Source organism: Papaver somniferum, chromosome 10 (assembly GCF_003573695.1).
Source record: "Papaver somniferum cultivar HN1 chromosome 10, ASM357369v1, whole genome shotgun sequence".
Taxonomy (NCBI): domain Eukaryota; kingdom Viridiplantae; phylum Streptophyta; class Magnoliopsida; order Ranunculales; family Papaveraceae; genus Papaver; species Papaver somniferum.
In genome coordinates, this window is record NC_039367.1 from 50,097,522 (window position 1) to 50,169,610 (window position 72,089).

Below are 72,089 nucleotides of genomic sequence, written 5' to 3' on the forward strand. Positions count from 1 at the left end.
GAGGCGTGGGACCGTGAAACCAAGGTATGGTCGGCCAGGCGTGACCACGGTCCCGTGATGCCTTTCCCTTAATTTTATAATATTTTTTATGATTTTATGAAAATATCATGGATTTAAAGAGTTTTGATGAATTTAGGGAGTTTCCCTGAAGTGAAGGAGTTTTCATGAGTTCAAGGAAGCAAAAATATTAAACTAATAAAAACAAGGGCGTGTGGGGCGGTGGGAGGCATGGCCGTCCGGCTAGGGACCGGTCCCACAAGTTTTCATAATTTTATATATTTTTTTAATGTATTTTTCATGATTTGAGGGAAATTTTCCTAATTTGAGAGAAATACCATGAAATCAAGGAATTTGATAAATTCAAGGAAGATAAAATAAATAATAATAAAATAAAGGGGCGTGTGGGACCGGCTAGGCATGGTCGGCCGGCTAGGGCCCGGTCCCACAAGTTTTTCATAATTTTATATTATTTATTTCCTAATTTTTGCAAAATACCATGAAATCAAGAAGTTCTTTTATGAAATCAGAGAAATAATAATAATAATAATAATAAAATAATGAGGAACCATAAGGTGCAAGGCTGGCTGGGACCAATGCATGGTCGGTTGGCCAATGTTCACGCCTCACATTATTTTTCCTTAATTTTATATTATTTTCATGGGTTTATGAAAACACCGAGGAGTTTCCTCAGACGAAGGAGATTTGTTCAAATGAAAGGATTTTCATCAGATGAAGGAAAATAATAAAAATATGATAAAATATAAAAATGGCATGGGATTGGTCATGGCATTGTCGGCCAGTCAATGAGTCCAATCCCTTGGCGCCTTGGTCAATATTTTGATTATTTATTATTTTCTTCCTTTTTTGCAATAGGTTAATCGTTTCGTCGTATTTTGAAATACTCGTTCGTGTAGTGACTGTTAGTGCATTGTCGTTGAATACACTTTAACCATATAAGTTGGGGCTTACTTAGAGGTAGCTCAGACTCCCGGTTGTTGATTATTTATTACTAATTGTGGAATTCAATGGAGAATAATTCACAAAACTGAGTAATAAGATGTTTATTACTAATTCATACGATCAGCTGAGGATTCGACTACGAATTCAGAATAATAAAGTGAGCATTACCATTCCATGGGATCGTAGATTCGACCATAGAATCTGAGTAATTAAGATTTATCTATTACCATTTATGAGACCAGTTGTGGATTCGATCATGAAATCGGAGTAATGAGATAATATGGTTATTGTTATTCTATGAGATCAAGTCGTGGATTCGATCATAGAATCAGAACAATTGTGTATTGCCATTCCATGGGACCAGTCGTGGATTTGACCATGGAATAGGAGCAATTGTTATTTCCATTCCATGGGACCAGTCGTGGATTCGACCATGGAATAGGAGCAATAATAGATTATTCTGGGAATTCAGTAGTGAATGTCACAGCAAAATTAATCTTAATTAGGAATAATTAACTTTGTGGCTCTATACTAGCAGAGCAAGCTGTCTAGGAGCATTAATTATCCCGATATGAGCTTGTCGGTAAGTCATATCCTTTATATAGTCAGGGTAAACTCGTTGTTTGTTCCTGAAGACGTTATCGCTCTATACTAGCAGAGCAAGCTGTCTAGGAGCCGTCCATCTCGTGATACTATATAGAAATAATCACTAAAAGTGTTCAGTATTCATGAGATATGTCGTTGTCCGGCCGTGAGACTACATATCTACATGTACTCTGAGAGAAAGTACTCTCCGTTGAGAATTCATGAGAGACCTGTGCCTCGATACTCACGTCTGATTGCTGGATCATAGGCTCGTATAATCACGAGCTTACGATTTTAGCCCTTGTTGAAAATCCACCATCTACATGGTTTAAATTCTAAACTTGTTTGGAAGATGATTTTTGCAGTATTAATCTTTATGGTTTTATATATTGCAATATTATTATGGGATTTGTGTGTTTACGTCCGTGAACTTGACCGTCCCATATCTTGTCAAAAGTAAAGTCTTTCGTATGTCGATATGCATGTATAGATAAAAGAATGAATGGACTTTTGACAAATACAAAAGTTAAGCATATATTGTCAATTATTGATGGAAGATAGGTTAAAATCTTTTGTTTGCAAGGATTATGTCTATTGTATGTCATTATGCAAATAGTGATGGAAAATAGAATGAATCCTTGTGTATTCCGCAGTAATTGATCTTCCCTAATCCATATTTTATGTATTACTGTGAGGCTCCGTAAAGTGTCTTATGTTGAGCATTAAACAACCAAGTTGATTATTTTTGATTAGCTATGTTGTTGTTCCGTAAGGTACTTTATGTCGAGCATTTCAAACTAAGTTAATCATCTTGTTTGGTTATTTAGTTGCTGCTCCGTGAGTTTTCTTATGTCGAGCATGACCAATTAAATTGATTACTTTTGTGATTAATTTGGTTGTGTATTTCAATTAGATTAATTATGGGTTCTATTGTGGTTAATCTAATTGTATCTTTTAAGTCTCCATAAGTTCACTTATGTTTGAGCACTTGTCGATTAAATTAATCATGGGTTCTCTTGTGGTTAATTTAATTGAACTTTTTGGATTCAAATTCATACTTGTATGTGATTTGTTATGTCAAAAGAAATCCTTCTTTTCTTTCGAAATTAAGGTCGCTCTTGTTGTTCTTTCGGGAATGACATTTAATGGGGGATAGTTCTTTTGAACTTGTGCTTAATGGTCATATCTTGAGGGGTGTGCGTCTGTGGAATTTTAGAGGGGTTATCTTGTATATTTAAACTCCTTGATGAATGCATTTAGCTTCGGCTTTATGATTGCATCTAAATTAGTTGGTATGTATTTTCTCTTTTAGTCATGAAATGTCTCTTACGGAAATTTCATTATGATCCCGTTCTTGTACCTTTGCCAATTTTATTGACAAAAAGGGGGAGAATTAAAATGTAGTTCACACTACAAATACATAGGGTTTTCGGATCATTGTGTAAGGGGGAGTGGTTTCCATGTGAGATGGAGTATTGACTAAGGGGGAGTGATACATATCACCATAGTATTATTGTTGAAGTTGTGATACAATTGAAATTTGACACTGTGTAATAATACTATGACACTGTATATAACAGTTATATAGAATTATGTTTTCTCATTGTTATAGCTACGGATCTTCAACAATGGTGATGCTAAACTTACAACCTTTGGGATCATTGGAGTACTTGGAAATGACGAAGATTTCGAGGAATGTTGAAGATTAGACATGTGGAATAGGAGCTACTAAAGTTTCATTATCTTTTTGTATTCCATATGTATTGATAGTTTTGTCACTAAAATTGACAAAGTGGGAGACTGTTAGAGCATTGCTCGGTTGAACTCGCATGCGTTGCTTTCTCAAGCATGTTTGTCAATGTTAGTTATCAAAACTATAAGTCTTTATTTCTAGTATACTATAGATAAGTCTCGGACTAGGATATAAAGTGTAGTTGAGCTCAAGGACTTCATGGCGATTCATCATACAAGAAGAAGAACTACTCAAGGAACCGGTGAAACTTCTCGACAAAAAGGTATGTGAAGACTTGAACTTATCTATCACTCAAAAGTCTATCTATTCTATCTCCTACTTCTTGAGACAAAAGGTCGTATGCTATATATAGACTTTGATTATACACAGTTGGTATTTCGAGCCGAGTATACCTCGCCTATCGATATCTCGAAATATGTGTTGTTAAGCTTTTCGCTTCGACCAAGTTTATCTTTACCTAGTGACGAAAGTCCTGATATGTTTCAATCACTTTGAAGATTGCTTTGACGAAGAATATTTCAATGATTGGAATGAGAGTTTAGATTATATAACCAATGTGTACATAAGCATTGTTGTGGAAACACATTTATGTATAAGTTTTATTCCTTGAACCATAGCTTGCGAACTTTGTTGATCAAGAGAACCGGAAGAATGGCGTGAGCCAAGTCCGCGAACTCAGTCCGTGAACTGCCGAAGTTCTCGAACCCGACAATTTCTGATGGAGTTGACAAACTAGTGCGTGAATCTAAGTCCGCGAACTCAGTCCGTGAATCCAGTCCGCGAACCGGCAAAGTTCTCATCCCGAGAATTTCTGCTGGAGTTTGTAAACTCTGCCCGGTAACTTAAGTCCGCGAACCAAGTCTGCGAACTTAAGAAGGTTATATATCTGAAGATGATTTCTGAACTTAAACTTAAAAAGACTAAGGAATGCAGTTTGTAAACCGTGGCTATAAAAGTTCATGAACCAATTCGAGTGAATCAAATAATCTTTGCTTCAATTGTGTCTTGTGTAGTTACATAACAATTCTTTGCAATTGAACAACTCTCTAACTAGTTCATTTGAGTCATGTGAACTAGTTATGGTGAAGAAGAACATGGTTGATATGAAATGCTCATATGGTTAACCTTTTGGTTAACTATTATTGAACCAACAAGTGCATACGTTTGGGTACGGTTAACAAACCTATAAGCGTGCATTTGAATTGTGTATAACAAGCTAAGTTTTCGATCTAACGGTTGAGAAATATTATCTTGAATCTAAATCAGGTTTTCATCTAACGGTGGATATTGATTGCTTTGTTACCAAGGTAACTTAATGGCAAACCCTGATTTAAAAGACTATATAAGGGGACATCTAGCATTAATGCAAAACTAATCCCCACACCTTACGTGTGATACTAGTTTGCGTGATAGAGTCGGTTCTCCTTTAACCTTTGGTTTTCTTCTTCTAAAACCAGGTTAACGACTAAAAGACTTCATTAGGATTCTGAATCCGTACCGATACTACTTTATCGTAGTTGCGTGATCTGATCTTGCATCTTCTATCGTACGAGTACAATCATATTGATTGGCTTGAGATTGATATCTCCGAAAGGCAAGATATAAAAAGTAATCACAAACATCTTCTTCTTATCGTTTGTGATTCCGCAACATCTTGTTTCGCTACCATACGATTAAGATTGTTGTGAGGTGATTGATAACTCTAGGTTGTTCTTTGGGAATATAAGACCGGATTATCAATTGGTTCATGTTCACCTTGATTACTATCAAAAGACAGAACAAAACCTTTTAGGGTTTATCTGTGGGAGACAGATTAATCCTTCGATAGACTTGTCTGTGTGAGACAGATTTGTTTGTCATCAAGTCTTCGACTTTGGGTCGTAACAACTCTTAGTTGTGGGTGAGATCATCTAAGGGAATCAAGTGCGCAGTATCCTGCTGGGATCAGATTCGTAGGGAGTACAACTGTACCTTGGATCAGTGGGAGACTGATTGGGGTTCAACTACAGTCTAGTCTGAAGTTAGCTTGGAGTAGGCTAGTATCTGTAGCGGCTTAATACAATGTGTGTTCAATATGGACTAGGTCCCGGGGTTTTTCTACATTTACGGTTTCCTCGTTAACAAAATTTCCGGTGTCTGTGTTATTTCAATTTCCGCATTATATTGATTTATCTTTATAATTGAAATGATACAGGTTGTGCGTTGGATCATCAATTAGAGTAATCCAACCTTTGGTTGTTGATTGTCATTGATTGATCCTCGGACATTGGTCTTTGGTACCATCCGATTTATTCCTTGTATTTGATTAGGACTCGCTGATTTCTATTAGCTTGAGTAAATCAAAACAAGAGAGAGATATTAACTCCTTGAGATACTTTTACTTAGATTGAGTCTGACTGTCTAGCTGATTCTCTAGAAAGTATTTCGGAGTTAGTCCATACAGATTGCTAAAAGAAATATTGGGTGGTGTTGTTAGACCCCTGCTTTTCAATATCCTAATACTTTCAGGCTAACTTATACGAAGTTGACTCTAGTACATAATCAAGCGACTCTTAAAATGAGTTTTGATTCACTAAAATATGACAACCAAACTTGACATACCAACGCTTGGTGGGTTCAACCGAGCTATGCTCTAACACTCTTGAACAAGTGGAAGTAGGTAGGTTAATTAGAGATAATAAGTTATCCATTTTGGGCTTATTAGAATCTCATGTTAAGAATAATAATCCTAATAAACATAGTATTAGAAATAATATTCACAATGGGTGGAGATTTTTAGATAATTATATGAATCATGAAGCAGGCATAATTTGGGTTGGATGGAACCCTTTGGAGGTTTCTCTCACTGTTTTACATACTTCATCTCAGGCTGTTTTTCTTGATGTCTTTACTTTTAGTAGGATTAATTTTGTGTTAACTATTGTTTATGTTTTTAATGATCCTTCTTAGAGGGTTGCTTTGCGGAATGAATTAACTGCATTTGCTGATTTTAATGACATACCTTGGATGGTCGTGGGAGATTTTAACTCGATTCTCTGCTCTCATGACAAAGTTGGAGGGGCTGAGGTTACTTCTAGTCAAATGAATGATTTTCAAAATTGTGTTAACTATGCTTGTATGTTTGATCTCCATTACTCTGGCTGCTTCTTCACTTGGTGGAATCAACAACAAGGTTCTGGAAGAATTTCTTCTAAATTGGATAGAGCGCTTTTCAACTTGGAGTGGATCAATATTTTTGAGGATTCTAAAGCTGATTTCTTAACTCAAGGTATTTCTGATCATTCTCCAGCTGTTGCTATGGTTTTTGAGAAAAGAAACCCCCTCCCTTTAGGTTTTATAATTTTATTACTAAAGAACCTGATTTTATGGAGTTAGTTAAAAAAATTGGCAACATAAGGTTCAGGGTAGTCCTATGTTTGTTCTGGTTACTAAACTAAGAAGACTTAAGAAAGTTCTCATTCTATGGAAAAAAGAAAGGTTCCAGTATATGTATGCTAAAGTTTTAGAAGCTAAAAAGGAAATGCAGAATGTACAACAGCAAGTTCAGGATTTTCCTTGTTGATGATGGTTTTTAGCTTAGGGTTAAAATCATAAATCCTTACATCTGACATGACGTCACTAGGACCACTAGCGCATTTATTGAACCATTCAACACGTCTACGTAAGAATTACCAGGGTACCTTTTTTTTACATGTGTCATGTTCCACGGCAGAACCCTTACTATTGACCAACATCACCTTCGTATACCAAACCCTAAATTCTTACACCACCGTGCCAATGGAAAACCATGTCATCCACGTATCCGCGCCAAGGCATGCCAACCATGCCAGCCGCACCACTGTGCCAATGGAAACCATGCCAGCTACGTCTCCGCGCCAAGGCATGCCAACCATGCCAGCCACACCATGATGGTTATTTTCAATGGTATTGTAGTAATAGGTTCGTTGAGACTTGTGAAAGCAGATTTTTAGACTTAATTTTGAAACTAAATTATGACAAAACTCAAAATAAAAGGTGTTGAGGAAATTATGGAAAGACCGGGGCTCAACATTCCACCAAATTTCCGGACTCATGTGGTTCAGATATCAATTCTAAACAATAATGGCTCGTATGATGAAGTTTCATTGACTCTAATTTATTGCCTAAGGTAGAATTTCAAAAGTAATGAATGTAAAACTAAAGCATGAGACATCAAAACATCTAAGTTAAGCATGAACCATCAATTGTAATCACAACCATTCAATGAAACTCATAAATCAATTGAATAACAGTGCAAATAGTCGTAAAAAGAATTAATAGAATTACCACATTTGTGAAACTTGGCTTCCTCCGTCGCCCCAGAGGATGGGTTTAGCTCTTCATCATGGAAACACACTCAAAATAAGATTTCATTGCTCAAAAAGGTGTTTACAAGGAGAAAATGGATAAATAATTTAAAATCGTGTTTGTAACAATTATATTTTTTACAAACCAGAGAACTACTATTGCTCTAAGACTGTCTCCTGAACTACGACCCTCGGCCGTGGGTCGTTACCACTGTAGCATAAACGACTGTCCTTAGGCGTCCAATGAGTTGGTCGATGTTCTTCGTTTTCTTCACAACAGCAGAAATGGTGGTTTCCTGCCACTTGATTATCTCGACTTTCTGATGCTCTGCAACTCTCCCAAACTCTTTATCCCCTGGATATGACCATCGAACACTCTTTATATACTCTAGAGGGCCTAAAAATCACTGTAATAACTCCATATAATCTTCATTAACTCCGTTTATTCTCTTCTTCCTGTCACGGGAATAATTTCCTTCTGCAGCTCCTACATGCGTCTTCATGTACTATGTACACTCCTAACAACATCATACACGCTCCATAAGAGTTTTAGCACGCTGAAAATACACAAAGACCTTCTCAAAATATCGCAGAAGTTTCCCGAGAATGTGCTTGCCCTGTTTAGTCGAGATTACATGAAATCTTTACCTCTGATCGAATTCAAAGCACTTACCAATCCTGTTGTGATGTAACAGGCTGGTATGTATCCAAATTAAGAGCAAAATCCAATGGAATCTTGTCTGAATCAGTGCCATAAGAAATCGCAGGTGACTTGGTTAACTCTCCCTGTTTCGCTTCGAACGGAATATCCAGCCAAATTTGATCCAACTAAACACCCATAACACGCCTGTCTGGCCCAAAGGATTAAACCCATTTGATTATAACCCTTTAGTCTCACTGAAACAGGCTCAAATCGCCAACCTTAATTTCTGCCATTGATGAACACCGTTTCCCGCCAAACAGAAATTTGAAATGTAGAGGACGACCTCCCCCTAACCAAACCGGGGGTGCGAATAGCAGGTGCCCAACTGAAGTGCCCCTTATCCAAAGTGAGGGTGCCTTTAGTAATTTTTCTCCGGGTGTCCGAAAAGCACTTTTCGAGCAACTTTTTCCACATAGTGTACTTCTCCAAAAACACCTAAACAAACATAAGAACACCATAATAAGTATAGAAACGAGTACTAACATTACGAAACATTGAGGACAAATTAGACACATAAATGCGTCTATCAAATACCCCCAAACTTATTATTTGCTAGTCCTCGAGCAAAACCAAAATAAAACCGAGTTAATCTCGGGAGGGTTTACCAGAGGTGTACCCACAAAACCTTGACTTCTAAGTGGTCACAAGTATCCAAAGAGCTACAAGTACATAAAAATTCTCAACCTATCTCCAAGTAACCAGAATGCCAGAGAAATTAAAGGTGCCAGCTCTAAAGATGACTAAAGAAAAGGGGAGAACATCCGCAACACTGCTAGATAAAGAGATATCCGCTACACAGCTAGATAAACATTGTAAGATGCGTCCGTTGATTTACACCTGGATAATATTAGGAGAGAGATAAAGATGAGAGGGACATCTGCTACACAGCTAGACTAATTACGTGTGATGAGTTAAACCAGTGCTAGAAAGATCTTGTGCCAGATTGAAAGCGGACTAACAAAGCAACCAAATGTATCTTTCTTCGACTCTCTCATAGTGCTTAGTAGAAACGACGTCTTCTTCGGTCTTCAACAGTTGATGATAAACTATCGAACCTCATAGAACCTTGACAATTAACTTTTCTCTTCAATTTCTTGCTTGACTTGAAAATTTCTACTTCCTTATGGCCTTATTGAACCCTTATTGAACAAAGAACAAAAAGAACGTAATGATGACCTTTTTTTTTCATCTTTTCATTTTTTTTTATTTTTCATTTTTTAATTTTTTTTTTGACACAAAAAATTAAAAGACAAAAATTTACATGGCCATGAGAGAAGGACTTGGATCTTAACAACTTGTGATGTCTTCGTATCATGAATTCCAACAACTTATATCATTTGCTCTTATAACTTCTTGTAACTAAGTCTTCAACTTTGATTTTTTGAATTATTCTTTTCCATTGTTGCTTCTAAACCTTAAACGTCTTCAAATTTCTTCATATATTTTTATGTCGCTCCCCTTGTTGATGATGATAAGTTTCTACTGAGAGAGAGTCGTAATCCAGTAACTAAGACTACATTGTGAGGTTGCTTTGTCTTTCTGGCATTTCCTAACCTACTTGCCTTTCCATCATGGATGGTTAGGTCCATCACGGTTACCCTCTAAAAGGAACAAGTTCTCTCCTGAATTTCAAAGATCTCAATGTCTTTTTCTCTAATGTCTCAAAAGATTGTTATCTCTAGCATTCCAATTTCTATCTTTTCGGTGAGAAACAATATGTAAACTTAGCTAACCGGATACTATGTGACACTAGAAGTTTCTCCCTTAACCCCAAACTTAAATCTAACATTGTCCTCAATGTTCTAAAGATGAAATTAAAAGCACGAACAAGGAGAAACTGTTACCACTTGAGGGAAAAGAGATAAGGAAGGATATTACCGTTTCGCATGAGCGCGGGAGCCTCCCAGTAAATGCTAAATTTAAAGTCTCTAGCTAGACATCAAATACCTCAAAAAGGATTGCCACCTCCCAAAGTCGTATATCAATAGTCGAAACAATTGTGGGTCCACAAGACCAAATAGAGCTAATACAAATATCAGACAACATCACTGGTTCAGAAAAAATGAAAAGAAGGAGCACATCCTCTTCTAAGGTTTTTGTCAAGACAACTGGGTTTATCTGGGTAGCATAATTGAGCTTCTTATGTGTATCTTGATAAATTGATTCATCCGAAAAACGGGTCTCTAATACATGAGTTACCTCCTGGACAGTATCAGGTGGATCGGGTTGCGGAGTCTGAATAGACTCAAGTGATATCTCAGATGCACAAAGCTCGAGTTCCAAGTTAGGGACTCTAATTAGGGATACGTGACAATCATAATAACCATCACTACCCCCAAACTTAGGGTTTTCACTCTCACAGACAAACCTCTAACTATTGCTTGAATTTCCGGATCTTCAGAGTCCTTAAAATACTCAAGAGATTCTTCCAATTCTCCACCCCCAATCTTATGGTTATCATTACTCTCATAAAGACCTAACACTATTGCCTGAATTTCAGGGTCCGTAGAGTCTTTAAAATACTCAAGGGATTCTTCTAAAGATTGATCACACATCTGTTCTAAGAGAATGGTTTCCTCAAATTCATCTAAAGAATCTCCCAATAGAGTATCATGCCAATTATCCTGAACTAAAGTGCTAATCATATTCACTTCTTCTAATTCATCATTTTCAGAAGGTTGTCTAGTAAAATTAAAGACATTTAGTTCAGTGGTCATATTACCAAAGGATATGTTCATAAGTCCGGTTCTACAGTTGATGACAGCGTTAGCTGTGGCTAAAAATGGGAGACCTAAAATCACCGGCATTTGAGCACTTGGGTCCTGAACTGGCTGGGTGTCTAAAACAACAAAATCCATTGGATAAATAAACTTATCAACCTCAATCATAACATCCTCTATGACACCACGAGGGACTTTGACAGACCTATCAGCTAATTGTAGTGTCATTTTGGTCGGTTTCAACTTACCAAGACCTAGCTGGGTGTATACATGATACAGGAGTAAGTTAACACTATCTCCTAAGTCAAGTAATGCCTTATCGACAGTGTGGTTACTAATTGCACAAGATATGGTAGGGCATCCAGGGTCCTTATACTTAGGGGGTGTTTGGTTTAGAAGAATTGAACTTACTTGACCAGCTAAAAAGGATTTCTTATGAACATTAAGCTTACGCTTTCTTGTACAAAGATCTTTAAGGAACTTGGCATAAGCAGGCATCTGCCTAATCGCTTCTAATAAAGGAATGTTAATGTTCACCTGCTTAAATATTTTCATTATCTCATTGAAAGTTGACTCCTTATTTGTTGGGGTTAACAACTGAGGATACGGGGATCTAGGCACAAAGATAGTCCTATCAAGAATTTCTTGGGACTCCTTAGAAATTGTTTCAGTTTCCTCAGTTATGGGTTCCTCTTGGGAAGTAGAGGGTGGAACTACAATATGTTCACTAGGCATGGCTACCTTATTGTCTACTGTTTTACCGCTCCTGAAGGTTTTTATCGAGTTCACATGGTTTGATGATTCCTCACCAACTAAAGATATTTGATGGACCCCCCTAGGATTGGCTAGAGTTTGACTAGGAAACTTACCTTCTTCTCTCTCACTTAAATACTTAGCTATATGGCCGACTTGAAGTTCTATTTAGCAAGAGTCTGGGAATTATCATTATGGTTCTGCATGGTTTCTTGTTGAAAGCTAAGGTGGTTAGCTGATAACATATCATGGTTATTTACTAACATAGTAAGAGCTTCTTCTAAGGTAGAGATCTTTTTCTCAGAAGTGTTCTGAAACTGGGTTTGACCTGAAGGGTTCTGAGTATAACCAAAACCCGGGGGAGGATGAGTATTACTAGGCTGACCTTGATTCCGGCCCTTGGACCAAGAAAAATTAGGATGGTTTCTCCAACCAAGGTTGTAGGTCTCTGAGTATGGGTCAAACTTCTGACGGTTCTCGAATCTAGCATTGTTATAGACAACATGGGCTTGCTCTTCACTAACATGACCTTCCCAAAACGAGTTATTTGGTTCTACTCCACAACTAGAGACTTGATAGGCTCTAATCCTATCATCAGTTTCAACAAGAGACCTATGTTTAGGATGATTCAATTCAAAAGCTTCTAACCTTCTAGACAAAGCAGCAAACTTAGCATCTGACCCGAAGCTTGTATCTACCACATTGGTGCTACTTCTATTGACCAAGAGTCTTTTATGGGGTTCAACACAAGACTCCCACTGTTGGGATTTTTTAGCAATAGCTCCTAAGAAGGTAAAAGCATCATCAACATTTTTATTAGTGAACTCACCAGCGCACATAGACTCGACCATGGCTTTGGTAGAATAGTCTAAACCATTATAAATAATCTCTACAAGTTTCATCTTATCAAATCCATGGTGAGGACACTGGGATAGGGGATCATTGAATCTCTCTAAAAACCTATAGAGAGACTCTCCCTCTTGTTGCACACTAGCACTAATTTTCTGCCTAACAGCTGCAGTTCTATGCTTAGGGTAGAATTTTATATAGAAAGCAGCAATAAGTTCCTGCTATGTTTCAATGGATTCAGATGGTAGGTTGTTCAGCCATGTCTTGGCTTCATCTCTCAAGGAAAAGGGGAACATCTTAAGTTTCAAAACTTCATCAGTAAGGTCTTTTATTCTAACTGTCCCACAAATTTCCTCAAAGTACCTAATATGAAAATAAGGGTTCTCATCATCTTTTCCTAAGAATATAGGGATCATCTGAAGAATACTAGGTTTTATCTCGAAATTAGCGGTATTGGCTGGCAATTTAATGCACGAAGCTCGGTTAGTCCTAGTTGGGAACATGTAATCTTTCAAAGTTGTCATCGCTGGCACATCTGAAGTACTAGGGGTACTTTCTTCACAGAGAGACAGATTCTCAAAACTGAAGTTTCCAAAAACGGGGATCTCAAAAGAAGAGTCTTCGAGCTCCCCGCCTTCTCAAAACTGAAGTTTCCAAAAACGGGGATCTCAAAAGAAGAGTCTTCGAGCTCCCCGCCTTCACTAGGTTTATCACTAATCAAACGACCTAGAGTGTTTCTTTTCCAAGCCCGCTCTCTAATAACCTCGGGCATACACTAGAAAAACAAAAGAAAAATAAAAGTCCTAAAAGGAAGGGAAGTTCTATGCAAACACAAACAAGGCTGACTTCACCACAACAAACCTACTGATTTCTAGCAAACAAAAAGCATGATGGCTCCACTTAGATTGTTTCTAGACCAGATTCTAATCCTTCGAAAGGGAATTCGTTACAATTTAAGCAAACCCCTCTAGAATCAATCCGAGTAAAAGTAAGTTGAATAGAGGCGAGGGAAGCTGCGTGGAGCTTTGATACCCAAGGCCTCACCGTATTACAAGGCGGCGCAGTCACGCATTCAACTCACAGAAACCATCATGAACTTCGAAGTATGCTTAAAAGAGTAACCAATATTTTTCGAACGACTTTCCTATTAAGCTCGTTACCCTATAGGTCTCATTCTAGTCAGTATTTTAAGCTTAGGTTCGCGTTTGGTATCGTTTTCCTAAGGCGGGCAAGAAGAGAACGGTGATGAAATCTGAACCCTTATCTTGTATGGCCAGTCCTTGCCCTTTACTAGGAAATTAAAGCATCCGTATTCAGTTCCTCTACATATACTCACACGAAGGAAAACAGTAACTCGCTGACAGGGGATTCGCGAGTGTTTCGACAAACTTACCTCCCGTTCCAGGCGGGGGATGAACCGCTGAAGTCGACTCGGGCCACGACTCCTATGTCATGTACGAACCCGAGGGGCCGAGGCGATATCGCAATCGCCGTCCTTCTCTGCAAACAGTTTAATATTTAATATAACCCTTCCATAGGGTTTAAAAATAAAAGAATGTCCAAAGTCCAAGTCCACAGTCCAAAAAAAATAAAGTGCAAAAGAAAAAGAAAAGTAAAAAAAAAAAATAATATCTAAAAAAATAAAAATGTCTCTCTCTTTTTTTCTCTCTCTTTTTTTTTATTAAATAAAAAAAATCTTCTTCTTTCGCTCATTTCGCTTTGCCTTTTACTCCAAGTCTTTAAGTATTCACCAAAAGCTTTGGCAAAATATTCTTTCGCTCCAATTCCAAATTCTGTAAGGAAAAGACAAAAATCCAAAAACATAAAGAAGAACAAATAAAATAAAACAAATAAAAACGTAAAAAAGAAAAAAAAATCTAAAAAATCTAGCCTTAAGACAAGTCCGCGTCGGCGGTGCCAAAAATTGATGGTTATTTTCAATGGTGTTGTAGTAATAGGTTCGTTGAGACTTGTGAAAGCAGATTTTTAAACTTAATTTTGAAACTAAAGTATGACAAAACTCAAAATAAAAGGTGTTGAGGAAGTTATGGAAGTTATGGAGAGACCGGGGCTCAAGATTCCACCAAATTTACGCACTCATGTGGTTCAGATATCAATTCTAAACAATAATGGCTCGTATGCTGAAGTTTCATTGACTCTAATTTATTGCCTAAGGTAGAATTTCAAAAGTAATGAATGTAAAACTAAAGCATGAGACATCAAAACATATAAGTTAAGCATGACCCATCAATTGTAATCACAACCATTCAATGAAACTCATAAATCAATTGAATAACAGTGCAAATAGTCGTAAAAAGAATTAATAGAATTACCACATTTGTGAAACTTGGCTTCCTCCGTCGCCCTAGAGGATGGGTTTAGCTCTTCATCATGGAAACACACTCAAAATAAGATTTCATTGATCAAAAAGGTGTTTACAAGGAGAAAATGGAGAAATAATTCAAAATCGGGTTTGTAACAATTATATTTGTTACAAACCAGAGAACTACTATTGCTCTAAGACTGTCTCCTGAACTACGACCCTTGGCTGTGGGTCGTTACCACTGTAGCATAAACGACTGTCCTTAGGCGTCCAATGAGTGGGTCGATGTTCTTCATTTTCTTCATAGCAGCAAAAATGGTGGTTTCCTGCCACTTGATTATCTCGACTTTCTGATGCTCCACAACTCTCCCAAACTCTTCATCCCCTGGATATGACCACCGAACACTCTTTATATACTCTACAGGGCCTAAAAATCACTGTAATAACTCCATATAATCTTCCTTAACTCCGTTTATTCTCTTCTTCCTGTCACGGGAATAATTTCCTTCTGCAACTCCTATATGCGTCTTCATGTACTATGTACACTCCCAACAACATCATATACGCTCCATAAAAGTTTTAGCACGTTGAAAATACACAAAGACCTTCTCAAAATATCGCAGAAGTTTCCCGAGAATGTGCTTTCCCTGTTTAGTCGAGATTACATGAAATCTTTCCCTCTGATCGAATTCAAAGCACTTACCAATCCTGTTGTGATGTAACAGGCTGGTATGTATCCAAATTAAGAGAAAAATCCAATGTAATCTTGTCTGAATCAGTGTCAGAAGCAATCGCAGGTGACTTGGTTAACTCTCCCTGTTTCGCTTCGAACGGAATATCCAGCCAAATTTGATCCAACTAAACACCCATAACACGCCTATCTGGCCCAAAGGATTAAACCCATTTTATTATAGCCCTTTAGTCTAACTGAAACAGGCTCAAATCGCCAACCCTAATTTCTGCCATTGATGAACACCGTTTCCCGCCAAATAGAAATTTGAAATGTAGAGTACGACCTCCCCCTAACCAAACCGGGGGAGCGAATAGCAGGTGCCCAACTGAAGTGCCCCTTATCCAAAGTGAGGGTGCCTTTAGTAATTTTTCTCCGGGTGTCCGAAAAGCACTTTTCGAGCAACTTTTTCCACATAGTGTACTTCTCCAAAAACACCTAAACAAACATAAGAACACCATAATAAGTATAGAAACGAGTACTAACATTACGAAACATTGAGGACAAATTAGACACATAAATGCGTCTATCACACCACCGTGCCAATGGCAAACCATGCCAGCCACGTCTCCGCGCCAAGGCATTCCGACCATGCCAGCCGCACCACCGTGCCAATGGCAAACCATGCCAGCCACGTCTCCGCGCCAAGGCATGCCAACCATGCCAGCCGCATGTGCCAATGACATGCCGTGCCAGCCACATCTCCCCGCCAAGGCATGCCAACCATGCCAGCCGCACCACCGTGCATATGGAAAACCATTCCAGCCACGTCTCCGCGCCAAGGCATGCCAACCATGTCAGCCACGATTCCATGCCAAAGCCATGCCGACCCTGCTACATGCCGCTGGCTGCCAAAATAAAGGTTGCAACAATCAACTGCCACCCTTCGATCTGAGATGAAGATTTTAGCCGTCCAAGGTCGCCAGCCAACGCGTGGTAACCTTTGGCCTAACGCCAAGCCTTAATTTTGGTCGCGCCCAAACTAATGCCAAACCTTAGTTTTTGGCAGCGCCTAACTATGTCAAAACCTTAGCTTTGTCATGCCTATACTGTGACAAAGTCATGACGGCCCCGCTACATGCCGCTGGATGCCAAAACGAAGGGTTGCAACGATCAACACCACCCTTCCATCTGAGATGCAGATCTCAACCAACCAAATTCGCCAAAGCGAGATGGAAGTGTGGTTGCTCCCTAGATTTTCGGCCCCACTACCCATCGACCATTCATGTCTCCCTAAATGCGCCACATGCATTCCAAACAAGGTCGGGCCCATGTTGCTTGCTGGCCCCCTTTTCATCGACCAATCAGTTCGCTTTAAATCCGCCACAACGCGCTGGAAGTGTGGTCGTGCCCTAGCTTGCCGTCCCCACTTCCCATCGACCAACCAGGTCTTCCTAAATGCGCCGCCACACACATTCCAAACAAGTTCGGCCCCATGTTGCTTGTCGGCCCCCTTTCCATCGACCAATCAGGTCGCTTTAAATCCTCCACAGCGCGCTAGAAGTGACGTGATGAATTTGAGACTGTCGTGGACGGCCTTCGTTCGTACGACTCCTCCAAGCCGTTCCATACCATCGTGGACATCCAACTTCAGGCTGGTGTTCGGTGGTAGTTTTAGGAGGCATGGTAGGTATTCGACCAACCAGGGCATAAGCGGGCCCACTGGTGGTCATTAAGGTGGTAACCTGCTCCTGCTGAGGATCGTCTAGGCAGGTTAAATCATGCGGACAACTTGCATGGTCGTGATTATTTCTGAGACTGAGATGGACAGTCCATATGCTCGATCGGGCTAGTATAGCACACCGAGAGATGTTTGCTCAATCGGGCTAGTATAACACACCGAGAGTTGTAGCCTATACGGGTATTTCGTGCATGCCTCATTAGTGACACTTGGAGATTCGTGTTACTCTGCTGAGAGCAGCACTCAGTCGTCATGCCGCACCAATAATGAGAGTTCAGCAGGAACAACACAGGAAATACAAGGTTGGTCATGCATTAATTGATAATGCTATAAATTCACAGAATATTGGGATTGTTGCCATATGCTCCATTCTAGGTGAATTAGTAAAGTGGAGAAGTATTCATCACTTATCAATGGCTTTATCCTTTGCAGGATGTCAGCGCATAATTTTGGCTTTTACAATTTTAGCCTTAAATGAAAATCCACCATCAACATTAAGTCCCCTGCCTATCACATGATGGTTACACTATTGTGGGGTAGGCATGAGATGGTGACAAATTGGTATATTGAAATGACCAATCTAAAGTAAACACATATTTAGCGCATAGATAGATATCGTCAGGTGTTATCCTGGAGATGGTCAAACCTGATTAGGGTTGTGGAGGAAGCAGGAATTGGTAAGGAGAGCCGTTCTGGTTCCCTTGGTTTCCTCCGTATATGTCTGGGCAGAGCTTGGACCGTTTCTTGGACTGGGTGCGCTCCCATCCATTATACGGCGGCTTCTCTCAAATATATCTGACAAACATTGTTGATTGAAGACTCCTTTTCTCCCTGGGATTCTGTTAGCTCGTGAAATATAAAGAAAATTCGAAGGACGTCTCCTATCGCAGAATCGTTTTCTTCTATATTCCAGGTACTGCTCCGCGCTTATCCGATCTTCTGATTGACTGATGATGATTTTTTTTTGTAACCATAACTTCTTCTCCTTCGAAGTTTTTCATGGAAGCCGTTGGTGATGATCACTCTCTAACTTCTCCAGAAAAAAGTTTTGAAGTCAACAAGCCTGAGGAGGCTGGTGCACATGAAGAGGTAATGGCTAAGATCGATCTCCCACCCTTTCAGCTGCGATCGACATGGAGGAGCAATGGAAGCGCGATGAAGCGTTGCGAGTACCAACGAGCGCAAGATCTGAGAGGTTTGCAGCACGGTTAAAGAGGCGGAGGGTTGAACACAAACGTCCTCTTGGTGGAGACAAGTATGATTATCCAATCCACGATGGCATGATAATCCTTGATTCTGACACAGACGAACATGAGCGTCTGAAAGTGATCAACACAATTGCCAACGCTGCCGTGGCTCTTGGGGAAGATGTGGAAGCGATCTTTGTTGATGTTGTTGAGGCGAATAGCGTTGCTGCAGAAATATCCGAAGTGAAAGCTGAGGCAGATCCATAGGAAGAAGCAGTAGCGGTCAACAATGGCGACGGTGTTGAAGAAGGCTCCAGTGGTGGTGGAGACGCAACCAATCTTCTTGACGACTAAATTTTCCTGTTCTTTCTCTTGTCTTCTTTTCTGGGCTTTTCTTCTCGTAATTTGTGAACATTTTCCTTGCACTCTGTGGCGGCTGAGTTTAAGGTCCTTTTTTACTTGCTTGATTGAATAAGGGTTTCACACTGCTTTTTGATGTAAATCTTTCATATATTGGATGCGATCATAATATGTTGTTCTTGAAATGAAAAAGAGAATGCCATAATGAAACACCACACACCTGTCTATGCTCCTAACGCGAGATCTCTCTGGTCTTGCTAGGGTAAATGGCCCAGCATATTTTTCTTCTCCCGCACACATTCTCTTTCCCAATATCTTCCAGGGAATACAAGATGTTTGTTTAGGGTTTCCTTCCAGGCCTTCTCTAGTGGGCAATGATGATTTAGGCTGACTCAGGACTTTGTTTCTTTCTTTAGGGGTAAATAAATTCCTAGATGGAAAATATTCGATTAATTTGAAAATTGAAAATTGAAACCCTAATTATGAATTCAAGTATTGCAATCATTTTCTAGAGGAATTACAAGTGCGGCATGAAAAGGAAATTATAAAAGAAACACGCTGGAGGAAATAGCAAAGCGTTTTAAAGTGTCGAGGACGCTGGAAAGTGGTAGCACAGCGTCTTAAGTACGGTAGGGTTTGAGCCATCGTGAGTGAATTGTTACGCCTTTCAGTTTGTCAGCATTGATGAGCTTGCAGTAGCCACCTAGGATAACATCTGCTACCAGGTACGGTTCATCCTCCCTTTCGGCAGGTGGAGTGGTCATTTTCACCGTCATGCTCCCAACCTGGAATGCAGTCATCTTCTTCACCAGATCTTCAATTCCAAATGGGTTTGGGAGTTGTACAGATACCTGGTCCCTGGTCTTGTCATCGTTGATCGAGACAGCTTCTAAGATCCTGATAAAACGCTTGAAGGGACCGACCTCCCATTCACATCTCCTAGCGGGAGTTGGGTTGTTGGTTGGAGCGAGTCCCCAGGGCTTATCAAGAGGAATGATTGGTTGCAAAAAGGGTTGCGTGATGAGACTTACTTGAGATCGGAACCTTTTAATGTATGCTGATGGGTTATCTCCATAAAGTTGTGTCACGTTTGGCAAGCTGCAGATACGGCAGCAGACAGTCTTCAGGTCCAGACGGCTTGTTGGAGATTCTTTCGGGTATCGAAACCGGTAGAGGAAAAACTCCCAGTATTTCCTTGTTTTCGTGTATCCAAGAGCGTCCTAGGACCATGTCATAACTGGGATGTTCTTTGACTATGTAGAACTTTGCTTGCGTCAAGGCATCACCCAATTTAACTTCAAGATCGATTTATCCATAGGAATCTCCAAGTTCTCCTTCTGGATTCTTAATCACGGTTGGGCTGCGAGTAGCTTCTTGTTTCAAAATCTTTTCCGCCTTCAAGGTCTTGACAGTGATGATGTTGAATTCGGAGGTTGTATCAATCAATGTGCTATCGAACTCGACATCCTTCAAACGAGTGACGGTTAAGATCCCCCAGTTTCCCTTGCTCGCATCTTCCAGGAAAGACTGAGGTTTCGAGACTACTTCCTTCTCTGGATACAAATGCCTGCCTGATACAATGCGGTTGAGGGCTGCAAATATGTCTTGACGCTGGGCCTTGGAGAAATATAAGATTTTGCATAAACGCTCCATCATAGATTGTACAGTCTTGCGAACAGAATCCCCGGAAATCATGCAGTTCCTGATAGGAAGAGGATCTCTATGAACACCTTCGTTTCCAAGCTGGAGTTCTCCTGCCTCTATCTTTTCTCTGAAAATTTGTTTCAGCCTGTTGCAGTCCTTGGTCGGATGATGGACGAACCTATGGTAGCGGAAGTGCTTGAGGTCTGCCATGTCTTTCTAGTTGGCGGGCGTCGGATAGGAGGCATCTTGATAGCATCGTATTGAATCCATGCTTCCAAGAGTTCCATTACTTCACTCATGGGGAATGGGAAGCCTGCATCTTCGGTGTCTTGTGCAGGAGTCTTGCCCGCTCCTTTTTGAGACGAAGTCGTGTGTGCCGGAGCCGCACGCCTGGGTTGTTGTTCCGTTGCTGAAGCTTTCCTTTTTCCTCCTTCGCCCACCACGCTTACAGAAGGACCAATGTTGTATTGCTTGTTTGTGAGACGCTTGCTTCCTCGACTCTCACGTGGATCTTCGTTTCGAACAACCCTGGTTCTCTCTAGCAACGCTGGGGAATTTTTGGCTGAACGCTTAGCAGCTTCATGGAGTTCGGAGAACGTCTGAAAGCCAAAATTCTCTAATAAAGCGCGGTATATGGGTATCATCTCGTTGATGCACATCTCTACCAGCTGACGTTCAGTGACGTTCGGATCATGACAATCTAGTGCTTGAGTTCTGAACCTCTTAACAAAGTCGTTCGGATGCTCGTTGTTCCGCTGTGAGACTCTCCCTAGATCTGAAAAGGTGATCTGCTCGGATACGAAGAAATACTTTCTGTAGAAAGCACTGACCATCTCTCCCCAATTGGATATGCTGTTAGGCGCGATGTTGTTGTACCAGGTGTACGCCCTTCCTGTAAGTGAATTCGAGAACTCTTTCAGGCGGAGAACATGATTGTACTCATGCTCCCCTAAGGACTCCAAAAATCGAGAGATGTGTTCACGAGCGTTACCAATACCATCATAGAGGGAGAGCTGAGGAGAGGTGTATCCTCTTGGAAGAGGAATTCGTTGCACATCTTGAGGGTACGTCGGCTGATGCTGGTGCGCATCCATTAAATTTCCTTTTCCTCGGTTTTGGAGAAGTCGTTCCAGGTCCTCACGCGTGATGAATTTGGATGATTGGTCCCTTTCCCTTGGACGTTCAGGAGCAACAAGAGCTTCATCATTCATGTGGTCCCGAGTGGAAACGCCTGCTCCGGGTGTATTGAAGGCATCCCTTGTTGGCTCCAGGGGTTGTTATAAATCTTGTGGCAATCATAATAACTTCATTCATATCCGTTTGAGTCTTAGCAAGAACTTCCTGCCTCTCCATCAAGTCTGCAATGGTAATGGGATATGGTCCTCCTCTTGTCCCTCCGGCTCCTCGTCCTGATGAAGGAGTGGAAGTTGTTGCTCTGGTGATCACCGGAGGTGTTACACTTGAGGAGATGCCGGGATTCGCGGCTGCTCTGGCTCTGGTGATAGGAGGCGTTACACTTACTGAAATATCTCCTGCTCCGCTGGCGTTGGTGGTAGAAGAGACGACTCCAAGATATGTATTGACCACAGTAGCTCCACTGACAGGTACATCAACACCGAGAGTGTTATACACACTAACTCCATCGGAATTGATTGCTGATACATACCTAAGTTCTACCATCTTGAAATAGATTGATGATTGAATTGATCCTAAGATCTATCCTTTCGAAATTGATAAAATTGAATCAAATTTTTAAAAAATCGACTTTACAACCGAGAGATTAACCTCCCACTGTGGTCGCCAATTGTTTATGGGTGAAAACTATTTCTGTCGCTTTTGGTAATTTGGGGTGTTTGGATGAGAAATGAATCTAAACCCTAAACAAATGCACTGCACGGGAGTGCTTGTGATTCGAGAAATCAATATGTACAACTCTGTCCTAAAGCAATAAATGGTCGTTCCAGACTTGCTTCGGCCAAAAAGTGAAGGAGATGGGGTTGATCTTAGGGAGGGAAGCGAAGAAGGTGTTGAGATTGTGAAGGTGTTGAGATTGTGAAGGTGTTGGCTGTGTATGACTTGTATCAGAAAGATGAACTGGCTTGCAGAGCGTAAGCTATCAGTTCTGGTGTTTAAATACGATTGTATCAACACTAGGTTTCTGTCTTGTCTCTTGTTCGGAAATGGGGAGGAGAACCTATTTATACAATTCATTGCGCCTAACCCACGTTTCTCATGGGAAGTGGAGGAAGTGGAGTAATGGAGTTATGGTAATTGTCACACGATCAGGTAAATCCCACTTCTCCCATCATCACTAATCGTCCATGACTTCCTGACACGTTCTTATGATGGCGCGTTGCGCGCTGCACGTTGTAAACCGCCATACCAATACCCCAATAAGTATCCCCCAGTTTTTGACATGACTAATGTATGAAGCATCGCTATTTTAAGGCTTAACGGAGTAAGTCATGATTAAGCGTCTTAAAATAGCATCACGTCCGACCATCTTCGAGTGATCGTTTGGAGGCTGTAAAGGTAATCCCTGACTTGTCCGATCACTCTGTGTGGAAGAGTGGTGGACACTGATCGTGATGATGCCTATTGGTCATCTAACTCATGTCTTAGGCTGTCCGTCCAAGCTGGCGAAGTTGGACGGACGAGATGACTTGCGACCCACATCTGCGACCGTTGGATTAGGGTTTAGGAGGTGCTCAAACACCAACCTTTAGCTTGGTCGAATCCAAGCATGGGACGCGTTTTTGGCAAGACCGATTGGTCATGCGTGTAGACGGCATGCCGGTGTACACGTCCGTACCTCGCTGTCCCATGGATATGCGATCTAAGCCACTCAATTTGTCCGGTAAAGTTGAGTGGTCGAGATCAGTTTGCAATAGAAAATCGCACGACCATGCCTAGTTTGGGCGCACGAATCGAGACACCTAGCCATGGTTTGTCTTGGACGGTCGAACATGGAGATATATGGGTCCACATTGATCATGTTGATACTCTCCAGACCTGCTTAGTCGATTCCTGGACCCTTCATCCAAGCTGGCGAAAATGGACGCTCGCGATCAGTTTGCGACATATGCATGTCGCAAACCCTAATTAGGGTTTCCGTCCGGTTGCGTGCATGCTAGGTTGGCCGACCAGAATTGCACCCTACACTCCTCATCTGGAGAGGTAGATCGTGTAGGACCCACATTGGGCCAGTGGTGAACACTCCAATACCTGTCTGGCGGTTATAGGTATGATCTAAGCCATCCAATCATGCTGGTGAAGTTGGATGGTCGTTATCAATTTAAGACCTTTAGTGGAATTTCTTGCGACCCTTTGAACCTCACGCCGGCCGAACTTCGGGAAAATGTACGTGATTATGTGGTTAGGTCAGGAGAGGATCGATTATGCAGGCTTGAAGGGGATCGCCGGTGTGCAGGCCAACGCTTGTCCAAATATGCCGGTGAAGTTGGACGGACGTGATGAATTTGAGACTGTCGTAGGCGGACTTTGTTCGTACGACTCCTCCAAGCCGCTCCATACCAGCCTGGACATCCAACTTCAGGCTGGTATTCGGTGGTAGTTTTGGGAGGCATGGTAGGTATTCGACCAACCAGGGCATAAGCGGGCCCACTGGTGGTCATTAAGGTGGTAGCCTGCTCCTGCTGAGGATCGTCTAGGCATGTTAAATCATGCGGCCAACTTGCTGGTCGTGATTATTTCTGAGACTGAGATGGACAGTCCAGATGCTCGATCGGGATAGTATAACACACCGAGAGATGTATTCTCAATCGGGCTAGTATAACACACCGAGAGTTGTAGCCTGTACGGGTATTTCGTGCATGCCTCATTAGTGACACTTGGAGATTCGTGTTACTCTGCTGAGAGCAGCACTCAGTCTTCATGCCGCACCAATAATGAGAGTTCAGCAGGAACATCACAAGAAATACAAGGCTGGTCATGTATTAATTGATAATGCAATAAATTCACAGAATACTGGGATTATTTCCATATGCTTCGTTCTAGGTGAATCAGTAAAGTGGACAAGTATTCATCACTTATCAGTGGCTTTATCCTTTACAGGATGTCAGCGCATAATTTTGGCTTTTACAATTTTAGCCTTAAATGAAAATCCACCATCAACAATAGCGTGCGGCGTACACTACGCCCGTTACAAGACAGTGTCATAAGGATGAGGCGGTTAGTAAATACAGGGAGTAATGGTAAAACGCTTTCTTTTATGGAACATCAATTCCAGGCGTTACCGGTTACCACCTCCTCCCATTTACTCATCTGTTTTCCATTTCTTACGAGACCATAGTTCGTTTCACTTCGACTTGTATAAATAGGTCTTACCTATTTCCACCGAACAACAAGTTATGTTCAGGAGCATACAACACTAAGAAAACGTTTGCTAGCTTTCCCATCTGTTAGCTTATCACTTTCTAATACAAGTCACAAAAACAACTACTCTTCCAGAATCAACTATTCTGGTCTCAACACTCTCTTCGCTTCCCTCCCCAAAACCAACCCTTCTCCTTTTCTTTGTGACTGAAGCAAGTCTGGAACGGCCATTTCTTGGTTTAGGCCGGATTTGTACAGAATGATCTCTCGAATCTAAAGTACTCCCTTGCAGTACATTGTTTAGGGTTTAGACTCGTTTCTCACCCACACACCCGAAATTACCGAAATCAGCAGAAACCGTTTTCACCCTCAATTACTCCTTTATGTCCCCAACTTTCTAGAAATGAAAGAATTGTTGTTCATAAGTATGCTACTCTTGTTAAACATGAAGAATCTGAAAAGGCGGGGGTCTAACAACACCACCCAGTATTTCTATTAGCAATCTTTATGGACTAACTCTGAAATACTTTGCTAGAGAATCAACTAGATAGAAAGTATCTCAAGGAGTTATTATCTCAATCTCTCGATTTGATATTTACTCAAGCAAATAGAAATCTGTGAGTCTTTATCAAAGAGAGATAACTTGGACGGTACCAAAGACCAATGTCCAAGGATCAATCAACTACAATCAACAAACAAAGGTTTGATTAGAGAAGTTGATAATCACGAACGCACAACCTGTATTATTTCAATTATATAAAATATAATGCGGAAAAGAAATAACACAGACACCAGAAGTTTTGTTAATGAGAAAACCGCAAATGCAGAAAAACCCCGGGACCTAGTCCAGATTGAATACACACTGTATTAAGCCGCTACATACACTAGCCTACTGCAAACTAACTTCGTACTGGACTATAGTTGAACCCCTATCAAACTCCCACTGATACAAGGTACAATTGTACTCATACGCCTCTGATCCCAGCATGATACTGCGCACTTGATTCCATTAGCTGATCTCACCCACAACCAAGAGTTGTTATAACCCAAAATCACAAACTTGATAATAAACAGATCTGTCTCACACAGAAAAGTCTATAAAAGGATAAATCTGTCTCCCACAGATAAACCCTAGGTTTTGTTCCGTCTTTAGATATAAAATCAAGGTAACAGGAACCAATTGATAATCCGGTCTTATATTCCCGAAGAACAACCTAGATTAATCAATCACCTCTCTACAATCCTTCCTGACTACACAAGTGAATTGTCGAGGAATCACAAACAGTGAGACGAAGATGTTTGTGACTTATTTATCTTGCCTATCGGAGAACTCTCACGATCTCAATCCAATCAATTGATTGTACTCTTACGATAGAAGATGCAGGATTATATCACACAACTATGATAAAGTAGTATCGGTCTGGCTTCACAATCCCAATAAAGTCTTTAAGTCTTTAAACTGATTAAAGAGAAGAAAATCAAAGGTTAATGGAGATCGACTCTAGCGGGAGCACTAGTAGCACACAGACGTGTGGGGATTAGTTTTTCACAATACTAGATGTCTCTTTTATATAGCCTTCAAATCAGGGTTTTGCCTTAGTTACAAAGCAATCCATATTCACCGTTAGATGAAAACCTGATTTAGATTCAAGCTAATATTTCTCAATCGTTAGATCGAAAACTTAGCTTGTCACGCACACTTGGGTAGACGGTTACTGGGTTCGTGAAAACCATTCCCAAACATGTATGTGTATGTTGGTTCAACATAGTAACCCAAAAGGTTAACCATATGAGCATTTCATATTAACCTTGTTCTTCTTCACCATAACTAGTTCATTGACTCAAATGAACTAGTTACAAAGTTGTTCAATTGCTATGAGATCTTATGTAACTACACAAGACACAATAGAAACAAAGATGATTCGATTCGATAGAATCGGCTCATGAACATTATAGCCACGGTTTGCATAAAGCATTCCTTAGTAATTTAATGTTTCATGTTCAGAGCACATCTTTAGATCATAACCTCTTAAGTTCACAAACAAGTTCGCGGACTTAAGTTAATCGGTTGAGTTTTCCAAACTCAGCAGAAATTCTCAGAAAGAGAAATTCCGCCAGTTCGCGGACTAAGCACACAAACGAGTATTTGGAAAATCCCAGCAGAAATTCTCGGTCGAGAACTTCCGACAATTCGCGGACTGAGTCTGCGAACTAATTCGCGGACTTGGCAAGCCAATTCCACAATCCTCCCGATTTCTCTTGATCAACAAAGTTCGAAAACTTCGGTTCAAGGAATACATGGTTATGTAATCTAAACTCTTATTTCAATCATTGAGACATTCTCACAGGACGTTATGTAGCCGTTGTTCACAGACCGATTCACGTCACAGCAATGCTCAAAGTGATTGAAACTTTTCATGACTTTCGTCACTAGGTGAAGATAAACTTGATCAAAGCGAAACGCTTTACCAACACATGATTTCGAGATAAAAGATAAGCAATGAATGCTCATCTTGAAATGTCAAATGTGTATGATCTAGTCTATATAGCATACAACTTTTGTCTCATAAGAAGTATGAGATAGAAGAGATAGACTTTTGAGTGATAGATAAGTTAAATTTTCCACATACCTTTTTGTTGATGAAGTTCCACGGTTTCTTGTACAGATCTTCGTCGTTTTATGATGAATCACCATGAAGTCCTTGAGCTCAACTACACTTTTCTATCCTAGTTCGAGACTTAGCTATGTAGGCTAGAAATCAAGACTTATAGTTTTGATCACTAACATTGACAAACATGCTTGAGATAGCAACGCATGCGAGGTTGAACCGAGCTATGATCTAACAATCTCCCCCTTTGTCAATTTTAGTGACAAAACTATTAATACATATGAAATACAAAAACGATAAACTTTAGTGGATCCTATTCCATAGTCTAATCTTCAACGTTCCCTGAAATCTTCGTCCTTCCAAGTACTCCAATGATCCCAAAGGTTGTAAGTTTAGCATCACCGTTGTTGAAGATCCGTAGCTATAACAATGAGAGAAATCGAGATTCTCGATCATTATTATACAGTGTCATAGTATTATTATATAACATCAAAGTCCAATTGTATCACGACTTTAACAATAATACTACGGTGATATGTATCACTCCCCCTTAGTCAATACTCCATCTCGATCATGGAAACCACTCCCCCTTCTACAATTATCCGAAAACCATATGTATTTGTAGTGTGAACTACAATATTTCTCCCCCTTTTTGTCAATAAAATTGGCAAAGGTACAAGAATGGGATCTTAATGAAATTTCCACAAGAGACATTTCATGACCAAAAGAAAAATACATACCAACTTAATTTAGATGCAATCTAATAGCCGAAGCTAACATCATTCATCAAGGAGTTTTAAGATACAAGATAACCCCTATAAAATTCCACAGACGCACTCCCCGCAAAATATTACCATTAAGAACAAGTTCAAAAGAACTCTCCCCCATTTGATGTCATTCCCGAGAGAACAACAAGAGCAACCTTAATTTCGAAAGAAAAGAAGGATTTTTAATTGGACACCAAAAACCATAGGAATGGTTTTCTATATCCAAAGCTCAACCAAATTAACCACAAGTAAACCCATGATTAATTCAATTGGAATACGCAACTAAATCAAACCACAAAAGTGATCAATTTAATTGAAAGTGCTCAACATAAGTAAACTCACGGAGCTACGACTAAGTCAATCACACGAAGATGACTAACTTAACCGTTCAAATACTCAACATAAGGAAAACCTTATGGAATATATGACTACATTAACCAAAGAACATGATAGTGTATCCTTTCATATACTCAACACAAGAACTTGTGGAATATATGAAAACTCAACTAGATTAATTACAAGGGAACCTATAATTAATCTAATTGGAATACAAATAACCAAACTAATCACCGAAGTAATCAATTTAATTATTTTGGGATCCACATAAGAGAACTTATGGAACCCCGACTAAGTTCATCATAGAATATGACAACCTTAATCGTACATGTACTCGACATAAGAAAGAAGACTTATGGAGTACTAAATAAATAACCAAACTAGTTGATTAATTTAGTTTCTAATGATCGATATATAGCATCTTATGGAACAACCAACAAAGCCAAGGTAAATCGGCTTAGTTGTAAGGTGCTCAACATAAGACACACAATGGAGCTTTCACGGTAAAACATAATAAAATAGATCAATGAAGATCAATACCGTGGATAACATGCAAGGATCTATTCTATTTTCCATCATAACAACATAATACACTTTATCCTTGTTGAACAAAAGATTTTATCCTATTTTCCATCAAATACATGATTACATAGGCTTAACTTTTGTATATGTCAAAAGTCCATTCGTCCTTTCATTAATAAGAATACGGATTCATGAACGACTTTACTTTTGACAAAATATGGGACCTTCAAGTTCACGGACGCAAACAATACATATCCCATAAAAATATTGCAATAACACAAAACATTAAAATACTGCAATAAACATCATCCTCCAAATATTTTTAGAATTTAAAACCAAAACCTAACAAATAACATAAGAAGATGAAAACAAAAATAGTTATGTGTAGTCACAATCATCGCTATTCCTAGGATGTCTTCTTTTTCAAAGCACTAGTTATTCTTCCAACTAAACCAAAAAGAAGACATCCTAGGCGACAATGCCTTTGAGAAATTCAGCATCATTCCCAAACTCCTTGTTGTCAACATCCATTGGAACATATGGTTCACGAAGATAGGAGTTTATGTCAACGAATTGTCTTGGCTGATTATGTCGTACCAAGGCTCTCTGAATTTTTAAGGACTTTGACACAAAAGCCTTTATTTCACGAATCTCCTTTCTTACTTCCTTCAACTCATCAAGAACATAGGAAAACTTTTGAGCACATCCCTGGGATTTCTTGTATTCCTTCTTTTTCTTTTCAGGGACTTAGAAACATGCGATTTTTCTTTTTCCTTGATTGAAGATTTAACAATCATGTTGACATCCTTTCCATCTGACATGGTGCTTTGAGAACAGTTATAAACAACTGTATTTGTGTGATTGAATCACCTAACTCAACAAGCAATATTATATAGGATGTCAAAAAGGAAAAATGAATGTAGAGTTCGAAACTTATTGACAGGTTCGTAAACGCCCAACTCTAAAACCCTATAAAGAGTAGAATTATCGATAATAACCCTTTATTTTATTTGATATACAGAAAATAACAAATCTAAGAAAATAAGGAAAAACGTTACTGAAGCCTGAATCAACACTCAATCTTGTCTCTTTTCGACCAGGCACATGAGACAAGATTTTCCCAACAACACAATCAAGTTGTGTTGCGATGAACAACGATTTGTCCATCTTTTTCCTCAATGGAGGAATCTTCAGACTTCTGTCTATCAAAACGATTCGATCATACTTTCTTTTCAAATGGTTTTACTCTATCCCTGGAAACCAACTTCTTAGATGAAGATAAGATCCTACATACCTCGGCGGTCTTCTGAGCAAGTTTTAGCTTCCTTGCTAATCGATCTGCTCTTCGTTGAAGTTTGCTGGCGTGCCTTATTTGGTGCTTGTACTTGTAACACCTTGATAGTTCGTGTCCCTTCATCGAACAAAACGAGCACGTCAAACTTGGATAGTATTCAGGCATCTGAGATGTGCAATCAGCTAGACATACAGTAGATCCTGCAACATTACTGACAGGGTTTCCAGTTAGAGAATCTTCCATCTTGATTGGGTTTCCTTCTTATCCGAACGCATTGAGGTTGATATATGTATTGCTACAAGTATCAAAATCGATGTTTTCACCAAGGAACCCTACACTTGATTTCCTATCTTCATCGGAATCATAGGTTTCAGACATTTCATCAAGTGTTACAGCTAGACCTTTGTTCCCAGTGTTTTTTCTACGATTTGGGCATTCGTTAGCAAAATGGCCAAAACCCTTACACTTAAAGCACTGAGGCATGTCCTCGTCATCAGCCTCGTCAGCATCCCTGTTTTTAGGAGGTACGCGACCGTGAGGTTTGTATGATGACCTAGGTTTGTCTCTTGAAAACCGTTTACTTCTCTTCAACATAAGATCCTTAAACTATCTTGTGATTAAGGAGACCGACTTGTCAAGGTCTTCATCTGAAAAATCATTCTTATACTGATCATCCTCAGAGACATGAACACTTTTACCTTTGACAAGTAATTTAGTGTTCTTCTGTGTTTTAAAGGAAACATCCTTACCGACTTTGGATGTATGCTCATGGTCAAAGATTTAGCTTCCCAACCAAGGTGTTTCTGGAAAGATTATTGAGGTTATTCCCCTCAACGATGGCATGCTTCTTAGACTCGTATCTAGATGGCAGCGATCTGAGAATTTTCATCACAATGTCCTTTTCAGGAATAGTCTTACCCAATGCAAAAGATGCATTAACAATTTCAGACACTTTGTGATTAAACTCATCAAATGTTTCTTCATCTGCCATACGAAGGTTCTCCCAATCGGAATTAAGGTTTTGAAGCCTAGCTTCCTTTTCACTGGAGTTTCCTTCAAATACGGTTTCTAAGATATCCCAAGCATCTTTAGACCTAGTGCAATTAGACACATGGTGTTGAAGAGGGCAATGGCATGTATGATAGCATTTAACCCTTCAGAATTCTGCTTTGCAGCAAGAATCTCGGCAGCATTATATTCACCAATATTCTTGGGAACAGTTCCGTCTCCAGCTGCAACAACGGGCGCATCATAACCATTCACCACATATACCCATGATTGAAAATCACGCGATTGAAGAAAAGCTCGCATCAATTTTCCACCATAAGTTTGGAGCCATCGAAGACTGGTGGTACGTTAATAGAGATACACCTCTGTCCATAGAGTCAGATCGCTACAAACAGACTTGTTAGGTCTTAAACGTGTTTGCCTGCTCTGATACCAATTGAAAAAGGGGGTCTAACCACCACCCAATATTTCGATTAGCAATCTGTATGGACTAACTCCGAAATACTTTGCTAGAGAATCAACTAGACAGTCAGACTCAATCTAGATAAAAGTATCTCAAGGAGTTATATCTCTCTCTTGATTTTTTTACTCAAGCAAAAAACAATAGCGAGTCTTTATCAAAAAGGAATACTTGGACGGTACCAAAGACCAATGTCCAAGGATCAATCAATATCAATCAACAACCAAAGGTTGGATTTCCAATTGATGATCACGAACGCACAACCTGTATTATTTCAATTATATAAAATATAATGCGGAAAAGAAATAACACAGACACCAGAAATTTTGTTAACGAGGAAACCGCAAATGCAGAAAAACCCCGGGACCTAGTCCAGATTGAATACACATGTATTAAGCCGCTACAGACACTAGCCTACTGCAAACTAACTTCGGACTGGACTATAGTTGAACCCCAATCATCCCACGATCCAAGGTACAGTTGTACTCCTACGCCTCTGATCCCAGCAGGATACTGCGCACTTGATTCCCTTAGCTGATCTCACCCACAACCAAGAGTTGTTGTAACCCAAAATCACAGACTTGATAATAAACAGATCTGTCTCACACAGAAAAGTCTATAAAGGATAAATCTGTCTCCCACAGATAAACCCTAGGTTTTGTTCCGTCTTTAGATATAAAATCAAGGTAACATGAACCAATTGATAATCCGGTCTTATATTCCCGAAGAACAGCCTAGATTAATCAATCACCTCTATACAGTCCTTCCTGACTACACAAGCGTTGTCGAGGAATCACAAACAGTGAGACGAAGATGTTTGTGACTTCTTTATCTTACCTATCAGAGAACTCTCACGATCTCAAGCCAATCAATCGATTGTACTCGTACGATAGAAGATGCAAGATCAGATCACACAACTACGATAAAGTAGTATCGATCTGGCTTCACAATCCCAATGAAGTCTTTAAATCGTTAACCTGATTTTAGAGAAGAAAATCAAATGTTAATGGAGATCGACTCTAGCGGGCGCACTAGTAGCACAACGTGTGGGGATTAGTTTTGCACAATGCTAGATGTCTCCTTTATATAGCCTTCAAATCAGGGTTTTGCCTTAGTTACAAAGCAATCCATATTCACTGTTAGATGAAAACCTGATTTAGATTCAAGCTAATATTTCTCAACCGTTAGATCTAAAACTTAGCTTGTCACACACACTTGGGTAGACGTTTACTGGGTTCTTGAAAACCATGCCCAAACGTGTACGTGTATGTTGGTTCAACATAGTAACCCAAAAGGTTAACCATATGAGCATTTCATATTAACCTTGTTCTTCTTCACCATAACTAGTTCAATTGACTCAAATGAACTAGTTAAAGAGTTGTTCAATTGCTATGAGATCTTATGTAACTACACAAGACACAATTGAAACAAAGATGATTCGATTCGATTGAATCGGCTCATGAACATTATAGCCACGGTTTGCATAAAGCATTCCTTAGTAATTTAATGTTTCATGTTCAGAGCACATCTTTAGATCATAACCTCTTAAGTTCACAAACAAGTTCGCGGACTTAAGTTAATCGGTTGAGTTTTCCAAACTCAGCAGAAATTCTCGGAAAGAGAACTTCCGCCAGTTCGACTGGGCGGACTGAGTTCGCGGACTTAGCACACAAACGAGTTTGGAAAATCCAGCAGAAATTCTCGGTCGAGAACTTCCGACAGTTCGCGGACTGAGTCTCGACTAGGTTCGCGGACTTGGCAAGCCAATTCCACAATCCTCCCGATTTCTCTTGATCAACAAAGTTCGAAAACTTCGGTTCAAGGAATACATGGTTATGTAATCTAAACTCTATTTCAATCATTGAGACATTCTCAGAGGACGCTATGTAGCCGTTATTCACAGATCGATTCACGTCAGAGCAATTCTCAAAGTGATTGAAACTTTTCATGACTTTCGTCACTAGGTGAAGATAAACTTGATCAAAGCGAAACGCTTTACCAACACATGATTTCGAGATAAAAGATAAGCAATGAATGCTCAGATCGAAATGTCAAATGTGTATGATCTAGACTATATAACATACGATTTTTTTCTCATAAGAAGTAGGAGATAGAAGAGATATACTTTTGAGTGATAGATAAGTTCAAGTCTCCACATACCTTTTTGTTGATGAAGTTCTACGGTTCCTTGTATAGATCTTCGTCGTTGTATGATGAATCGCCATGAAGTCCTTGAGCTCAAATACACTTTTTTATCCTAGTACGAGACTTAGCTATGTAAGCTAGAAATCAAGACTTATAGTCTTGATCACTAACATTGACAAACATGCTTTAGATAGCAACACATGCGAGGTTGACCGAGCTATGCTCTAACAGAATCCATGCTTAAACAGAAATTTAGAGTACAGTGGTTGGATCTTGGGGATTCTAATTCTTCATTTTTCTTTAATTCTGTCAAAGGAATAATATATTAACTTTAACTTACTCTGCTGGTGAAGTTCTTGATGAAGATGAGCCTATTTCTAGAGAGTGCATTGATTTCTATTCAGAGTTATTTGATGAGCATGGAACCAAGACTAGTACTAGTGATCTTATTGATAATTTGAATTTCAGTTCTCTGGTTAATCCTTCAGCTGCTGCAGATCTTATTAAGGAAGTTACTAAAGATGAAATAGTTATTTCTCTTTCCTCTATTGGTTCTAACAAAGCCCCAGGGCCTGATGGATTTTCAAGTTATTTCTTCAAACATTGTTGGTCTATTGTTGGAGATGATTTTGTTGTTGTTATTCAAAATTTCTTTGCCAAGTCTAGAATGTTAAAGGAGGTAAATAGCACTTTCTTAACCTTGGTTGCTAAATGTGATAATCCTTCTAGAGTTACTGATTATAGACCTATAACATGTTGTAATGTTATATATAAATGCATAGCTAAAATCATCTCTATTAGAATGAAGAGAATTTTGCAAAACTTAATAAGTGCAAATCAATTTGCATTTGTAGGGTGGAGCAATACAAGATAATATTTTGGTGGCTCATGAAGTTGTGAGAAACTATCATAGGACTACTAGTACTCCTAGATGTGCTTTAAAGATTGATCTCAAGAAGGATTATGATACTGTGAGTTGGAAAGCAGTTATTGACACTATGAAGAAGATGGGATTTCATGATCAGTTTTTACAGTGGATATTTCTTTGTATGTCTAGTGCCAAATATTCTATTCTTATTAATGGCTCTCCTCATGGATTCTTTGGTGCTTCTAGAGTATTAAGACAAGGTTGTCCTTTATCCCCTTATCTATTTGTAATTGTGGTGGAAGTCTTCAACAACATTCTTCTACAATATGTGAATCATGGAAAATATGGATTTCATCCTAGGTGTGCTCTCACTAAGCTTACTCATTTATGTTTTGCTGATGATGTCTTGGTTTTTTTCAAAGGAAATCTTGAAGTTGCTATTGTTCTTAAAACTTGTTTAGATGACTTTAGTAGTTGTTCTGTCCTGCAAGTGAATAATCAGAAGACTGCTTTATATGCTTCTGCTACAGATTCTTCTTTGCTCTTTGATATCAATGCTTGTCTCAATTGTACTTCTAGTGAGATTCCTGTCAGGTACCTTGGTTTGCCTTTACTTTCTACAAGACTCTCTTATGCTGATTGTTTACCTCTTATATGTAAAGTGAGAGCTAGGATTAAGTCTGGGAAAGCAAAGCACTTAGCTTTTCCTGGTAGAGTTAGACTTATTAAAGTCGTGCATACTGGTATGGTCCATTTTTGGCTGTCCTGCTTCATCCTCCCGCAAAGAGCTTTGCTTGAATTAGCTAGCATATTTAAAAGATTTCTTTGGTCTGGATCTGACTTAGGAAATAAGCATAATCCTATAGGTTGGAGTACTATTTGCTTACCTCTTGAAGAAGGAGGTCTTGGCATTAAAGATCTTGCTGCTTCAAACATTGCTTGTAGTCTAAGACATATTTGGGACCTAGTTACTGGCAAGAGTTCTATATGGACAAAATGGGTCAAGGATAATCTGATTAAACACAAGAATTTCTGGGAGATGAAGACTCCTCAAGATTCTTCATGGTACTGGAGAATAGTTCTTGAACATAGGTCTATTGCTAGAAAGATTATTGGTACTGTAATTGGTGATGAAACTAATACTTTATTTCTTCAAGATAATTGGCATCCCAAAGGAAAATTATCAGAGTGGGTTGATCCTGAGATTATCACTCAGTACTTCCCTAAAATAATGCTTTAGTGTCTGATTTTGTGGTTGATGGTGTTTGGGAGTTTCCTTCTCCTTGCTATGATCATATTCTCACTGCTTTCCACCAAATTTCTATAGTGGATATTAATGTTATTGAAAAAGATCTTGTTATTTAAAAACCTAGTACTTCTGGGCAATTTACTATGAAAGACACCTACAAAGCTATTTCTCCCCATGGTGCTCCTGTCTTTTGGCACTCTATTGTTTATTTCAAGTTGCATATTTTTGGACATTCCTTCATTGCTTGGGTGGATCTTCATGGAAGACTGAAGACTAGAGATAATCTTGTTAGATGGGGTATCAGTTAAAATGATAATTGTGTCCTGTGTGATAATGGTAAGGAATCTGAAGCTCATCTTTTCCATGAATGCCCTTTTTCTGCTCTGATTTGGTCTGGTTTGCTTCTTAAAATGGATTACAATAGAGGTCCTTCTACTTCTTGGGAGGTTGAAATTCAGTGGTGCATTACCTTTTCTGAGGGAAATTTTCTGATTATCTCTATTAAGAAACTTGTGTTTACTGGCTTTATATACCGGATACAGAGAGAGAGGAATAACAGAATTTTTGCTGCCAAAAAAAAATCTCCCCACCAGGTTAGTCTTTTCATTGTAAATGATATCCAGCTGAAATTGAGTGCTCACCCTAGAAGTATAAGTGATACTCCTGATAACAGAAGATTTCTTCAGAACTGGAATGTTGAGTGCATATTTACAGTCAAAATTTAGAAGCAATGTAGTTGGTTGGGTCCTGAGGAGGATGAAGTTATGATTAATACAGATGGATCTCTCAAGGAGACTACTGCTGGTTTTGGTGCTTTACTGAGAGACGATAAATGGGTTGTTATTGATTGTGCCACTGGTGGATGTGAACCTATGACTGTTGTTTCTCATGAGTTGCAGTGTGTTGAGCTAGGTCTTAACTTGGCTGTTGCAAACCAGCTGCCTAAAGTGCATGTCTGTGTTGATTCTATAACTATTTTTTCTTCTTCTCAACAAGACTGAGCCAAAGCCACCTTGGAATTTAATTCATCTGTGGAGAAGGGTTTGTGCTCTTCTTGGAAAATTTCAAAGAGTCAGAGTTAGCCACTTCTTTAGAGAAACTAATTGTGTTGCTGATTGGTTAGCTAGCTTGTATCCTAAATGCAACTTTGTTCGACTGTCACATGGACAGTACAACTCTGAGTTTAGTCTCATTTTGTTAGAGGACAGTAGTGGTAAAATTTACTGGAGGTAGTTAGTTGGTTGTAGAGTTTTTTTTTTCTTTTTTTAAGGCTTTTGCCTTGTCCTGTTTTTTTGTTTTGGTTTTGGATTTTATCCCAGCTAAATGTATCAAAACAAAAACAAAAAAAAGAATGGAGCGACTATAACTACCGTTAAAAACTCTAATCTCTTTTCTAAATTTTTCCCGCACTTGTCTTCTACCAAATTAAAGTTCCTTATGCTTCGAGATCAGAGATACGAATAAATAAACCAAATAAGTTAACCAAGAAAATAGATAACAAAGACGCATATAATATATAGTCATCGAAACACACCATATTTTTTATCACAAAATGCAAAAAACTCGGTACATGCTACCTTAATTAAAAAAAAATGCCTAGTGAAGAGTCACATTAGATTTTATGATCATCCGAAACACCATTACATAGTTGAATAAATGTCAAACGTATCAGCTAAATGAGAGAAACTTTGTACGTCAACTGATAGCTTCATCTTTGTGTCTGAAGCAATTCTTAGCATGGCCACTATAATTTTTCTGTTAGGATAAGTGTAACTACCAGTTCTAATACATATCATGTGTTGAAAAAATCTCTACAGGCAGAATAATTACATCGTCAGTACAATTACCAATTCTAATACATAACAAGTGTTGAAAGAAACTCTACATGAAGCATATCATTTCATCCATAGATAAGTGTATTATGCAAAGGTACGTCCCTGAGGGAAGGAAAGCAAAGCCTTTCTTCGGGGCAGCAGGGTCGGGCGGGCAACAAAATTGGGGTTTAAAGAAGGGGTTTTACGTTTAAGACATAACAGAAATAAGGTAAACTGTTATTAGAATTTAAAATGGGGACATATTTGTAAGTGATTGAAGGGGAAAAACATAAATAAGAAATTAAAATAGTGGCCCCACTCTTCAGTTGAAATCAGAACCAAATTTTTACCTTAATGGTGTTTTCTCTAATATCTTTTTTATCCTTTTCCCCTCCCTTTTACTACTGTGAGTCTGTGAGTGCCGCCGATTATCCATTATACATAATCATGATGCATATTTTGTTTCTCTTTTGAGTTTTCTTAGCCTTCAACCGTATTTTTAGGATATATTTCCTTACTTGATACAGGACAGGTGTTTTGTTGTTTTACCTTTTGCTTCAAGTTTTAAACTCTTTGTGGGTCATAAACAGGATACGATTTGACATGATCGGTTAATCACGCTGCTAATATTAGCATTAATCTATTGTAAAACCACCTTTGCATTGCTAACACCTGTAAAAGGTATGACGATCGACATGGCAACATTTTTACCTTCAGCTTCCGGGCAGTCAAATCTCAGGGTCGTCCTTGATGGTAGCTTGGTACGTTTATTTGCTACATGATTGACTATATTTTTTTTGTAGCGGGGGTTCTGTTAGAGCATTGCTCGGTCGAACTCGCAAGCGTTGCTATCTCAAGCTTGTTTGTCAAGTTTTGTTACCAAAACTATAAGTCTTGATTTCTAGTCTATTTATTGCTAAGTCTCGGATTAGGATAGGAAGTGCAGTTGAGTTTTAGCTTCACGGCGTTCATTGAATTAAGATGAAGAACTACTCAAGGGAACTTTTGGAACTTTATCACCAAAATTTATGTGGAGACTTGAACTCATATATCACTCAAAAGTCTATTTACTATATCTCCTATTTGAGACAAAAAGTCGTATTGCTATATAGACCTCAATTATACACATTTGGTATTTCGAGTCGAGTTTATCTCGCTTATATATTTCTCGAAATATGTGTTGGTAAGCTTTCTCTTTAACCAAGTTCATCTTTTATTCTTGACAAAAGTCGAAAGATGATCATGTGAAAATCGCCTTGTAACATCTAACATTATTTGTGTGAGACAGTCATTTGATGTAGACTCGGAATGTTTCGTATTGATCATTTGATCACTTGAAAATTGCTTTGAAGCTAATAGTCTATGTGAGACATCTATTGTCGTCTTCCAAGAATGTTTCAATGATTGAAATGAGGTTTAGAACATGTAACCATTATTGGATATAAACATAGTGTGTATTCACATTTGTGTAAAGTCCAAAACCGGGAACCATGGTATGCGTACCCGTACGAGTACTGGTTGGTTGTTGGAAGTCCGAGAACTAAGTATACGTACCCGTACGCGTACTAGCGGAAGTTCAAGTCCGTGAATTTCTGTTGGAGTTTGGAAGAGTACTCATACCATGTTAAAGATAAAACAACATGCTAAAATTCCTGCGTGAATTTTCTTAAATACTTTAAGGAAGTAAAATTGCAACTCGTTGATAGTATGAAGAGTCTTGATGTGTTAAGAACTGAGTTGAAAAGGTTAATTATGACCTTGTTCTCATGAAGACACATGTTAAAGATCTTCTCAATGAGGATATCTTATCTGAAGAAGCAGTGGATGCTGTCAGTCACAAGCTCAAAGGTCTCACGGCTCGTGAGGATTCCGGAAAAACTAATTGATTTCAGTTCATGTTCGGATTTGACGGTTTAGGAGTCTTTCCTTGTTTTATTAGCTTGTCGATTTTTTTTTGTCTAGGAAACTTCTTATGAAAATTTATTCTTGTGTTTTAAGAAGGATAACTAGGGTTTGGAATAACCATTATTGTGAGTACACATAGCTATTTCCAACCATTTTCATCTTGCAATAGTTTTAGATTTATTTACTTAAATTCTAAAGTTTTTTTGGAAGATGATTTTGCAGTATTAATCTTTATGGCTTTATATATTGCAACTTGTTATGGGATTTGTGTGTTTGCGTCCGTGAACTATGATTGTTGCATACGTGGTCAAAAGTTAAGTCTTTCATATGTCATTATGTGAATATTGATAAAAGATTGAATGAACTTTTGACAACAAAAGTTAAGCCTATTATGTCATTATGCAAATATTGATGGAAGATAGGATGAACTTTTATTTACAAAGATTAAGTTTATTATATGTCTCTAAGAAAATAGTGATAAAATATAGAATGAATCTTTGTTTATTCCGCAGTATTGGTCTTCCCTGATCCACATCTTTGTATAAATATTGTGCGGCTCCGTAAGTTTTCTTATGTTGAGCATTTACGATTAAATTAATCATGGGTTCTCTTGTGGTTAATTTAATTGAGTATTTTGGATACAAATTTATATTTCATGTGATTTTTTAATGTCCAAAGAAATCATTCTTTTCTTGTGAAAGTAAGGCCGCTCTTGTTGTTCTTTCGGGAATGAAATTTTATGGGGGAGAGTTCTTATTTGAACTTGTTGCCATATCTTTGTGGGGAGTGCGGCTGTGGAATATTTTAGGGGTTATCTTGTATCTTTATAAACTCCTTGATGAATGCATTTAGCTTCAGCTATATGATTGTATCTAAACAAAGTTGATATGTGTTTCTCTTTTGGTCATGAAGTATCTCTAAGGAAATTTCATTAGGATCCCACTAGTTTTCGAACATTTGCCAATTTATATTGACAAAAAAATGATAGAATTAATGTGTAGTTCACACTACAAATACATATAGTTTACGGATCATTATGTAAGAGGGAGTGGTTTTCATGTGAAATGAAGTATTGACTAAGGGGGAGTGATACATATCACCATAGTATTGTTGTCAAAGTTGTGATACAATTGAACTTTTATGATGTGTAATAATACTGTGACACTGTATAACAATGATTGAGAACTATTGTTTTCTCATTGGTATAGTTACGGATCATCAACAACTATGATGCTGAATTGAACACATTTAGAATCATTGGAGTACTTAGAAGTGACGAAGATTTCGAGTAATGTTGAAGAACCAAGGAGATAAAGCATTTGGATGAGAAAGGGGAAGATTGTTAGAGCACTGCTCGGTCGAACTCGCAAGCGTTGCTATCTCAAGCTTGTTTGTCAAGTTTAGTTGCCAAAACTTTAAGTCTTGATTTCTAGTCTACTAATAGCTAAGTCTCGAATTAGGATAGGAAGTGTAGTTGAGCTTTAGACTTCACGACGTTCATCAAATGAAGACGAAGAACTACTCAAGAGAACTTGTGGAAATTCATCACCAAAAGGTATGTGGAGACTTGAACTCATCTATCACTCAAAAGTCTATCTATTATATCTCCTATTTGAGACAAAAAGTCGTATTGCTATATAGACTTCAATTATACACATTTGGTATTTCGAGCCGAGTTTATCTCGCTTATCTGTTTCTCGAAATATGTGTTGGTAAGCTTTCATTTTAACCAAGTTCATCTTTTATTCTTGAGAAAGTCAAAAGATGATCATGTGAAAATTGCCTTGTAACATCTTACATGATTTGTGTGAGACAGTCATTTTATGTAGACTCGGAATGTGTCGTATTGATCATTCGATCACTTGAAAATTGCTTTGAAGATAATAGTTTGTGTGAGACATCTATTGTCGTCTTCCAAGAATGTTTCAATGATTGAAATGAAGGTTTAGAACATGTAACCATTATTGGATATAAACATAGTGTGTATTCACATTTGTGTAAAGTCCAAAACCGGGAACCATGGTATACGTACTGGTTGGATGTTGGAAGTCCGGGAACTAAGTATTCGTACCCGTACGCATACAGGCGGAAGTTCAAGTCCGTGAATTTCTGCTGGAGTTTGGAAGAGTAAAATGGTATGCGTACCCATACGCATACTGGCGTAACCAAACTCAGTCCGTCTACTTAGGTATGCGTACCCGTTGGCATACTTAAGTAGGTTATGTTCTAAAATCGGTTTACTCATGAACTAACACACGTATATAATAACGAATGCAATCTTTTTCAAACCGTGGCTATAATGTTCATGAAATGATTCGAGTGAATCAAAACCGATTTTCCTTCAATTGTGTCTTATGTACTTCTATGAGAATATAAACAATTAAACAACTCTCTAACTAGTTTCATTTGAGTCACTTGAACTAGTTATGATAAAGATGAATAAGGTTGATATGAAAGTGCTCATATGGCTAACCATTTGTTAACTATTGTTGAACCAACTAAAGTGTACACATTTAGGTATGGTTACCTTTATCTAAATGATGGTACATTTCATTTGTGTATAACAAGCTAAGTTCGATCTAACGGTTGAAAGATATTAGCTTGAATCTAATCAGGTTTTCATCTAACGGTTAATCTTGAATGCTTTGTTACCGAGTAACATTGATTGCAAACCCTGATTTGGAGACTATATAAAGGAGAACTCTAGCAACTGGGAAACCTAATCCCCACACATCTTGTATGATAGTAGTTGTGACTAGAGTCGATTCTCCTTTAACCTTAGGTTTTCACGAAACCCTGTAGGTTAACGACTTGAATACTTCATTAGGATCGTGAAGCCAGACCCAACTATTTTTCTGTAGTTGCATGTTCTGATCTTGATGTTTTCTATCGTGTTGAGTACTATCTTCTTTAAGATTTGCTCGAGATTTATTCTCCGGTAGGAAAGATTGAAAAGTAGTCCTAAACATCTTCGTCTCATCATTTGTGATTCCAAAATATCTTGTATCGTTAATCGATTAAGATTATTGTGAGGTGATTGATAATACTAGGCTGTTCTTCGGGAATATAAGTATGGGTTATCAATTGGTTCATGTTCACCTTGATTTATTAAAAGACGGAACAAAACTTGTAGGCATTTCTGTGGGAGACAGATTTATCTATTCATGTAGACTTTTCTGTGTGAGACATATTTGTTTATTAAAGTCTTCGACTTTGGGTCATAGCAACTCTTTGTTGTGGATGAGATCAGCTAAGGGAATCAAGTGTGCAAAATTCGGCGTGGTTCAAGAGGCGTAAGGAACGCAACTGTACCTTGATCAGTGTGAGATTGATTAGGGCACAACTACATTCCAGACCGAAGTTAGCTTGGTAGTAGGCTAGTGTTTGTAGCGGCTTAATACAGTGTGGTGTTCAAATATGGACTAGGTCCCGGGGTTTTTCTGCATTTGCAGTTTCCTCGTTAATAAAATTTCTGGTGTATGTGTTATTTCTTTTTCGCATTATATTTTTTTATATAATTGAAATATCACAGGTTGTACGTAAGTTCAGTCAATTGTGAATCCAACCTTTGGTTGTTGATTAAATTGATTGACACTTGGATACTGGTTTTTGATACCGTCCAAGTTGTTTATTATATTAATCAGGCTCACGGATTTCTGTCTGTTTGATTTACTGATTTCATTAAGAAACAGAGATACGAACACTTTGATATATTTCTTGATTGAGATCGCTTTATTAGTTGGTGCTCTCAGAATTATATTGGAGTTAGTCCATACAGATTGCTGAGAGAAATATTGGGTGTGATTGTTAGACCCCCACTTTTCAGGTTCAATATATTTCTTCCATAGTGGGAGGTTTTATATGAAAATTTACTAATCCTAGTATGAAAAATTGGTAAAATATTGAGAAGGTTATGAGGTGTTTTAAATGCATCTTAAACCTAGAAATACACTATCTAAATTGTTAAATCCTTTATGGATATTGCGAAACTGATTGGAAATATTTTCGGATGAACTGTTTAAGGGATGGAGTGCGATTTAATCCTCTAATAGATAGAGGGAAAAACATATTAATCCAATGTAATAATATCGCGTCTATTACAAGAGTTGAGAAGTTTTAACTACAACTATAAGAGTTGGTGTTATGAAAATGCATTATATATAGTCTGAAAAGAGTTTTCATTAATACTTTGACGATAGGATTAATAAGAAGATGTGAATACATTTTACACTATCTAAATTGTTAAATCCTTTATGGATATTACGAAACTGATTGGAAATCTTTTCAGATGAACCGTTTAAGGGATGGAGCGATTTAATCCTCTAATAGATAGAGGGACAAACATATTAATCCAATGTAATAATATCGCGTCTATTACAAGAGTTGAGAATTTTGAACTACAACTATAAGTGTTGATGTTATGAAAATGCATCATATATAGTCTGAAAAGAGTTTTCATTAATCCCTTGACGATATGATTAATAAGAAGATGTGAATACATTTTACGGATGAGATTGATGTCCATTGAGATTGGGTCATCTGTGATGGATAGTCAACCTAGAGATAGGTTCAAAGAGACTAGATGAAATCACAAATGATATGCATTACTGATATTGAGTTGTTTATGATGCGGTTATCAACCTATAACTGAAGATCTCAAAAGTAGGTTCAAAAGGGTAACCTATAGAGTGAGATCCCAAAATATAGGTTCAAATGGTGTTCAATATAAAACAGGATACGAATTGACATACTCGGCTAATCAAGATGCTAATATTAGAAGTAATTTATTGTAAAACCACCTTTTCATTGCTAACACCTGCAAAAGGTATGAGGATCGACATGGCAACATTTTTACCTTCGGCTTCCGGGCAGCCAAATCTCAGGGCCGGCCATGATGGTAGCTTAGTACATTTATTTGCTACGTGATTGACTATATATATGTATTTTTTTGTAGCTGGGGTTCAATATATTGCTTCCATAGTTGGGGGTTTTATATGCAAATTTATTAATCCTAGTACGAAAAATTGGTAAAATATTGAGAAGGTTATGAGGTGTTTTAAATGCATCTTAAACCTAGAAACACACTATCTAAATTGTTAAATCCTTTATGGATATTACGAAACTGATTGGAAATCTTTTCAGATGAACCATTTAAGGGATAGAGAGATTTAATCCTCTAATAGATAGAGGGACAAACATATTAATCCAATGTAATAATATCGCGTCTATTACAAGAGTTGAGAATTTTTAACTACAACTATAAGAGTTGATGTTATGAAAATGCATTATATATAGTCTAAAAAGAGTTTTCATTAATCCTTTGACGATAGGATTAATAAGAAGATGTGAATACATTTTACGGATGAGATTGATGCCCATTGAGATTAGGTTATCTATGATGGATAATCAACCTAGAGATAGGTTCAAAGAGACTAGACGAAATCACTAATGATATGCATTACTGATATTGAGCTGTTTATGATGCGGTTATCAACCTATAACTCAAGATCTTAAAAGTAGGTTCAAAAGGGTGGTAGGTATTGCTGGTGAAGGTTATGATGTTGGCTTGAGATAATGGGACCGCGGGAGTGAAACTATGGCTTGAGTGGTTGTATGGAATGGATGCAAGTGGTTTGAGCTATTGAAGCAACGGAAATGGCAGAGAAATAAGTGGATGTGCAGGTTGGATACATTTAGATGAATTTTTAGGACATGGTATGTGCAAATGAGATTTGAAGCAGGCAGTGATGTTGCAGCTGTTGTTTGAGTTAAGTTGTATGCAGTTGAGAACCGTAAATGCAATGCAGGGAAATAGAGCTGGTGATTGTTTACTGTGTTGAATGAATTGGCAGAAAGCAATGCTGGCCATGAGCAGATAAGTATGTATTGCAGTGGTGGAGCTTTTGGAGTTACAAGATGGCTGAGCTATGGGGAGCTGAATTGCAGGGAGCGAGAAATGATGCGGATGTTCATAATATGCTGATGTTGTAGCTGCAATATGAGACAAGGAATTGTAATGGTGAAGAAGTGGACTGGAAACTGACTTGCTGCAGATGCAACAACAAAGGAGGAGCTATGCCGTGATCTGGTGGTGGTTGGCAGTGACTGATGGTTTGAGCTGAATCCAGTGGTGCAATGTGCTAAAAGTGATGCCACAATTTTTGTGTTTGGAACTGAAATTGGAGTGAGCTTGAAGCAGTGGTGTATGACCGGCAGTTGGAGGAAGTGGTTGGGTAAAAAAATATGTTGTCAGTTTTCTAGAACTGACATAGCACAAAGGCCAAATATTTAATAGGCTTAGCTTTGTTTGAGGCCCGAATGGTGATGGGATGGACAGTTTTGACCGAGAGTTTTGGGAAGGCAGAGAAAGTATATAAAATAAGGGTTCTAGTTCTATTCGAGGATCTATCTTTTCTACTACAACTTTGTTCTAGGGTTAAGAAACATGAAATGTTTTCTCTTTCTTCTTGTTATGAACTCCATGAGTATGAGTGATTAATTTTCTTTTGGTTATGGATTAGTTGGATTTTTACATAACATGGTTCTTTGATTTAATGAATTAGTTTTGTCTCAATTTATCGTTCATGATTCTATAAAAATATAGTTGTATGATTGACGTATTACAACATGATTGATTGTTTGTTTTGTCAAGTTGCAAATTGGTAGAACTTGTAATCACATCTATAGCTAGTTTAGGGTTTATCATCGAGCGATATCCTTGAACACAAGTAGCATAAATATGGTTATAGCTTATAGTGATATATCCTCGTAATCATATGTGAACCATGATCTTTGTTCGAATTGTTTGCGCAATGTATTTAAATTGCATTGATTAGCCTAATTTCATGAATATTAATGCTCCATAGGAATTGAACTTGATTAGTGCAAGGCGTTAGGTTATTCTTTTGGTAGAATTTATACTTGCATCGTATTACATGTATGTGTAATGAAATCAGGAAATTTGAGGGAAATTATTTTGACTAGGTATCTTAGGGCTTTTGGTAAAGAGAGATTAAATATCATTCTAGTTATTAAGACAAGAACATGTTAGTGAATGAAAATGAATCCTTAACCAATATCTCTTCTATTTGATTTGCGTGTTTTGTTTCTTCGCTTTATTTTTATATTATTTTAATTTATAAAAATCAGAAAAGCACCCCATTGTTTTATATAGGAAACCGAAACATATTGACAACCTAAGTCCTATCTGTGGGAACGATCCTTTCTTGCCCTTGCTGTATTATATATTTTGAGTAGTGAGAAAGTAATTTATTTTTGAAGTATACGACAGCAATCAAATAGTTGTCTCACACAAACTATTAGCTTCAAAGCATTTTTCAAGTGATCAATAGATCAATACGAAACATTCCAAGTCTACATCAAATGACTGTCTCATGCAAATAATGTAAGATATTACCAGGCGATTTTCACATGATCATCTTTTGACTTTCGCCAAGAATAAAAGATGAACTTGGTTAAAGCGAAAGCTTATGAACACATATTTCGAGAAATATGTAAGCGAGTTAAACTCAGCTCGAAATATCAAATGTGTATAACGTAAAGTCTATATAGCTATACGACTTTTGTCTCAATAGGAGATAGAATAGAAATAGACTTCTGAGTGATAGATGAGTTCAATTCTCCACATACCTTTTCTTGATGAAGTTCCACATGCTCCCCTTAGTAGTTCTTCGTCTTCAATCAATGAACGCCGTGAATTCTAAATCTCAACTACACATTTTATCCTAATCCGAGACATAGCTATAAGTAGACTAGAAATCAAGACTTATAGTTTTGACAACTAAACTTGACAAACAAGCTTGAGATACCAACGCTTGCGAGTTCGATCGAGCAGTGCTCTAGCACACTTTGTTGTCATATCGTCTTAATCTTGGATCCGTAGTCAATCACACAAGTGATCTTGTTGTTGTATTGTCTTGATCTCCTATCCATAGACAATCACACTAAGTGTGAACCGAGTTTGTTGTATTGTCTCGACTCTGTCCATAGACGATCACATTAGGTAAAGGAATTATATGTTGAAAAATAAAAGATTATGGTGTATTTGGGTACCCTCGTCTTTTCAAAGTGTGATTCTGAGCAAGAATGAAAGTATAGAAGTTTCAAATGCTCCCATCGTGTAAGAGTGTGCAAGAATTTGAACTCGGCTATTTTATCCTGGGGACGATGTGACATTGAAGAACTGCTTACACAATCTTGGGAAGAGCCACGAAACGTCTAAAAAAACGTGTTAGAGCATAGCTCGGTTGAACCCACCAAGCGTTGGTATGTCAAATTTGGTTATCATATTTTAGTATCAAAACTCATCTGGAGTCACTTGATTAAATACTAGAGTCAAATTCTTTTAGGTTAGACTAGAAATTCTAGGAATGTTGAGACATACAAGTATTACTCCGAAGACCTGAAGAATGAGAAGAAGTAACGACTACAACGAAGACATCATCCTTCCACTTGCTTGATCTTGTTTCCATTCCTAATGTATCTTTCAAGTCGGATTATATTGAAAATATAATATTCGAAGTTGTATATATATATATAATACTAGTGGTTAGACTTGGTCATATCGTTATGATCAAAGTGTCAAGGAGTTTATTAAATTACGAAGTATAAACACTTATCTTTTGAAACTTCGTAAATACGACATCAACATAATTTTTGTATTTAGTTACTTGATAATGTGTAAGATATAGGTATAATTTCATCCTAGAAAACTATGTATTATTACATTATTTTAAGGAAGTAAATGTATGAATAACTTGTTTCATAATCAAAAGGGAAATCATGATTGGTCCGGTTCTTTATTGAATATCTTTTGGATGACCAATGCAAGATGACAAGGTAGAACCTATCTTAACTTATGTTGAGAATTGAGGTATAACCGTTCATATCCTATAATATGTAGCATGTTGTAATCCGTCACAAGCTACTTTGTGAAGCATGGTGTGACCGGTCACAAGCTAAATCGGGAAGTCAGTTATAATTGGTCACAAGATACTTTGGGAACCATGGTGTACCCGATCACAAGATAACTTTGGAAGTAAGGTGTAACCGATCACAAGCTACCTCTGGAATCATGGTGTAACCGGTCACAACCTAGTTTAGGAAGCATGGTATAACCGGTCACAACTTACATTGTGACTCATGGTAAACCGACCCCAATGAGCAAAACCGAGTTTCCTATATTCACATATCTCTTCATGTTTTGTGTGAAGCTTGGAATTAGGGTTTGCTGAGGAACTTCTATATGTCGACATTATTTAAAACATGTACATAACTCTTATCATTAATTATTCAAAGATATTCCTTGATACTCAAGGTGATCCCAAACTGAAATATTGAAAAATATTTAATTATGATTTTCATAATATATGTTTTAATTACCAGCAATTAAAGCATATCCTCTGAAAAATATTATTAGTTAATGGGCTATACTAATAATATAAGTTTTCTAAGGGAGTTTTTGGAAATATGGTTTGGTAATTAATTTGAAATAAGAAAACCGAAATTAGGTACTTTAATGAATATCTTGAGAATATTTTCCGTTTTGGAATTTCCTTGTTGTCCAAACAACCCTGGTCTATAAATACTTGAGTTTTCATTTCTTGCAAACTATCCTAAGAGCCAGGCAAACTTCATTCGTGTTGTTTCCGGTGGAGCCATCTATCTGGAGAGGAAAGTACCCTAATTAAGCGAAATCCCTTATGACCGCTAGTTTAAAAACTTCCGTGGGATCAAGAAGCTGTACGAGTACCGTTGGTGGGAAACTAGATAATTGCATTGTTTTTAGTTTTCGATTATTGATTTTATTGACTAACGGTTGTTGAAACTTTGATTGCACCTAGTTTGTTTACTCTTGAGAACATTCTCTTTTGATACAAGGCTCACTCAAACTAGATCAAACTATCAACTAGGTCTTTAGAACCATTTTCGGATCTAAATACATCTTGTGATAATCCATTGTTAACAGTCTCCGTTATGTGTGTGATTGATCACAAGAGGATTCAAGTTGTGTTGTGAAGGTTCTTAAGAAGATAATCGAAGATTTGAAGATGAAGAAGATTTTCTTATTAGTTCTCGTATCCTGTGAATTTAGTGCACAAACCTTGATCGGCTGGGATCCAACTATAATCGTGTTTATCTTTGATAGACTTGATTGGCTAGTTGTGTGAGATCGGCATCACTTTATAGTTGGTCTTTGAGTTTTTTATTGATTGATTGCAAATCTAGAAATTGGTTATTTCGATAATCAAAGTTTCGGTTGATATAACCAGACAAAGGAGTTTATTAGATTAAACGGAAGAGCCTTTATCAACGACTCATAATATCTTATTACCAAAGATTGAATAGAGTGGTTACAAAACAACTTTATCCTTAACTGTTTGGAATATGATCAAAAGGATTGGTGATTCACGTGTGTGACTTTACAAGTCGAAGACGCAGGGATATTTAGGAAACTAAGGATTGGTGATTCACATGTGTGACTCTAGAAGTCTACTTGGTCTCAACTATACGAAGTTGGTATTATATTTTGTATAGCGGCCTCATTCTGAGAGTATTCAAAACTGGACTAGTTCGAAGTTTTTTCGCATTTGCGGTTTCCTCGTTAACAAAATATTGCTATGTCATTTACTTTATTTCCACATTATAATTGTTATTATAATTAAGTAAATCACACATGTACGTTAATCCTAGTCACTTGATATTGATCATATAGTGTTTCGGTTTTATATCGTACATATTATCAAGTGAACACTTTGTTGTTGTATTGTATCGATCTCGTATCCGTAGACGATCACACAAAGTGTATACCATAGTTGTTGAATTGTCTCGACTCTGTCCATAGACGACCACACTTGGTATCGGACTTATAGGTTGATATTTAAAAGATTGTGGCGTATTTGGGTACCCTCGTCTTTTTAGAAAGATACCTAGTCCGCGACTCATCCATAACGTAATTTTGGTTTTATTTTTTTTTATTGTTGTGCAGACATAATTCAGGAATTGTTCCAAAGGAAATTTGGAAATATAGGCATGTTTTTTTTTGCGTTTTCGATTATAGGCCCGTTTTTTTGAACTTCTCGAATATAGGCATGTTTTGACTTGGTCCCACTGTTGTTTTTTGTTGTTGAAAAAACGGATTCCATCCAGTTAAGTGCAAGGTGGAAGTTATCTCACTTATTAAAAAGTATTATTCACCCCTAAACCACATCTCCTTTGTGCAAGGTCGATTTCACACCAACTAAAATCTTGAACCCTATAACTTGAGAACCCCGAACCCTGAAACTTGGGAACCCTTAACCCTGAACTTGGGAACCCTAAACCCTAAACTTGGAAATGTTGAACCCTGAATTAAATCACTTGAACCCTGAACTTGCGAATGACGAACCCTTTTGTGAATGATGTAAAGAACCTGAAAATGGTGAAATGATCCTGAACCGAGATCAACAAATCTTTAAAATGATGAAGAAGGTCATCGTGGCAATGAGTAAAGGTTAAACAAGTAAAAACATAATGGGACTTGACCAATATCGATGGAAAAGTGGAGAGAGCCTATATTTGAAAAGTTGGAAAACAATGGACCTATATTTGTGAATTGGGTTTCGAATAGGCCTATATTTCTTAATTTCTCTTATTCCAACAATAAATACTTTACCTTTCACTACAAACTCTGTCAGCAGTTAAGCCAGATGCTTTTACTTTAGGGTACATTAATTATATACCCTAGTTTTTACACCCAACAAATATACCCTTATATAACAATAAATATACCCTATCATTTAAAAAGAAGGCCAATTGGGGGATACTCTCATAAATTGGGGGATACTAAAAAAAACATTATGAAGTAATTTAAAAACCCCTTATCCAAATAATTTTTTAAGTGGATAAATTACCCTTAAGTATCCCTAAGTATTAACAATCGGCACTAGAAATTATTAACCGACAATACCGACTAACACAGCCGGTATTGCTTTCATCAACAAAACAATACCGACTATAACAGTCGGTATTGCATTCATGTGTAAACCAATGCCGAGATGTAGTTTAGATGAAGAAATCATCACAATCCGGTCCAAAACCATCACCATCGTTATCAGCGACAGTAACAAGGACGACGTCTTATGTAATAGAAGAACCATCGGTAGAGCTAACATCGTCGTCATCAAGGAGAGAAGGAGGAGGAGAATCAGTAGGGAGGGAATGATTATTCAACAATCTGTAAATGGACGGTTCATAATTTCCCTAAAGTAAAAGCTAGGGCACTATGAAGTCGATATTTTGAAGTAGGTGGTTACGATTGCCGTTTACTTATTGTTGGTGAAAAAATTAATCACCCCAACAATCTTCGAGATGCGTGTAAGATGATTCAATCGCCGCCGTTGATGAAAAACTCCAAAAAATTGTTGACGAGAAGTGGTGGGGGTACCTGCAAAGACACTCCGATGCTAAAGTCAGAGGGTGTTCTAAGCAAGTGAGTTATGGAGAAAAGGAATAAAATTGTGTACCTTTTGAGTTGGATTTTAGCCTCTATTTATAGGCATAAAACCTTGATTTGGTTCCCTGTTAACCTAGATTCACAGTTATCTTAAATAAATACCTGGATTTATACTTATCCTTGAATATTTGTACCTGTCCACGAAAATCCATGTTTTTCTTGAAAGATCTTTATATATCTTTGACAAGATTTTAGTCTATCTGTAAAGATCCTTTTCTATCTTCACAAGATTTGTGTACATCATGGAAAATCCATATTATCTTCTCATGATTTGTGTATATCCCCACAATATTTGTGCTTATCTTGAAAGATCCATATCTATCTCTTCAAGATTTGTAATTATCTTGGAAGATCCTTGTCCATCTTCCAAGATTTATGTCTATCTCAAAATGACTTCCAGTCATCTGGGCTTCTTTATTTAGCCACGTGGGTTTCATAAACCCACGCCTGATTTCATCAATAAATTTCTGGACATTAGCTCTAATGAGCCATGTGGGTTACCTTAATAACCCACAATCTGGTTTTAATAAGCCTCCGGATTTTCTCAATGAGCCCGGTCCTAGCTCTAATGAGCCCCGTGGATTACCTTAGTAACCCACGGTCTGGTTTTAATAAACCTCCGGACTTTGACAATAAGTCTGGACCTGGCTCTAATGAGCCCCGTGGATTACCTTAATTACCTACGGTCTGATTTTAATAAACCTCCGGACTTTCACAATAAGTCCGGATCTGGCTCTAATGAGCCCCATGGGTTACCTTAATAATCCACGGTCTGGTTTTAATAAACCTCCGGATTTTTACAATAAGTCCGGACCTGGCTCTAATGAGCCTCGTGGATTACCTTAATAACCCACGGCATGCCGTTATTTAAACAGCTTGTGCGCTACGCACGTACACTATTTAAATAGGGTACAAACATCGCCTCCTTTCAACTCTTCAACTTGTTGGGGAGTTGAGAAGAATAAGGCTTCATGTGACGGTGGTATGTACATAGCCCGTATGAATGAACCATGGCACATTGTAGTGTATTTCCGGCATGATTTTTCCTGTAGAAACTGACACACGTTATCTTATCCTTCTTAGAAAAAGGCGATACATACCTGAGATTCTTCTTCCTGAATACGTAGCTTGCCAAGTCCATATCCGACCTTGTTGGGATTTATTATTCCAACAATACTTAGGCATTATAAGCTCAAGTACTGATTTTATCAACCCAAATTATGCAGCCCATCCACTGGGAATGAACACGTTTGTTTATGACGTGCCTCCATCTCTGACACCAAGAGTTTGACCACCTTTAGAACTCCAAGAACATTTGTCACTCTTCGAATTTCTTGTCTGTTTAGCTGTCACGCCATCATTTGAACTGTGAATTTGACTCCCCTGGAAACTCCACTTTCTGTCTAACTACGAGTATTCCAGCTCGATATTCTTACGTCGTGTTCCGGTACCTGTTAGAACTGAGAGTTTGATTTGTTTTGCAGTTTCTACCTTATCAAACTCATGGAATCAGTTGCTTGCATATCACTGCTCATTTCCAATATAAATACGGACGAGTATCCATGGGTACAGCACACCTGCAGTCGTCTTTTCATCGTTTCTAGCTTTTCCCGGTAAGTGCAGCTTTGCTCTTTTCGTTTCTTTTGGTAAATTCGTTCTCTAACTGACAAAGTAAGCTGATTTATTCCTTGTTCTGCGTATTTCTAACAGCTGCATTACCTTCTCAAAAGATCTTATTGTTCAAGGTTTGAACAATCCTCCTTTATCTTGTAACGACTTTGTCATGCACTTTCAAAACTCCTCTAAAGAGGATTTGAAAAACACTGGACCTGTCCGTCACAACCCTAAAGCTCGAGGGGCTAGCTGCAAACCTTATGATATCAAACGTCCATCAGCTGTAAGGGATTTTCCCATTAACTTCGCTAAGGCCTCCGATTTGAAGATGGTAGAAACAAACGACAAAGCAGCTCCCGTAGTTATCATAAGCGACCACGAAGTCGGTAGTGTTAACGCTCCTGCCAATAACACCTCCTCATCATCAGATTACTCTCCAGCCACGCCACCTCCGACGTCGTCACCAGCACGCCACTTGCCAGCAGCTAAGGATCCTTTCTCGGCTGTTCTTGGTTCATAATCAATGGTGTATGCACCTAGATAAGTGGCCCATGTGGCCAGCCTGCTGGAGTCATCAGTTCTCCCCAAGACTTTCTTTAACGGGTACTCAGTATAAACTACAAGCCGTCGTCCCTCGAAGTATGGCTTTAAACGCCTTGCTGCATGCATAAGGGCTAACGCCATTTTCTCTATTTTCAAGTACCTAGTCTCGGCATCTGTTAGCGATTTGCTAACGAAATAGATAGGCCTTTCCTCTGTTTCTCGAACAAACAACACGGCACTAACAGCATAATCACTCGCTGCCAAATAAATGTAAACATTTTGGCCAGTTTTCGTGCTTGCGAGGACCGGTGGTGAGGTTAAATACCGTTTTATCTCATTAAAAGCGTGCTCGCATTCCTCGTTCCAACCAAATTTCTCAGCCTTCCTCAGAACCAAGAAAAAGGATTTACATTTGTCTGAAGCTGGAGAAATGAATCTGCTTAACGCAGCCAACCTCCCAGTAAGCCTTTGTACTTCCTATTTCTTGGCGATGGCATCTCCAATATTGCTCTAATTTGCAGATTGGCTTCAATCCTCCTTCGTGTCATCATGTACTCAAGAAATTTCCCAGACGTAAGTCCGAAGGAGCACTTAGCTGGATTTAACTTCATTCCATGCTGTCGTAGTCGATCAAAAGTTCTTATCAAGTCCGTAAGGTGAGACTCCTTCTTTTCGGACTTGACCACCATGTCGTCGATATAGACTTTCATGGTTTTTCCGATCATATCCTTGAACATTTCATCCACAAGACGCTGATAAGTTGTCCCAGTGTTTTTCAAACCGAAAGGCATGACGAGGTAACAAAATATCCCTCTGTCTGTTATGAATGATGTATATTCCTGGTCATCAACATGTAATGGTATCTGGTTATAACCAGAAAAACCATCCATGAATGATAATTTATCAAACCCTGCAGTAGCATCAACCAATTCAACGATCCTCGGCATTGGATAAGGATCGCTTGGACATGCCTTATTTAAGTTTGTAAAATCGATACATATCCTGATTTTCCCATTCTTCTTCGGAACTGCTACGATGTTTGCTAACCAACTTGGATATTTGACGGGTTTGATAATCCCAGCTTTCAGCATTTTTTCAATTTCCTCCGCTACTTTTGCCTTCCTTTCAGGCGACATTTTTCGCGGCTTTTGTCGTACTGGTTTAGAACCTTCAACGATGTTCAACCGATGACATGCAATGGCAGGATCTATCCCCGGCATGTCATCAAGGCTCCATGCAAATACGTCTTTATTTTTTCCTTAGAAGAGAAATCAGACTTTCACTTTCGCCCAATGGTAGTTGTGCTCCGATAAAAGTTGTATGCTCCTCTTGATCCCCAGTATGTACCTTGACCAACTCCTCGATGGTTGGCGGTCCTTCCTTCCCTCTTCCTTGATAAGAGGTCGGGAAACACTGTAATTGCTATAATTTCTTCTCCGCCTGGAGAATTTTCGAGCCCTTTAGTTCGGACTTCCGATATTCTTCCATTGCACTCTCATGACACTTATGAGACGCCACCTGATCACTTCTAACTTTCATCACCCCTGCTGGAGTAACAAACTTCAAACACTGGTGAACAGTGGATATCACTGCTTCCATAGCATGAATCCAGTCACGTTCTAGGATAGCATTGTAGGGTGCACGACAATCTAGTAATGAGAAGTATTGCATAATTTTCCTTCCACCCACCATTGTAGGCAGGTTAATTCTTCCCATTGATGTCATTGTTTCTCCACTAAACCCAATGATAGGATTATCATCTGCTTCAACTTGGCTCTCACTCAGACTCATTGACGAGTATGCGCCCGAAAATATGACACTAATTGAACTTCCAGTATCAACTAATACTCGGCGTACCTTGTACATTCCAATGAGAGCTAAAATTACGATTGCATCATTATGGGGTTGATACACTCCGGCGAGGTCAACATTTGAAAAACATATCTCAATCTTTCCTTCTTCTAAGGTCTCTGTACCAATCAGATTGGCGTAGTCGATTTTGTTTGAAATTCGCCAATCACTAATATGATGTAATTTTAATCGCGTAGCATTTTCCTGAGCCTTTCTTGACGCTGTATTGACTCTTGCACGACTTAATCTAATTTTTCGCAAATCAAGTGTGTTGACCATTGAGTTAACATGTGATGGATTCTTCTTGACATATTGCTGCAACTTCCCATCTTTAATCATTTTTTGTACTTCCGTTGCCAGCGTACGACAAGTCTCTGTATCATGCCCATGATCTTGGTGGTAAGCACAATATTTGTCTTGTCCCTTTTATCCCTTCTTTCCGCTGACAAGGGCTTTGGATTGGGAATTGAATCCCTTATCTTCTTATGCAGCTCCCCAAGTCCAATAGTGAGGTCAGGAAGCTTCGTGTCAAACATTTCTTTAGGCTTATGAGACTCTTGTTCGTTCCTTGCTTTCTTTGACTGGTCTTCATGGTTTTTGCCTTTTGTGTTGCCATCAAACTGTTCTCTTAGCTTTACATGTGCCTCAGCTGCAGGCCTTTTCGCTGTCCGAGACAACTTTGCCTTCTTTTCCTTTTCGGCTTTCGCATACCTATCAGCCCTGTCAAAGAGTTCCCTGAGGTTCCCGACTGGTTGAACCGCTAATGAGTTGTAGATTCCAAATTCATCATAATCCAGTGCATTTTTGTATGCTTCTATCACGAAACTTTCATCGACTTTTCCAACTTCGTTGACTTCTTGACGGAATCTCCTATTAAAATCTGAAAGACTCTCCCTAGGTTCCCGATGTAGGAGAAATAAATAACCGCTTCCTTTCTTGCTCCCAAGGTTAATTTTGTATTGTTCAAAAAATGCATCTGATAACATTCCAAAACTCTTGATGGAATTAGGATCTAAATGAGAGAACCAGGTCAGAGCCTTACCCGTCAAAGTTATTGGAAATGTTCTACAAAGTAACTCGTCGCTATACCCCCACAAACTCATTGAAGCCTGAAAACGTTGGATATGTTCCACTGGATTTTGCTGCCATCAAAAAATTCCTTGAATTGAGGTTGGTTGAAATTTGAGGGTGGTCGGAAACGCCTTATCTTTTCAAGGAATGGAGAATCCATCGATTTCTTCATGAACAAAATTTGCTGCTCCTCATCTTTGGATTGTCTTTGTGTTAACAATTCATAGATCATGGCGTAAGCTTCCTTTTGCTAAGCTCTCCGTCTTTCTCTGAGTCACCCTCCGTCTCCCTGTGAATTCTTTCATTCCTGACAGGGTCCGTCCTTCTTTTTGAATGGCTCTTTACACGCTTTGATCTTCTTGAGTGGCCGTCATTGGAACGATCAACTCTCCGACCATGCCTCCCGTGACTTGCCGTTGCTTGTCTATCTCTCTCGTATGCATAGTAATAATCATCATTAGGAATACGATGATCATAAAAGTCATCCTCATAGTGACCATGACCTTGGTAACCATCTCTGACATTCTCCTCTCTTCTTTCGTCATTCCGACTTCGCCAACAATCGTCGAGAATCTCTTCCCTACTTCGTGGGTTGTCTTGCCCTCGGTGACGGTGAGATATTCCACTCTCGGAACGATGAATATCCGCCTCTTCAAGCTCTCTTCTTTTATCCAACGCGATTTTGAGTCGCTTGTTCTCTCTTTCGAGCTCTTGCAAACGTTCACGCACAGTTAAGTCGATAGTCATAACTTGTGGATTGTTAGCCTGTGCAATTCGTGCATTATTAACTTGAGCAGTGGGCGGAGCATTAGCTGTCACGGTTGTCTCGGTCATTAGCTTGAGCAGCAGGTGGGACGTTGGTTTGAACGGCAGGTGGATCGTTGGCCAGAGAAGCAGATGGGATATTAACTCGAGGATGTACCCCCTGTTCGCAATGTCTTCATGACGAAGTCCATGGATGCTCAGGTGCTGCCTTTGAAATTCTCCCTGGCGACGAAAACCTCTGCTGGTGGTTGGAGGTGATGATCTGTGTATCGATACATCGTTTCCCCTGAGTCTTGGAGCAGATCTTTGAGAACGAGATCGAGAGTCTGACGCTGATGATGAAACCGACGTCTCTCTTCCATCCCTTTCACCATAGTTAACTTGGAAAACAGCGCTTCTCAAAGCTCGAGTGTTCGTTTGCTGACTCGAAAAATTTCTGGGTGCATCTACGTCCATCTATGGTTGACTCGTTCCTGCAGCATCCATCAGTTTATCTTTATTTTTTTATTTTTATTTTTATTTTTTTTAACAACTTTGGCAGGATTTTCAACAACTTTTTTGGATCTTGCAACTTTGAAAATGTTCAGAAAGTCTATGGATCTTCAGCAACGTTTTCGAAGGTTGTGAAACCTTCTGCAACTTTCTGGAAACGTTGTGAAACCTTCTACAACTTTCTGGAAAGGTTGTGAAACCTTCTACCACTTTCTGTCCACAATGATTTTGAAATCCTAGTTTCGAAAAATCGTTTGAGAACGACTTCTATCAACTGGGGAGCACGATCTTTTCTTTGTAGTCCCCTTAGTCGGCGCCAAAATATGTTTGTGCAAAAATTAATCACCCCAACAATCTTCGAGATGCGTGTAAGATGATCCAATCGCCGTCGTTGATGAAAAACTCCAAAGAATTGTTGACGAGAAGTGGTGGGGGTACCTGCAAAGACACTCCGATGCTAAAGTCAGAGGGTGTTCTAAGCAAGTGAGTTGTGGAGAAAGGAATAAAATTGTGTACCTTTTGAGTTGGATTTTAGCCTCTATTTATAGGCAGAAAACTCTGATTTGGTTCCCTATTAACCGAGATTCATAGTTATCTTAAATAACTACCTGGATTTGTACTTATCCTTGAATATTTGTACCTATCCATGAAAATCCATGTTTTTCTTGAAAGATCTTTGTATATCTATGACAAGATTTGAGTCTATCTGTGAAGATCCTTTTCTATCTTCACAAGATTTGTGTACATCATGGAAAATCCATATTATCTTCTCATGATTTGTGTATATCCCCACAACATTTGTGCTTATCTTGAAAGATCCATATCTATCTCTTCAATATTTGTAATTATCTTGGAAGATCCTTGTCCATCTTTCAAGATTTATGTCTATCTCAAAATGACTTCCAGTCATCTGGGCTTCTTTATTTAGCCACGTGGGTTTCATAAACCCACCCCTGATTTCATCAATAAATTTCTGGACATTAGCTCTAATGAGCCATGTGGGTTACCTTAATAACCCACAGTCTGGTTTTAATAAACCTCCAGATTTTCTCAATGATCCCGGTCCTGGCTCTAATGATCCCCGTGGATTACCTTTGTAACCCACGGTCTGGTTTTAATAAACCTCCAAACTTTCACAATAAGTCCGGACCTGGCTCTAATGAGCCCCGTGGATTACCTTAATAACCCACGGTCTGGTTTTAATAAACCTCTGGACTTTCACAATAAGTCCGGACTGGCTCTAATGAGCCCCGCGGGTTACCTTAATAATCCACGGTCTGGTTTTAATAAACCTCCGGACTTTCACAATAAGTCCAGACCTGGCTCTAATGAGCCCCGTGGGTTACCTTAATAACCCACGGTATGGTTTTAATAAACCTCGGGACTTTCACAATAAGTCCGGACCTGGCTCTAATGAGCCCCGTGGATTACCTTAATAACCCACGGCCTGCCGTTATTTAAACATCTTGTGCGGTACGCACGTACACTATTTAAATAGGGTACAAACACTTATCTATCCAAAAGGTGATTCACAAGCATTACCGGATTATTTCTCTATCTATTTACAAATCATGGATCATCGTGATTCTTCAACTTCTTCTTCCAAATGGGATTGTTGTGTCGGTCGATATGAATTCCCTCGCAATTCCTTTTCAAATTCTAAAAAATCTAAAAAAGATTATCAATATCATCAACGACATCCAAGTCTTCTTCTCTTTGACCTAATTTACAACAAAAATTCATATTAACTTTATAGATAACCGTTGGATAATGATCTTCGTTACCGATTCTCCAATAATACGACTCGTGTATTATTCACCGATCCGTTACAACTCTTTGTAACACGGTTTTCACTTATGTATTACATCTCGTAATACCAACAACAAAACAAGAAAATAATGATAAAAATATATGATCAATCACAAAACTTAAACAAACTTACTTGGGTGTATTGAGGCGAGTAATCTTTTTGATTAAGAAAATTGATGCCCTGTATATAATGTTGTTACAGATTTAGCGGCACATGTCTCCAACATTCAACAATACCTCGATGTTTTTCGCAGCACTTCGATAACACCGAACAACGAACGCGAATGGATGTAGCACAAACTCTTCTTTAACTCTTGAAGACTCATGAAAACTCTTAAATTTCTAGTACTAGTTTTATGACTCTAAAAACACACTTGCAATGGAGAATGAGTGGGGTTTATATAGGTTTAGAGGTGACTCTTGGAGAAGTCCTTTCATGAAGAGTCACAACCCTTAGTGGAGAGTCACATCCCTTGGAATAAGACACTAAAATTGAAAAGACTCAAGTGAGTTGACACACCTATTCATATTTCTATTCAAAAATTCCAACAATCCCCCACATTGAATAGAAATTCATGCAAGTGTAATGCAGACACTAGAAAGAGTTTGTGCGCGGAGCATCACTGCATCGGGAGAGATAGCTTTTGGCTTTGAATCTTCCGTAGTGAATACCTACCGGGTTTACTAGTTATTCGGTGAACGCGATGTCTTGAACCGCCCAACTTTATGATGTAAACCGATGCAATAGATATCACACAGTTTATTTCCTTACATATCCGGTTCTCGGTTGTGTTCATTTCGGCCCTGAACGATGTTGGTTTTCATGAGTGCTCAAGATTAACTTAGCCTTATAATTATCATAGAAGCGGCCTCACTTCACACTCATATAGGTGATCTCCTATTTGAAAAGTATCCTGTCATACTTTCTTAGTGAAAACTAAGCCATAGGAATCATTAAGAGAAAATCTCAACCTCTCACTTGACAGGCAACACTGTTTTCATCATAGAAATGGGAAAGAGAGTAAACTCTCACAGTCTTTTCGGTGAGTATAAATTTATAACTTGGTTGTCCCTTTTGAACCTAGATAACCATGGGATCTCCAATCGCTAGGTTGGGTGTCCGCTATAAATACTACTCTATATAAGCTATCCCATTTCCCTCGATGATGCAATTATACGCTCTCTAGAATTCGTATCATTTGCCGGCTAGATACAATTCACATACACTATTTCTTTTCGATGCATGCATTTGAGAGAAATTGCTTTATGGTACTATATCACCGATCTACTTATCGAGACATACCATAATCTCAAACTATGTGTTTCTTCCAAAATAATTGTTTGATCAGAACAATCTATTTCTAGCATACATATACTTTGACCATTAGTATATACTCAAGGAAATTCTAGGTACCTCTCCGACTTTGCGTCTAAAGCTCTGGAGTACAGAGTTGATCTCACCATCAACATTTGTTTCCTTTACACGCATTTTTACTAACACAAACACATAATTCCCCTTGATGATTTTGAAAATCATCTTTTACCACAGATAACCGTATCTATACCTGTAGACTTTATTTTGCACAACAAATTTTCTATGTTCCAAGAATACTTTCCTAAAACATTTATAATCTGTAAAGTCCGCTTGACTTGAATAGATTAGTCCATCGTTGTACTGGCTATCTGTTCTAAAACACCCCCACATTTTGCCTGACTACATAAGGAATTTCTATTTCCTTATTCACAAAATGATCTCTCATGGGGTAACTGGATACTAGACATTGTTTTTGAAAACGTTTCCCCCACACTTCCTATGTATCCAGTTTGATTGATATTTTATCATTTGTAACAATGACGCTACCTCTCTGCCAACCATAGTTTTATCTCTTCACAGCAGGTTACATAAACCATGCCAAGAGAGTGCCTAAGATAGATCCAAGTTCTGTCAGTTCCCATTCATACTTCAAGAACCCTTTGAATTAATTCAGGACATGACTCCAAGCCAACCCGTAAGATTCTTGAACTGACTAGAAACACCCATAAATTTGTCTTGCGAGAATTTTGAGTTTAGAACCAACTATTACGCGTTAGCGATTTCTGGACAGTCATAAGTTGCGATTCTAAAACTACCGTATTTCTTGCATCGTAGCTCCGATTAGACATTTTCCTGACTGGGTTTGAGAAGACATCTTGATCTAGATATTTTGTTTTTACTACAGACTCAAAAGAGTCACAGAAAAACTACAGAGCCACTTTGAAACAGGACTTACGAGTTCCATTTCAGAAAAAATTTCAGTCACCAGACTCACTTTGTAAAATTCCGAATAAATACTTTTGTGAGTTCAAAAATTCCGAAAATTTGACAGCACGAGTATCAGGATGTCAGTTACACCCGGTTAAAATGGCTAACCGAAATTCATTATAGAACATAAGATTTATGTAAATCTTCTCCGACTGTGCAGATTATATCTTTTAAACAGTCTTAACCATCGCAGGTGGGGTATGCGAATTCAGATCCAACACAATGGAGCAGTTCCAAGCCAGAGACAAAACCAATGACAAGTACAACCCAGAAATCCAAAATCGGAAAGACAAATCTCCGCTGCGAGATTTATGTATTCTTCCCGCTGGGTACTGATATGGTTACAACCATACGTACTCCGTTTCCGTATGTCCAATATGTTGCACCATCTTCCCTTTTAAAATTTAGTGACCAAGCCTGATATGATCAAGCATTTCCCTTCCAGGAACAGACAAATGGAAACTTAAAAATAATGCCATCTGATCCCCACACTTCATGTCATTCTCAAATGTAAAATGTCATGAAACTGAAAATTGTGTTCTGAACTTCAAGGACTTGGCGTACCAAAACATCACCATACCGTCAGAAAAATTCATACTTGAATGCTCCTTATGTGCGAGCATGCGGTTGACAATCCAATTAATCTGGATTTCAAGGGAAGTCCATCATATTCTCTAGAAATCAGACTGAAAGGAAGTCCATCAACTCTCTAGAACAAGTTCAGGCTAAACCAAAAGGAGCAGTTCTGATTAGAAACAAAAACATGACAACAAGCTTTAAACGTGTAAGTTCGCATGGGCAGTTATCGTGATCAGCCACATGAAAAGGTACATCGTTTGTGTGTCATTGTGCATTCAAGTTTAAGTATTTCTTCCTTCGCCAATCAAAGTCACAAGTACACACCAGTACGTAACTTTCAATAACACCTTGACCATAATATTAAATGGCGCCTTTATTGTTCCCACAAATAGCAAAGCTCTAGCCATTTCATGAAGAGATGCGTATCTTTTGACAGACAACCGCAACAATTTTGGAACTGTTGTATCTTTCGTATCTTGACTCCATATAGAGATTTTCAAAAATGGGGATCGAAGATAAGAAACTTATCCACAAGTTTTATCTTGACCAAAATATCAAAAGAAAAACCGAGAAGTCAGACTTTTTACAGGACCTGGAACTGATATTCCGGTTCATCAGAATTTTCCAGCAGTTATACTCAACTTTGAGTAATTCGTAAGTAGAAATTAACGTTTGGTCCCAAAGTTACTGGCCTTAGGACGCTTTAGTCCATCCATCTGAAGCCCAGTACAGTTTAGTCCAAAAAAACTCCGTCCAAAACAGATTAGTCCAAACATGGACGAGTTAGTCCAAAACCACGGACGAGTCCCGATTTTGCGAGTTTCCCATATACCATAATTACCCTTGAACGATTCCTGTTATATAAAGCCTGATTTTGAAATCGAAATTTTTGGATCTGAAACTTGAATTCAAACAGGATGAAGCTCTGAGATGATTTGGGAGGCGATTTAGCAGTTTCAGAGAGGATTTGATCGTTTCTTCATCATATCTCAACTCAAGTTACGTTCGAGTGTGTTCTAGAGTCGAAAATTCTTAATCTCAGAATTGAAGAAACCACAGAGTGAGAGATAGATCGTTCCAGGTTTTAATTCGGAGGTGATTTAACAGATTCTAGGAGCTTAGATTGGATTTGATTGCTAATGGAACAGAGTTCAGCCTCAGGTTAGTTTTCTTTTGGTTGTAATTTAATCTAATTTTCAGTTTTTTTGATTTTATGAGTTGATGATATCAATTCGTATGATCGCGAGTTGATATTTTGTTATATACTAGCTTTTGATTCTCGTGATGATGATGATTTACTGTTAATACTAGATAAATTCGATTTTTGTTTATTGTTGTTTGATGTTGATTTTTTAGTTTTATGATGCATGATATGAACTCGAACTGATACTAGATTCTAGTCTTCTATTTTATTCAATTATGTGTTCCAGTAAGATTCTGGAGCTTAATTGATGGAGTATTTTTATCTAGGTTTACTGTTACTTGATGTTTTTGGCTTTGATTAAATGTGTACTTTCATGTACACTATTTACTTTTTAGGTTATATGAAATTGAAGCTTCAGATGATTTTAATCATTTCTTTTGTAAAATGTAGGGATACCAAAGAATCCTGACAAGTTTATTAATGTCGTTTTGAATCATGGTGAGCATTCTGCGGTTTTTCGTGTTAATACTAAAATAATCGTAGAAGAATTGAAGCATTTAGCATGCAAGCAGTGGAGGTCTTTGTCCCCTGGGAGTATATGTTTCAGTTATATGGACAATGCTCAAGTAGTTTTTGTGAAAGGTGATATACAACTACAAAGCTTAATTGGTTTCATGATTCTTATTGATAATGAAGATGTGTATTTGCGTGTGGGTATGATTCCGAATCATACTTCTCGTTCTAAGTCTGGTTGTATCAGAAGTTCTGGTTCTAAGTCTGGTTGCATCAGTAGTTCTGGTTCTTGTTCTAAGTCTGCTTGTGAAACTGAAAGTCCTAAGATGGTAAGGGTGTTAGATCATGATGCAGACAAGGGGAAGCCTCTTATTATCGATGAATGGAATTATGTATTTTACAAGATTGGTAGAGAATTCATGGGTGGTGTTAAAGCTGTTAGGATTGCTCTCGATAAGTACAAGATGGCTACTGGTCACAAGATTGTTATTCTTAAAAATGACACAACTCGTTTTACTGCAAAATGCGAAGAAGATGGTTGTGCGTGGAGGATTCACTTTGGGCCTGTGAATGGTGATACTTCTCGGTTCGTGCTGAAAGATTCTAACGCTCACAGGTTAGTGGTTTTCATACTAGTCCACATTACTTATGTTTAGGCTTTTTGTTTTTATGTCCATAGTGGTGGACATAGTTGTGCATCTCATATATGTAGATTTGTTTTAGGTGTACATTGGGGTGCACTGTACTTGTTGTACTCTTAAAATACATGTTCTTGCTTGCTTTGTGTGTATGTTCATAGTGTTGGTTTTGAGATATTTATTAGGTGTAAATTGTGGTGCACATTACTTATTCCAGTTTTTCTTTTTTTTTTCTGTAGTTGTGGTGTTGGTTTGAGGTTGAAGAGTCCTGCGGTGACAACCAAGTTAGTCAAGCATTTGATCGCTGACAATATACAGGGTGATCCTAGCTTAAAACCCAGACAAATCATTTCACTTTTCAAGAAAACTTATGGGTCCAATATTAAGTATCACCATGCCCGTAGAGGGAAAGAAGCTGTATTTGAAGAACAGTATGGCGATGATGAGAAGTCGTATAGTGATTTTACTTGGTATGTCAAAGCAATTGAAGAAACTAATCCCGATAGCTATGTGAGGTTTGAAGTTGAGGATGGAACCAATAGATTTCAGAGGATATTCGTTTGTTACGGTGCTTGCAAGCATAGCTATAGGTATCTCAGGCCCATGATTTACTTGGACGCTACTTTCCTTACTGGTAGATACAGGGGTACTCTGATGGCCGCAACATGTATCAACGGAAACAATGAGTTTTACCCATTTGCTTTTGCTATTGTTTCTTCTGAAAACAAAGATAATTGGTTTTGGTTTCTGGAGAATCTTCAAAAACTTGTCGATGGTCGTACGATTGTTTTCCTTAGTGATCATGGAGAAGGACTTTTATAGGGCATTCCCAAATATTTTCCTAATTCACATCACAGCTATTGCTTTTACCACATCAAATGCAATCTCCCCATTGGATCAGGTGATGCGAATTCGAAGCCCGTTCTTGATTTGTTTTACAAAGATGCGTACTCTTACACACCAGCAAACTTTGAAAAAGCTTTGCGGGGCATGCATGCAATTGGATGTGGGAATGTTGCTAACTACATCAGGATTATTCCAAAGGAGAAATGGGCAAATGCATTTTTCCCTGTATGCAGATATGGTGCTCACTCTTCAACTCTTGCTGAGTCCTTCAACAACTGGGTTCTTCCTTTCAAAAAGTTGCCTGCTTTTGTTCTTCTCGATGCGATACGGTGAGTTTTATGTTTAGTTTTTTATTTATGTAAGTCTGTCTACATTGTTTGCATACATGGATTTGCTTTGATCTGTAGATACTTGTACACATGTTTTTATCTGTGAATCTGCAACTGTGTGTACATTGTTGTACACATGGATTTCCTTAATGTGTACATTGTTGTACACATGTTTTATCTGTATTCCTTTTTGGATCATGTTTTTGATTTTATGTTTTGTGTTTTTATTATGTTAGTTTGAAGGTTATGGAGAAGACGTCTGAGAGAAGGATACTAGGTCTAGAAACTTTCAACACTAGGCTCACTCCTGAATATGAGGGTTTAATAAAGGAAAACATTGACATTGGTCGTACTTGGACTATTGTTCAGTCTATGGAAAGATTGTATGAATTCAGGTCTCCCCGGACTCATTCTGTAGATCTATTGCAGAAAACTTGTACATGTCACAGGTCGCGAGTTAATGGTTTTCCTTGTGCCCATGCTTGTGCTTCCATTCAAGCTACGAGAGAAGACATCTATTCATTTGTTGAGCCATACTTCACCACCGAATGGTACAACAGGACATACCAGCACATCATCTTGCCAATCCCCAATTACGACAAGCCGAAGTCTTATGATCCTAGTGATAGGGTTATTGTTCCTATTCATGTTCCTCCACGGGGTAGACGAAGAACACATCGCATCAAGAATGCATATGAGAAGCAAAAGAGGGCAATGATGTGCACAAAGTGCTTCACTCTTGGTCACCACAACAGAACTACCTGCCCCATGATTTGATGATTTTTACTATGTTTCATTTGTTCAAAAGATTCTATGACTTTTGGTAATGTCTTTTCAATTTTCTTTTGGCGTGGATAATTAGTGCCAGGACATGTGTACCATTATGTACACCTTCCTGTAAACTTCAGTTTTTCTTACCTGTCTTTTTGCAGGTGTACCTCTATGTACACCTTGGTGTACAATGGATGCTTCTAGTCTATTTTTGCTTAGTAGTATTATATGTTTTCAAATATGTATAATTAGTAATTACTTTTGCTATTTAGAACCATTATGTACACCTTCTAAACATTTTATGCTTTTGTAACATTAACTGTAACTGTGCACAATCAAGTACACCTTAATATTTCAAAACCTGGTGAATGAGATAAGTCAAAAACTTGTAACATTAATATTGAAACTAATAAAAATATATTAATTCAAGGTCTTTATAGTAGTGATAAGTCATAAACAAATTGATAAAAACTGAAATTTGAAAAGAGATAAGTCATAAACAAAGTGACAAGTCATAAACAAAGTGACAAGTCATAAACAAAGTAATAAAAACTGAAATTTGAAGAGTTGTCTGAAAGATAGAAAACTTTTAGAAAATACTCTTCTTCTTCCTCAACGGATTCTTTTCCATACTCAGGCGCCACTGCTTGTGCTCTTCATCCATTGCTACATCCCACACCTTTTCAACCACTCCAACTTTTTTCAGCATCTTTGCCACCAATTTCGCTCTCATATCCTGACAAATTTTTTCGGCCCTCTGCTGATCTCTTTTCATACTCTTTCTCTTCTTCATACCTCGTTTCATAAAGTAACAAGTGTACAGGAGGAAATCTGGATTGATTCCTTGTGTAGGGCATTGCATGATGTTTATTTCGTGCGGTTCTATAGGTGCATCACCATTTAGCGCTCTCTTCTTGTTGAGTTCCAACTGCACCACATTTGCCAGTTGTTGTGCATCTTTTTTATAGTCCTCATTTGAGTGCAGCGAGTTGTACCACTTCCACTCTTCATCTATGAAATCAAACTTCAAAAGCGACCAGTGAAGTCCTACTTCCAATTGTACTGTAGAGTGATTGAGAGGGATTAGAAGAACTTCCAGATTGTCAGGCATGTCCCGTATTAAACCTACCACAAGCCTTTGTACCTCGCTGATGTTGTTGTTCTTCACATAGTACTGAAATCAACAAATACCTAAATCAGACCTATATAAAATCTAACAATCAAGCATTCATGCAAACACTTAACATAGCATTCGTCAATCATATGGCATACTGGTGTATATCTATGTACACTCCTAAAGAAATCTACAAAGGCATACTGGTGTATACCTATGTCAATCAGGTGTACTAGTATGTACACATCATTAAGTTATCTATATATGACATTTTTTATTTGTTTTTTGAGAAACTTACACATGCAGTAGGACTCATAATTTCGCGTCTCATGTAGTTCTGAACATTAGGTATACCTTTGTAATTCTTTGTTTACTGAAATGATTTCTTGCAAGGTTTCAACAAATAAATCAACAACATCCTTATCATTTTGCACATTCCTCAGATCAGCTTCATAAATTTTCTTGGCTTTTTCTTCAATGAAGCTAACAAGCTTTTGATGTTTAACCTGCAAGTCTAAAAGCTCTTCCATTGCTTTATCTCTTTGTTGTTGTGCTTTGTACATCTTTTCCTTCAGTGCATCTGTTCTAGGTTGTTGCATGTTCTTCTTGTACTCTTCCATAACTTGTTGCTGCTCATCACTCCAAGGTTTTACCCATCCAGGTTGCATCTAAAAACATGCCAAAGTATCAATATGGATAACAGGTGTACATCTTTTTACATCTATGTTACAGGTGTATATTGTTGTACACATGACAAAATTTTGTCACCATTTTGTAAACCTTATAAAGGTGTATATCTAATGTACACATCTAGGAAGAAATCACTATCGTAATAAATTTATCGAGTTACCTTTTTCATAGCTTCATTAATGTCTTTCTCTATTGTATTGCTGATGTCACTTATCACCCACCTTAGAAACCTAGGAAAACCTTGTTCATTGCTTGGCGTCATGTTGTTGTTGTGTTCAGCAAACCAATACTGCATTGACAAACAGGTAAAAGAGTTAGAAATGTTAGGACCCAACAAATACAGTGAACAAAAGCATGTAAATTGGTACAAATTAAAACTTGTGTAAAACAATGTACACATGTAAACTCACCAACATGTAAACCATACAACCATTAACTTTAAGTGGTTCCTCGACATTTTTCCTTATGATATCCATTAAATATTTATGTATATGCACTGGCCAGTTGGTTTTTTTCATTCTTTCGAACGATTCAAAGTAGGGATCAAATTTTCTCTTGGTAATCAACAACACTACCAAGTCCTCAACATTCCTCTCAATCTCGATATACAACTTTGGTTTTAACTTCATTATACGCAAGATTTCATTCTCGACATCTCGTTTCCCCAACTTAGATTTTCCTTCAGTTTCAATCGGTTTATTAGTGAACCCAATCTCTGCTCAGCTCTAGTTTTGGTACATTCTCCTTAAAAAGGTTCTGATCCCACCATTTGTAATTCAAAAATGAAGAACAAATCTTCTGGCATACTCTCTACTTCCACAAACTTTTTTCTCCTCGGCAGTATTGAAAACAAATACATTTTTTCCTGAATGATCAAGGAGGAACTGGTTCACAATCTTCAAGATTGATTCTGGACTCTTGAACCAAAGATCTCTCTTCTTCTCCTGTTTCTTTTCTGAGTTTTCCTCCTCCTTCTTTTCAGCTTTCTTGTTAGCAAAGACATCTACTACATGCCCAAAAGGGCTCTCCTTTTGTTTCTCTAACTGAAATTCTGTGAACCATACTTTGTCACGTCTCTTTTTACGCACTTCTCCATCCTTTTCAAAGTTCTTGTTCACAAACTCGTTGATTGCATTAAAACCTGATCTATTAGGTTTGTTTGTATATACGAAAATAGACAAATGGGAATAAGAAAAGAGAAGCATAACACATGATACTGATACAAAAATGTTGGTGTACATACCAGTACACTGGTACAGATAGTGAGTAAAAAAAGCAGACAGAACATACAAAAATGTTGGTGTACAAACTAGTACACTGGTACAAATAGTGAGTACAAACCAGTACACTGATACAGATAGTGAGTACACTAGGAAAGATATGAGTAAAAAACACATAACATGCCATGAATCACATTTAACATGTTATTAACCATAACATCACTAACACTTAGATTTGGGTACTGTTTAACATGCCATTAACCATAACATCACATTTAACATGCCATGAAGCACTGCAACAACATGGTGGTGTACCAGTATTTACACACAAACAACAATTCTTACAAAAATCGCTAAAAAACAGAAAGAACATGAAATGAAGCACTGCAACAACATGATGGTGTACCAGTATTTACACACAAACAACAATTCTTACAAAAATTGGTCTAAAACACACAGAACATGAAATGAAGCACTGCAACAGCATGGTGGTGTACCAGTATTTACACACAAACAATAATTCTTACAAAAATTGGTCTAAAACACATATAACTGGACATGAAACAGTACAACAGCATGGCGGTGTAAAAATATGTACTCACCAACAACAAAACTCATAAAATTGCTCAAAAATATGCAGAACTGGACATGAAACTCTGCAACAACATGGCGGTGTACATATCTGTACACATATACAAGAAATATCATAAAAATTACTCAAAAACAGACAGAACTGGACTTGAATTGTTACCTTTTTTTTCTGTTAACAGTTGTTTAAGCCTTTGAAGTCTTTGATTTCTTCTTATTTGGTGACGTTTCTGGTACTGAAATTGATTTTGAAGGATTTGTTATCTTTGATTTCTTCTTAACTGGTGATGTTCTTGAAGTTTCTGCTACTGATTTTGATGTTGAAACTTCTAATCCTCTCTTAGATCTAGTTTTTGGACTTGTTGATTTTCGAATTTCTTCTACAGTTGGGGATGAAATTTCTTTTGAATCCTTCAATGCTGACTTCGATCTCGTTGTTGGTGAAGTTGATTTCTGGATTTCTGTTGCTTCAACTGTTGGATTTTCTTCTTCTGTTGATGTTGAAAATTCAATTGTTGGTGTGTTTGTCTTTGAAACTACTTAGTTGCCTTTCGCCATTTATTTTTCAGATTATTTAACATTCTAGTTGTTTTGATTAGGGTTTTAGTCTGTAATTTTTCTAGGTTTTGGACGCAAAATTTCTTCTGAATTTTGTTTTCTCCTGAAGTTTTTGATAAAGCAAAAATGGTGCAGTTAAAAATTTGTCCGTTACGCCGATTTTAATCAGTTTTATTGAATGCTAACGTGTCGCACCCACGTTGATTGTTTCAGTTAGAAAACTGAATCATTTCATTGCACGTGTGCTTTAATA

At 38.2% G+C, this 72,089-nt stretch overlaps 2 protein-coding genes across 2 annotated transcripts; both read left to right on the top strand.

Moving 5' to 3' along the window:
• Nucleotides 1–18,381: 18,381 nt before the first annotated feature.
• LOC113315619 lies at nt 18,382–36,157 on the top strand. Its single transcript, XM_026563884.1, has 5 exons — nt 18,382–18,577; nt 18,688–18,824; nt 19,681–19,790; nt 34,365–34,728; nt 34,904–36,157. The coding sequence occupies exons 1-5, from the start codon at nt 18,382–18,384 to the stop codon at nt 36,155–36,157; spliced, it is 2,061 nt and encodes a 686-aa protein (XP_026419669.1).
• Nucleotides 36,158–64,564: 28,407 nt separating this feature from the next.
• LOC113315620 lies at nt 64,565–67,672 on the top strand. The gene is made up of 6 exons (XM_026563885.1): nt 64,565–64,586; nt 65,020–65,698; nt 65,806–65,869; nt 66,039–66,498; nt 66,622–66,895; nt 67,132–67,672. The coding sequence occupies exons 1-6, from the start codon at nt 64,565–64,567 to the stop codon at nt 67,670–67,672; spliced, it is 2,040 nt and encodes a 679-aa protein (XP_026419670.1).
• The last annotated feature ends 4,417 nt before the right edge of the window (nt 67,673–72,089 follow it).

Bases quoted from the DNA above. Each gene is read 5' to 3' on its own strand.
- LOC113315619 (XM_026563884.1), top strand. From the start codon at position 18,382: ATGGAAGCCGTTGGTGATGATCACTCTCTAACTTCTCCAGAAAAAAGT. The intron at 18,825-19,680 runs GCAGATCCATAG...CCCTTTCGGCAG, and splicing joins TATCCGAAGTGAAAGCTGAG to GTGGAGTGGTCATTTTCACC. The intron at 34,729-34,903 runs GTAAATAGCACT...TTGCATTTGTAG, and splicing joins AGTCTAGAATGTTAAAGGAG to GGTGGAGCAATACAAGATAA.
- LOC113315620 (XM_026563885.1), top strand. From the start codon at position 64,565: ATGGAACAGAGTTCAGCCTCAG. The intron at 65,870-66,038 runs GTATGTTCATAG...GACAATATACAG, and splicing joins TGTTCTTGCTTGCTTTGTGT to GGTGATCCTAGCTTAAAACC. The intron at 66,896-67,131 runs GTGAGTTTTATG...TTATTATGTTAG, and splicing joins GTTCTTCTCGATGCGATACG to TTTGAAGGTTATGGAGAAGA.